Source organism: Oncorhynchus tshawytscha, linkage group LG27 (genome assembly GCF_018296145.1).
Source record: "Oncorhynchus tshawytscha isolate Ot180627B linkage group LG27, Otsh_v2.0, whole genome shotgun sequence".
In the NCBI taxonomy this organism is placed as follows: domain Eukaryota; kingdom Metazoa; phylum Chordata; class Actinopteri; order Salmoniformes; family Salmonidae; genus Oncorhynchus; species Oncorhynchus tshawytscha.
Genome location: NC_056455.1, coordinates 16,035,441 through 16,107,529, shown reverse-complemented (window position 1 = coordinate 16,107,529; position 72,089 = coordinate 16,035,441). Strand labels below are relative to the sequence as shown.

General features: G+C 43.9%; 1 protein-coding gene and 1 long non-coding RNA gene across 2 annotated transcripts; both read left to right on the top strand.

Moving 5' to 3' along the window:
• Nucleotides 1–31,031: 31,031 nt before the first annotated feature.
• LOC112258880 (neuronal pentraxin-1) lies at nucleotides 31,032–40,017 on the top strand. The gene is made up of 5 exons (XM_024433520.2): nucleotides 31,032–31,570; nucleotides 31,993–32,200; nucleotides 33,288–33,532; nucleotides 33,821–34,000; nucleotides 37,924–40,017. The coding sequence occupies exons 1-5, from the start codon at nucleotides 31,133–31,135 to the stop codon at nucleotides 38,143–38,145; spliced, it is 1,293 nt and encodes a 430-aa protein (XP_024289288.1). The 5' UTR covers nucleotides 31,032–31,132; the 3' UTR covers nucleotides 38,146–40,017.
• Nucleotides 40,018–45,369: 5,352 nt separating this feature from the next.
• LOC121841103 lies at nucleotides 45,370–53,496 on the top strand. Its single transcript, XR_006080132.1, has 3 exons — nucleotides 45,370–45,489; nucleotides 48,541–48,640; nucleotides 51,396–53,496. It is a non-coding gene; the product is annotated as an uncharacterized LOC121841103 (long non-coding RNA).
• The last annotated feature ends 18,593 nt before the right edge of the window (nucleotides 53,497–72,089 follow it).

Sequence of the window (72,089 nt, the reverse complement as noted above, 5' to 3'; positions counted from 1 at the left end):
AAACACTGTCCACTCTGAGAAAACACTGTCCACTCAAACACAGCACTGTCCACTCTGAGAAAACACTGTCCACTCTGAAAAAACACTGTCCACTCTGAGAAAACACTGTCCACTCTGAGAAAACACTGTCCACTCTGCCTCAGCACTGTCCACTCTGACACAGCACTGTCCACTCTGAGAAAACATGCTCCACTCTGAGAAAACACTGTCCACTCTGACACAGCACTGTCCACTCTAAGTAAACACTGTCCAGTCTGTGAAAACACTAGCCACTCTGAGAAAACACTCACTCTGAGAAAACACTGTCCACTCTGAGAAAACACTCTCCACTCTGAGAAAACATTGTCCACTCTGCCACAGCACTGTCCACTCTGAGAAAGACCGTCCACTCTGAGAAAACACTGTCCACTCTGACACAGCACTGTCCACTCTGAGAAAGACCGTCCACTCTGAGAAAACACTGTCCACTCTGCCACAGCACTGTCCACTCTGACACAGCACTGTCCACTCTGAGAAAACACTGTCCACTCTGAGAAAACACTGTCCACTCTGAGAAAACACTAACCACTCTGAGAAAACACTGTCCACTCTGCCACAGCACTGTCCACTCTGAGAAACCACTGTCCACTCAAACACAGCACTGTCCACTCTTAAAAAACACTGTCCACTCGGAGAAAACACTGTCCACTCTGAGTAAACACTGTCCACTCTGAGAAAACTCTGTCTACTCTGCCACAGCACTGTCCAATCTGAGAAAACCCTGTCCACTCTGAGAAAACACTGTCCACTCTGAGAAAACACTTTCAACTCTGAGAAAACACTGTCCACTCTGAGAAAACACTGTCCACTCTGAGAAAACACTTTCCACTCTGAGAAAACACTGTCCACTCTGAAAAAACACTGTCCACTCTGAGAAAACACTGTCCACTCTGAGAAAACACTGTCCACTCTGCCTCAGCACTGTCCACTCTGACACAGCACTGTCCACTCTGAGAAAACACTCTCCACTCTGAGAAAACACTGTCCACTCTGACACAGCACTGTCCACTCTAAGTAAACACTGTCCAGTCTGTGAAAACACTAGCCACTCTGAGAAAACACTCACTCTGAGAAAACACTGTCCACTCTGAGAAAACACTCTCCACTCTGAGAAAACATTGTCCACTCTGCCACAGCACTGTCCACTCTGAGAAAGACCGTCCACTCTGAGAAAACACTGTCCACTCTGACACAGCACTGTCCACTCTGAGAAAACACTGTCCACTCTGAGAAAACACTGTACACTCGAACACAGCACTGTCCACTCTGAGAAAACACTGTCCACTCTGAGAAAACACTGTCCACTCTGAGAAAACACTCTCCACTCAGAGAAAACATTGTCCACTCTGCCACAGCACTGTCCACTCTGAGAAAAGACTGTCCACTCTGAGAAAACACTGTCCACTCTGCCACAGCACTGTCCACTCTGACACAGCACTGTCCATTCTGAGAAAACACTGTCCACTCTGAGAAAACACTGTCCACTCTGCCACAGCACTGTCCACTCGAACACAGGACTGTCCACTCTGCCACAGCACTGTCCACTCTGGCAGAGCACTGTCCACTTTGCCACAGCACTGTCCATTCTGAAAAAACACTGTTCACTCTGAGAAAACACTGTCCACTCTGAGAAAACACTGTCCACTCTGAGAAAACACTGTCAACTCTGAGAAAACACAGTCCACTCTGACACAGCACTGACCACTCTGACAGAGCACTGTCCACTCTGAGAAAACACTGTCCACTCGAACACACTGTCCATTCTGAGAAAACACTGTCCACTCTGAGAAAACACTGGCCCCTCGAACACAGCACTGTCCACTCTGAGAAAACACTGTCCACTCTGAGAAAACACTGTCCACTCGAACACAGCACTGTCCATTCTGAGAAAACACTGTCCACTCTGAGAAAACACTGTCCCCTCGAACACAGCACTGTCCACTCTGACAAAACACTGTCCACTCTGAGAAAACACTGTCCACTCGAACACAGCACTGTCCATTCTGAGAAAACACTGTCCACTCTGAGGAAACACTGTCCACTCTGCCACAGCACTGTCCACTCTGAGAAACCACTGTCCACTCGAACACAGCACTGTCCACTCTTAAAAAATACTGTCCACTCTGGGAAAACACCCACCACTCTGAGAAAGCACTGTCCACTCTGCTACAGCATTGTCCACTCTGAGAAAACACTGTCCACTTTGAGAAAACACTGTCCACTCAGAGAAAACACTGTCCACTCTGCCACAGCACTGTCCACTCTGAGAAACCACTGTCCAAAAAGCACTGTCCACTCTGAGAAAAAATACTGTCCACTCTGGGAAAACACCCACCACTCTGAGAAAGCACTGTCCACTCTGCTACAGCATTGTCCACTCTGAGAAAACACTGTCCACTTTGAGAAAACACTGTCCACTCAGAGAAAACACTGTCCACTCTGAGAAAACATTGTCCACTCTGAAAAAAAACTGTCCACTCTGAAAAAACACTGTCCACTCTGCCACAGCGCTGTCCACTCTGAGAAAACACTGTCCATTCAAACACAGCACTGTCCATTCTGAGAAAACACTGTCCACTTTGAGAAAACACTGTCCACTCTGCCACAGCACTGTCCACTTTGCCACAGCACTGTCCATTCTGAGAAAACACGGTCCACTCTGAGAAAACACTGTTCACTCTGACACAGCACTGTCCACTCTGACACAGCACTGTCCACTCTGAGAAAACACTGTCCACTCGAACACAGCACTGTCCACTCTGAGAAAACACTGTCCACTCTGAGAAAACACTGTCCCCTCTGAGAAAACGCTGTCCACTTTGAGAAAACACTGTCCATTCTGCCACAGCACTGTCCACTCTGCCACAGCACTGTCCACTCTGCCACAGCACTGTCCACTCTGCCACAGCACTGTCCACTTTGCCACAGCCCTGTCCACTCTGACACAGCACTGTCCACTCTGAGAAAACACTGTCCACTCGAAAACAGCACTGTCCACTCTGAGAAAACAGCACTGTCCACTCGAACACAGCATTGCCCACACATTTTCCACTATTGGACTCAAATCCACTCATGCACATCTCCTCCAGTTCTACATGACCTCTGGTTCAGCTCTCATTCTCTCTGGTGAGAACAAGAACTGAGCCTACCATCTCCTGGACTCTTGCACCTTCCATTGATATTTGATTACCCTGACCCTGTGCTTCTTCTCATCAGCACAATGTTTACAGATCTGACACTGAAGGCCAGATAAATCCATACCAATATATTCTCCTCCTCACATCTATCTACCACAATCACAAACAATCTTTCCTCTCCCCCTCGGGTTGCAAATTATTTGGAAAACCCAACAGCGTACTTTTTGGTAGTTTGTGGAGCCGTCAGACCCACTTCACCATCTCCCCATTTCCCTTGACCCCTCCCCCTCTCTCAATCTGAGAGACCAAGAATCTCTCCAACCAGTCTAATTCTCTTTCCATATTGGTTGTGTGTGGGTCCCCTCGCTCTGGCCTGTGTGTGTGCAGGTGTTTCTGCTGGTCCCTCTCTCTCCCTCTCTCCCTCCCCCATCCACCCCTCTCCCACTCTCCCTCCCTCTCCCCATCCCTCTCCATCTCTCCCACTCTTCCTCTCTCCCTCCCACTCCCCTTCTCTCCCTCTCTCCCTCCAGGTGCTCCTTCTTCCACCGTGATTTACACACCACCACTGTGCTATATATTTTGAAGAAAAACAGCAGTGGATTGATTGATAATTCAGGGGTGAGGTTGACAGCTGCGTGGTGTGGCTGGAGAAAATCCATGAGGCTACTCTGTCTCCCATTGCCTCCCTCACAGCCCTGTGGCAGCTAGCCTCCCTCCTAGTCTCTCCCCAGCCACACAGCTGTCAACCTCACACTGAATTATCAATTCACCGGCGACTCTCAAGGAAAATCTATTTGGAGGAATACGCTGCAGCACAAAAACCTGCAGGTTGTGGTCATGTGACACAACAGTAACTCACTCAGCAGTGGGTAAATGTGGTCATTGGTATTCTGAGCGGTAGTAGTGCTCCCACACACAGCAGAAGTAAGGGATGCTGTATGGGTGTATCTGTTTATTGCACTAACGTTGAACTTAATGCATCTGTGAACACATTACAGTTGGCATGGACACAAGACAAACACCAAAATACAAATTAACCTATTCGTCACACAGTGCTACAAGCTGTGGTTGTCTTCATCTTGTATATATTTTTGTTTTGAGGTAGGGGCAATTAAAAGGGGATGTTTTTTTAGAAGTGGGATGAAAACAACAGGATTGAATTGATTCAATAGAAGCACATTAAAGAGTGAGAGTGTGTTCTTCACTGTGACCCCCACAAACACTCTTCAGCTCCAACCGGCAACCTGGCCTCAGGGCAATTTATAGGATTTGGTAAGTACATTTGTTTCCCTCCATTTAGTATGATATATTATGTTACGTTAGGTTACGTTATGAATGGAATAGTAGTAGTACAATATCCTACGAATTAGAGGATGTATAGTATCATACGTCTTACCCAGTCATACAATATCAAACTAATTAGATGATGTAAGTTATCATGCGTCTTGGAGGATGAAAAGTGTTACATGTCTCTGAGACCAGGCTGCTTTTGCTTCACAACAACAAAGGAGAATTAAACAAGGAGAATTTTATGTTGCTGGATAGGAGAACTAATGACAAAGGGTAGGAGAATTTACATAAAAAGTTAGAAGCCTTAACAACTAAGGGTAGGATCATTTACGTAGCAGGTTATGTGAATATGGTTAAGCTTAGGAAAAGGATTAGGGGAAGGGTTAGCTAAAATGTTACAGTTGTCCCCGATGTGTCTTGAACAAACAAACTTTGGATTGCTAGACGTTCACTGTCTATGCTCAACCATTCTCCCCAATCATCATCCCTTTCGTTTCTGTCTTAAGTAACCATACCATTATTGCATGTGTAACATAACATAACATATCATACTTATTGGAGGTACACACATTTATGTAAAATAGCCTTTGTCTGTCCAGTGAGTCCAGTCTGCAACAGGGTGAATTAATGTGGGCTAGCCGCCGTCAAGCACATGTGGTATTGATGGATACATCTTCATAGAGCTAAAAATCTGGTGACTAAACCTTCGTTCTGGTGACTGAACCTTGTGTTTCTCATAGGAATCTCACTGTGGGCCATTGAAGGCGTACTGTATAGTAATTGGCTTGTGACTGTAGTGTATCCTTTGGCTGGGTCCATGCTCATACCCATCTCCTAGGTGACAGATATGCTGATGATCTATGGAACTGCTTTGAGAACAGGCCAAGGCTCTCACCACACCTCTGTCATTGGCCAGCTACGAGACCTCATTCATCAGATACGAGGTAGTAGTGTAGTAGGGGCTGACCATAACTTGGCAAAACAAACCATGTCAAAGACTATTAGGATCTTCATCTACAAATAGCCCTGTCAAACACCCTGATCGAAAGAAGAAACCAGAACACAGATATACTGAAGCACTGTTGTTCATTTGCATGTTAATTGCTCTAGCTCTAGTAATCCTCCCATCTGAATGGCTGATATGTAGGCCATTGATCCCTGCAGCTGGCTGGGGCTGCGTGAACATCTGGTGGCAGGGCCAGGCTAGAGGCTATAGCCACGCTGTACCCAGTTAGGATAGACTGGCTCACCTCAGCCTGTACCTTGCTAGGATAGGCTGGTTCAGACACCTGATGCATGGAGACTCGAGGGGGGTGAACAAATCTAAAGCACCACATGCTATTCCTCCCAGACAAAACCTGATAACACCTTGAAACTCGTTTGTTTTGTTGTTCAGGACAGAGCCTCTTTAGGTACATTAGGCTACTGAAGGGCAACAGCAGGCAGGCTAACTCAGAGAATAAAAACAATCTACAGGGTTCTGTGTTTTTGTACTTTGGTTGATTGTGTCTGCACAAAGGATAGGCCGATAGAGGGAGAGATGCCTGTGATCACAGCAAACAGCTCACAGATAACGGGTGGTGTGTATGTGTGCGATCGTGTGTGTTTGTGCCACTCATTTTTCCTCCTCAGAGTACTTTTCGTCTGAAGGTCTCCCGCCTAGTCTCAGACCAGGGCCATAGACAAACACTTTCTACTGAGTACCCATTCATTTTCTCTATACCATAGATGCAATGCAGTGTTGGTAAAGTACAATATAGTTTCACTTAAACTGACTGATTTTTATAAGGATTTTTTATTATGCTAATTAGATCAACTTTCACTGCAATTTCATCAACCTGAATTTGTGTGACATCTAAATACACCTTCAATGACAAACTTCTTTATGTTGACACACACGCAGGCACACATGCACACAGACACACACACCAATCTGCTGCCTGTCTTTCTACTGTGAGACAGATAGATTGTAAGTTCTGCACGGATCCATCCCCAGGTTTCACTGTGATGCCTGTATGAGATACTGCATCAGTATGTAAATGGACGATGGAAAAAGGGATGTTCTAGAGGTAAACTCAACAGTGGGTGGTTTAAATCGCTGTGTCCCTGCAGACTGAGATAAATTAATTTGTAATCCTGCGTTTTGACTAAAATATATGCCTGTCAAAATATCAAGCTGAATCATTGGGACTTTTCAGACATTTTCTCCAAGTAAAAACAGCACAATTGTGCATGTTTGTTTTGCCTCCAGCTGTGTGTGCTTGATGCTTATGCATAGATGAAAGGTGGTGGAAGGGCGTTGTTCGCTATGGTGGATCAGAGTATCGGCAGAACACAGCCCACACACAGCTGTGCCGGCTAGGAGAGCCCTGTACACAGAACATCCTCTCAGGGTGGATGGATAGCATGTGGTACAGACACTGCAGGGACTAAGTCACAAGCACACACACACACACACATACATACATACATACGTACATACGTACATATGTACATACTGTACATACACACATACAGTCCCCATAATTGTTACTTACAAGTACTGTGAACCTTACAAATATAGCTAATAACTCTCTAAATATCTTTGGGGGGGGGAAACCTTTCTCTTACATAAACATGAAAATGCATAAATTAGATTTATGCTGCATGTGATTTCTTACACAACTGGGCACATACACACTATTTGGAGTGTAGCTTATTTATGGAAAGTCTACGGAAAACTTCTGAGTCCCTAAAAACAAATTAATTCATTTTCACTTTCATCACCAGAGGGAAAATGGCTTCCGTTCTAGTAGCAACATATTTGTTAATTTCATGTGTATTCACTTGTATCAAATTTTGCACACAACGCACTGAGCATCAGGTTGGCTTAGCTCACATTGCGTTTTGTATTGATAGACATCTAATCTCATACAGCACGTCTGCAGTTTGAGGTGGCATATTCCAGGAATTAGTTTGATGCCGATCCCAAGAATAAGATGAAACATATTGTTATGAGTGTGATAATGAGAACAACATTGACAGCCCTTTCATGAACCATAAGACTAAAGCTCCAATTAGAGAGAGAACCTTGGCCCTGCAATAGGTTAGCCAGAGTACACTTCACATTCCTCCAATTAGAGAGCGGACAAATGTTCCAAGGACACCGTGATCTCTGTCAACCTGTACCATAAAGCCTCCTGGAAACAAGGTGTTCCTTTTAAAAATGGCTACAGTTGACGGTTTCAAATTTGACCTCAGTGTGCCCTTTGAAGTAGTACAAACGCTAAAGGTTGCAGTTAAAGTGCTGATAGCTTCAATTATTCTCCAACAGAACAAGTATCCACACCTATTATACCAAAGCCCAGACACTAACTAGACCAGAGCAATGCCGTAACCTAACATAAGTCACATTCTCCAAAAGTCTAAGTGCTGTTTTCTTTCAAGTTGGCAATGTCTTCTGTCCATAGGACCGGAATGCCCTGTCATTCTGAGGCAACAGAGACAGGACTGAAGTGTTCCTGTATCCGGTCTCCGGAGCCTAGGAGGTCCAGGAGGTCCAGCAGGTCCAGTAAGCAGACATACACAGATTGATAGGTTGGTACAAAATGGAGCAAGTCTTGGGTTTCTCCTTATCACACACAGGGTCTCTCTGGCACCCTGCCAGAAGTGGTAACACAAGCGCTCCCATAGTACTGCAGTACTTAAAGGCCACAGGCATCACCTCCACTCAGGGCATGGGGGACTAGTCTGTCATCTTAACACAATAGATCCACATTGACATTCAACAGTCATCAACAGCTCATCAATCAAATGTATTTATAAAGCCCTTCTTACATCAGCTGATGTCACAAAGTGCTGTACAGAAACCCAGCCTAAAGCCCCAACAGCAAGCAAAGCAGGTGTAGAAGCACGGTGGCTAGGAAAAACTCCCTAGGAACCTAGGAAGAAACCTAGAGAGGAACCAGGCTATGAGGGGTGGCCAGTCCTCTTCTGGCTGTGCCGGGTGGAGATTATAACAGAACATGGCCATCAGAGTTTTCTTACCATAGCTTAAAATACCCATCAAATCAAATCAAATCAAATCAAATTTTATTTGTCACATACACATGGTTAGCAGATGTTAATGCGAGTGTAGCGAAATGCTTGTGCTTCTAGTTCCGACAATGCAGTAATAACGAACAAGTAATCTAACTAACAATTCCAAAAAAAAACTACTGTCTTATACACAGTGTAAGGGGATAAAGAATATGTACATAAGGATATATGAATGAGTGATGGTACAGAGCAGGCAAATTCTATAACTAAGTATTATTCACTATCTTTACCTGATCACTGACTCTGTCAGTCCAGTGTAGGTGACTCAAAATGTTTTTTAAGTAGGCGGGGTCATAGGGCAGGTCTTGGGTGGAGAAATTTGATACAAGTGAATACACATGAAATTAACAAATATGTTGCTACTAGAACGGAAGCCATTTTCCCTCTGGTGATGAAAGTGAAAATGAATTAATTTGTTTTTAGGGACTCAGAAGTTTTCCGTAGACTTTCCATAAGTTTTCACATTTTCATCAAGCACGATATCAGCCTATCATACAGGTCTGTGTTGTTAGAGTGGGCAGTGTGCTGGCTGAGCTGAGGCTCTGACTCTCCTCCACATTCTCATTGTGACCCTGGACCAACGAGGGAGGAGCCAGGACCACCCATAATGTGTTTTCAGAACCAACCCTCCCACCCAAGACCTGCCCTATGACCCCGCCTACTTAAAAAACATTTTGAGTCACCTACACTGGACTGACAGAGTCAGTGATCAGGTAAAGATAGTGAATAATACTTAGTTATAGAATTTGCCCGCTGTATTGATCCTAGAACCTCCAGGCCTGTTCACTCCAGGTTTGTCTCTGGGTGTCCTACTCTTCCAACACCATCAATTCAATCCAACAAACTTTTATAAACTAGCTGGATCTGTGGGATGTTGATGGATGATAAAATACAGATAGGCATATTACTCTGTCACAAAACGGCAAGACTAAAAAACTTGCTAAGAGTGAGAGACCTCTTGACACACAAAAATGACTGGATGAACAAGATGGATGACTGGATTGAGTGAAGTATGCCATGGATGGATGAATCTCATGCTGACTGCTCAACCAATAGCCGCACAAGGAGCAGACAGGCTCTGTGCTTACTATAGTAAAACCCCCTAGCCCTCCTCAATAGAACCAACAGCACTCTCTGTCGCTTTCTCTGCTGACTCTTTCTTAACCCCTAATTCTGAGTGAGTCTCTGCTGAGTCTTTCATAACCCCTAACTCTGAGTGAGTCTGCTGTCTTTCTTAACCCCTAACTCTGAGTGAGTCTGCTGTCTTTCTTAACCTCAAACTCTGAGTGAGTCTGCTGTCTTTCTTAACCCCGAACTCTGAGTAAGTCTGCTGTCTTTCTTAACCCCTAACTCTGAGTGAGTCTGCTGTCTTTCTTAACCCCTAACTCTGAGTGAGTCTGCTGTCTTTCTTAACCCCTAACTCTGAGTGAGTCTGCTGTCTTTCTTAACCCCTAACTCTGAGTGAGTCTGCTGTCTTTCTTAACCCCTAACTCTGAGTGAGTCTGCTGTCTTTCTTAACCCCTAACTCTGAGTGAGTCTGCTGTCTTTCTTAACCCCGAACTCTGAGTGAGTCTGCTGTCTTTCTTAACCCCAAACTCTGAGTGGGTCTGCTGTCTTTCTTAACCCCTAACTCTGAGTGAGTCTCTGCTGCCTGCTCAGCAGTCTACTACAGCACAACCTTCAGCCTGGTCACTTTGAATTTGCAGAAGTGTGCAATATTGCTTTTGTTTGAAACCTGGACAGCGGTTTCTTTGATCGATGCACGGAGGCTTAGGAGGCAGTGCTGCCTGGCACCTGGGAAGAACATTGAGTTTGAATTGAGTGGTGCTGAGCCATGAGGTGTCTGTGTCTCAGTCTCTCTCCACAGCATGGGTGAAAGGCTGGCTGTACCAGGGAGAATCACATTTTAGTCTTTAGGATGGGAGGTGTCAACTAGATATCACTGGGCGCAAATCTCATATATGAATTAATGCAAAATTAACCACAATGTCCAAGTTATGATACAATTAGGGGATTCAGCCCACAATGTAGGGCAGCGCTGTCACCAAAGTAACCCTTATCAACACTATGCAAGAGGGTTTATTGTCTGCTCAGGAATTCAGTCTTCTCCATGTTGCTCTTGCCAACCCCTATTCTGTTTTGCTGTGGTAACATCCTGTAAGTCTGATATCTGATTGGATGTTAACTCAACAGTAATGCTACTGGTCAACAAATCAGATTTTAAATCCAAATAACTCAGATGTTATAGAGTCTCAGACTCATTGTCTCTTTCTCTTTGTTCTTGACCTGCACTGGTGAGATATACTCTTTCTTTCTTTCTCCCTCTCTCTCTCCCTCTCCCATGAACTATGGACCATGGCACAAGCCATGGTTTCTTTGATTCTCTCTCTCTCTCACTCTCTGATCATGCCTACAATAATGCATTGTAATGATTGTTAATGCTTTGTAACTTATTCTTTATGCTTTGTATATGATTTCATTCATTTTACAAAGTAATTCAGTATCTGCCTTTGATATGGACAATTCTTAGTCCTTTCTTGACCTTTCTATTACTGTAACTCAACACTAGTCTCTTGCATATTGCTAAGTCATCTTTATGGAGTCAGATATTTCGTTTAATAGCCGTAATCATATTAATTTCAGATTCTTATTATGGGTTGGATGTGAGGTATAGATAATATTCCCCACTGCACATTAAAGCTGTGTGTTTGTGTAGTCCGGGCCGTTCTTGTACTCTGCTTAGATAGTCAGTGCCGGTGCTAGTGGGCAGGAATGTCCATAACTGAGGATCATGAGGTGAAGAGAGAGGCAGTAAAACACATGCCCTCCAGATCTATCGGCTGATGAAAGGAACCATCACAGGCGCTTAACGTCACTGCACCTTGTGACACATCACATGTCTTCTGCCTCCAGTCCCTAATTACAGCTACACTCAGCCCCTTTTACACCCCTTCACGACAGAGACTGTCCGTGATTTACCAGTTAGCTTTCATTACTGACTTTAAATGCAATATTAGGATGGTTACAGAGTCACTTCTGATAACAGGATCTATCCCAGTGCTTAATGCACTTCCTCATAACTTGAATGAGGAAGTGAGTGAACTGAGCTGAACAAAAAAGAATGTGATGCATCAAGCAGTATACACACAGGACTACCTGCCTCCTCCCCAACTAGTTCAGTGTACCCTGAATAAGGAACATAGCTTTTAAGAGTAAACACAGTTTTTATGTGTGCACACAGATGCCCCAGGATGTTTATGACGACACAGTGCTGAAGTATGGATACGCACTGTAAAGGTCTGCAGGGACCATATAGCTTTTAGCATTCTGCAATGTAAAACATCAAAGAACTAGCTGAAATAGTGTAAGACTGTGATGAAATTCCTCGCTTGCAGCTACCGTCAGCTAAGCCTCTTCAGAACCTATGATGCAACCTGAGCTGATGGTGGGTCTGGTTGGGTGAATTTACAGTAAGTAATGTCTAAAGACAGCAGAACACACTGTCAGTGCCCAGCATACTAATAGAGCTGTACTTGTTTACATGTCAACAGCACAAACAACTGTGTCCTGAGAGAGGAGAGAGGGAGAGAGAGGACAGAGAGAGAGAGAGAAAGAAAGAAAGAAATATTGAGTAGTGGGACAGATTAGTTTGATGTATTGTAGTTGACCGACTGTGCTGCTATGCTCATTACCTAATGAACACACACAGGTGTCAGAGGTCAGTAAAACATGACCTTTAACTTACATTTAACTGGTTCCCTGCACCCCCAGATTGATAGACAGTGATCATTCGGCCTGCTCCGGTCATTAAGGCCATTACCACTGTAGTCTCCATTGATCGTGGACTTCGTCCCCCGTATCCCCAGTAGACAATGGATGTCCATTGGACAAAGTTAACACTCTCTCACCCTCCACGCCTCTGCTGCCTCTCCATCACACAGAAACAAGGACAAACAGAGATACTCACAGCAGGTTGCAGGCCACAGGGGCCAATAACAATCAGACACTGGGAAAACATTGGAGAGAGACAAGCACTGGTTTAAAAGTATTATTCAAAGATGTAGCTGACCCTTAAGTTTCATGCTTTTGAAAAGAGGTTGGTTCAGATGTTTTGTCACGGCAATGGGTTTTTTGAGGGTAAAGTCAAAGTGCAACATGGCTATGTTTAGGTCTGGTTAATAGTTTGGACTTATACTGTAGAGCTGAGGTCTGTCAGGCAGTTATGATTAAATTCCACTGTGGGCAGAGGTTACTGGCTACAATGCTCTGATAGAAAAGATACAACTCACATCTGAAGGACACATTGCTATTTTTTACCTTGTTATCAAATAAATAAAGTACAATCTCACAGGAAAGATAATTATTTCAAACATATGCCAGAAGAACAATTTGGGATTAGTAGTATGTCGTGAAATACATTAAGATTTATTCAAGCACTATTGTCTTTCTGTAACGACTTCGGACAAAGTTGGTCCATCCCCCTCTATCCGGGCGGTGTTTGGTGGTCGAAGTCACCGGCTTTCTAGACACCACCGATCTGTTTAATTTTCGTTTTGTTTTGTCTTGATCATACACACCTGGTTTCTATTCCATTAATTATGTTCCTTATGTAACCCTCTGATTTCCCTCTCTGTTTTGTGCGTTATTGTTTGTCATGTGGGTTCTCGTTGTTCGTGTTTAGGATTATTGTATTTGTTCCTTGTTGGAATCCTACTTATTTTGTAGTAAACTTGGGATGATTACTCAGAACTGTGTCTTGCACCTGACTCTGCATTTTTTTCATGTTACCAATTTCCTCACACTTTCAACATTATTTTTCTGATTTCACTGTAACTTTGAATTCTAATTTGAAAAACATATGTATATTTATATGTTCACTAGTTTTGTCTTATTTGATCACTTATTAATCCTAATTAGAGAAGGACTATTGTATCATATTAGCATGTCCAGGTAAAGCCCCTAAACCGAACCCGTTGTCTAAGGAACCCGTTGTCTGAAGAACCCGCTGTCTGAGCCTGCATCCAAGTATGACAGACATGGTAAACAGGAGATAATAATCTCAACAGTACTTTAATCCCTTCTCCAAACATCATTATACTGTACCTCTGGGATCAAATAAGCAAACAGAATAAAATAATAAACAGCTATATCTGGAGAACACTGTGTACTAATGTTGCTTTGCTTATTCTACTGGGGTTGGAATGTTAGACGCAACAAGACAAAAATAGTCAAATACAGTCAGCCTATAAGGTAATAGTGGGGGTTCCTCCTTGGGCTCTGTAATATGGCGATTTCAGGTTGAACTAGGTTGAGGGTTGGTCTGCCTCCTCTGGTGTCACTGTCCAGGGTGGTGCAGTGCTGAAGGGACAGCCCTCTCACAGTCAGCCATTGGAATATTGAATGAAAAAATCTTAAATACTGTTGATCATATAGCCTTCAACTCTCAGCAAAGCACTCTTCTCCCCATCAATCTTCTCATACAGTCTACAGGGGTCTAAGGGGAAACATTAGACTGACGTTACCAAAACGTCAACCACACAGCCAGCTAAAAGCACAATGAGGAGAAAGATAGGTGAGATGGACCCAACAACCCTAAAAGCCTCCACATAAAAGGCAGAGACTATTTTTACCCAGTGAATTGCTGATATGGAATGAATGACCGTGTGACGCACGAATGAGTGTGCTTTCCATAGACATCATCCCTTCCTTAAACACTTACACTGCAATTTCCCCTCAGTCTATATTATGCCTCTCTTGATGATGAATGAGAGTCCACTCACATTGAAAAACATGAAGTGTCCTGGTTGAGAAACTATTATGGAAGTGGAAAGGTTATGGAGAGGTCAAATGGAATATTGGTCTTTTGTAGAAAGAAAAACCCTGATGATGCAAAGTGCTCCACCATTGTGAGTGTGTGGTCTAAATAAAATGGACCCCAGCGAGAGTAAAGACGATAGATGTGGAGAATAAATTGGCTGAAAAATGTGACAGTAAAGCTTCATTTCTTTAACACCTAATGTGAGTCACAGCTCACAAAGAATGAACCAGATTCAAGGGTGACATACACTCACAACGAATCACATGAAATGAAAATGTGCAGATACTGTCTGTGGTTAAATCCAACTATAGAAAGAAAGTGTGTTAAGCTCAGCATTCAGTCAACTAATTACACCCTGTCATTACTGAGCCCAGCACCAGACTTGCAACTGCACATGGGGACAAAGATTGTACTTTTTTGAGAAATGTCCTCTGGTCTGATGAAGCAAAAATAGAACTGTTTGGCCATAATGACAATCGTTATGTTTGGAGGAAAAAGGGGGAGGCTTGCAAGCCGAAGAACACCATCCCAACCATGATGCACGGGGGTGGCAGCATCATGTTGTGGGGGTGCTTTGCTGCTGGAGGGACTGGTGCACTTCACAAAATAGATGGCATCGTGAGGAAGTAAAATTATGTGGATTTATTGAAGCAACATCTCAAGACATCAGTCAGAAAGTTAAAGCTTAGTCACAAATGGGTCTTCCAAATGGACAATGACCCCAAGCATACTTCCAACGTTTTGGCAAAATGGCTTAAGGACAACAAAGTCAAGGTATTGGAGTGGACGTCACAACGCCCTGACCTCAATCCCATAAAAATGTGTGGGCAGAACTGAAAAAGCGTGTGCGAGCAAGGAGGCCTACAAACCTGACTCAGTTACACCAGCTCTGTCAGGAGAAATGGGCCAAAATTCACCGAACTTATTGTGGGAAGCTTGTGGAAGGCTACCCAAAACGTTTGACCCAAGTTCAACAATTTAAAGGCAATGCTACCAAATACTAATTGAATGTATGTAAACTTCTGACCCACTGGGAATGTGATAAAAGAAATAAAAGCTGAAAGAAACAATTCTCTCTACTATTATTCTGACATTTCACATTGTTAAAATAAAGTTGTGATCCTAACTGACCTCAGACAGGGAATTGTTATTACGATTAAATGTCAGGAATTGTGAAATGTATTTGGCTAAGGTCTATGTAAACTTCCGACTTCAACTGTACTGTATTTTATACCGTCTATTGCATCTTGCCTATGCCGCTCTGTCATTGCTCATCCATATATTTATATGTACAGTATATATTCTTATTCCATTCCTTTACTTAGAATTGTGTGTATAAGGTAGCTGTTGTGGAATTGTTAGATTACTTGTTTGATATTACTGCACTGTCGGAACTAGAAGCACAAGCATTTCGCTACACTTGCAATAACATCTGCTAACCATATGTATGTGACCAATAAAATTTGAATTCATTTGTTTTGACAGCATCCAACACACATTGACTGTTCATATGGAGAGATACTGGGAAAGTGGAGATGAGATGGATGGACTGAAGGACATGGGAGAAGCCAGCTAGACATTGGACGTGCAGAGCATGGATTATTTGGGGAACATAGAGGGAGGGTACATTCAAGGAGGGAGGTCGGGGTGGGAGGTTGCATCCATTTGTGAGTTTGTTGTTTCTTCAACCTGGCCTCCCTAAAAGCCCCTCTTTCTCCTCTGTAAAGTAGATAGAAGAGAGAAGAAGAAGGGGGAATTAAATATTCAACAAAAAAGGATATCTGTTTTTAGAAGCAGGGGGAAAGCTTGAGTTGTATTATTAATGTTGGAGTGTGAGTGGGGCCTCTCGGGCTCTCTGTCTGACAGAAGAAGAAGAACAGGCAGGCCTGTCAGAGTGGACGTGTGTGTGTGTGTGTGTGTGTGTGTGTGTGTGTGTGTGTGTGTGTGTGTGTGTGTGTGTGTGTGTGTGTGTGTGTGTGTGTGTGTGTGTGTGTGTGTGTGTGTGTGTGTGTGTGCGTGTGCATGCACATTTGTGTGAGCGTGTGTGCGCGTGTGTGCGCATGTTTGTGTGCGCATGTTTGTGTGCGCATGTTTGTGTGCGCATGCACTTGTGTGCACTCATGGACAGAGGACGCGAGCACAGCATGGGTTTTGGCAAGGAGGCACTCCTTGGAATTGAGAAGGACAGAGTGAGATTTTTTTTTAAAGATGTGGAGAGGGTGGAAGAGATAAATACTATAAAATAAGAAAATATTAGTAAGGAAAAATTAAGAGAGTATGAGAGTATGAGAAAGAAAAAAAGAGTCAGAGAGTAGAGAGAGACAGTGAGCATGGGAGAGACAGAGAGAGGGAAAGAGAGAGAGAGAGAGAGAGAGAGAGAGAGAGAGCGCAGGGGCCTATACTGCCTGAGCTGCATTCCCTCCAGACAACACAAGTGTATAAAAAACATCTGCCTCCGCTTTCTGCCACAACATTGTGATTCCACACAGTAGTAGAGTGGGATCGCCTGGGTTTCGCTGGTGGTTTGGGGAGACGGGTGTTTCATGTGGAGACATTGATCCTGATCTGTTTTCAGACCAGCCATCGGAGCTGGAGGAGGGAGTTTATTGGGCTTCTACAAGACAATAGACAGGTCTGGCTTAATAGCACTACTCTGAGCACAGTCTGAGGACCAATGGCTGTTAAGGTCAAGATGTTGATGGACAGACTAAGTCACGATCAATTCTAACCCTACTTCCCTGAAGCCTTCTGTATTGTGTATCATGCTTTCAGCATGACAACGATCCCAAACACACTGCCCGGGCAACGAAGGAGTGGCTTCGTAAGAAGCATTTCAAGGTCCTGGAGTGGCCTAGCCAGTCTCCAGATCTCAACCTCATAGAAAGTCTTTGGAGGGAGTTGAAAGTCCGTGTTGCCCAGCCCCAAAACATCACGGCTCTAGAGGAGATCTGCATGGAGGAATGGGCCAAAATACCAGCAACAGTGTGTGAAAACCTTGTGAAGACTTACAGAAAATGGTTGACCTCTGTCATTGCCAACAAAGGGTATATAACAAAGTATTGAGATAAACTTTTGTTATTGACCAAATACTTATTTTCCACCATCATTTGCAAATAAATTCATAAAAATCCTACAATGTGATTTTCTGGATTTTTTTTCTTTTTTGTTGGTCATAGTTGAAGTGTACCTATGATGAAAATTACAGGCCTCTCTCATCTTTTTAAGTGGGAGAACTTGCACAATTGGTGGCTGACTAAATACTTTTTTGCCCCACTGTATTTACCATATCATATGGAGACAGAAACATAAACCTTTTACATTATCATAGGTAGACATAATTGCAAATGATTAAATCCTTCCAATAGAAAAAAAAAACAATTTTAGTTAGAAATTGAACTTTAATTAAATGAGTTGACTCTTCACATGGAATGATTTCACTGAACAACAAACGAAAGGGAATATTGAATGATCCCCAATGATCTATAGCATCTCCCAAAAATGTTTTCAACATTCATCTGTAAAAAACAAAAGGTTGTCTTCCTCTCATGCTTCCATGTCCTCTCCCTGGACCTCCTCAATGTCCACCACTTGAACATCAGACTGAGAGGGCTCATATTCACTGTCACTTTCCAACCATGTTGAGGATGGCTCGTTGTCAGGCTCAAAAAGCCTCAAATTTGCCCTGATGGCCACAAATTCTTCAATCCTTGCATTAGTCAGCCTGTTGCGTGCTTTGGTGTGTGTGTTCCCAAACAAGGACCAGTTGCGCTCTGAGGCGGCTGATGTTGGTAGGATTTGGAGGATAATGGAGGCAACAGGGAAAAGAGCCTCAGTTCTACAAAGTCCCTTCCACCAGGTGGCTGATGAGATATGTTGGCACGGCTGCCATATTGCATCTCCATCCCAAATCCCTTGCTTGGATGTGTGCTTCGCCAGACTGCCAGGAACCTTACCCTCATCCAGGCCAAGGTGGTGAGACATGGAAGTGATGACACCATAGTCCTTGTTGATCTCTGCACCAGGCAGGGTGCTCTTGCCAGCATACTTGGGGTCTAACATGTGCGGTATGTATGGGCTTCAGGCAGAAGTCTTCACGCTTTTTGATGTATTTCAGAACTGCAGTTTCCTCTGCTTGGAGCAACAGTGAAGTGGGCAGGGCAGTACGGATTTCTCTTCTTACATCTGCAAGCAGAGTCTGAACATCAGACAGGATGGCATTGTCTCCCTGCAATGGCTACTGCTCTAGGTTTCAGGAGATTCAGGCTGCTTATCACTCTCTCCCAAAATACACCACCCAGGAGGATCCTCTTTATGGGGCTGTCCATATCAGCAGACTATGATATGGTAATTTCTTGGAGAGACTCCTTCCCCTCCAGGAGGATGTCAAACATGATGACAACACCACCACAACGGGTGTTGCTGGGCAGCTTCAATGTGGTGCTCTTATTCTTCTCACTTTGCTTGGTGACGTAGATTGCTGCTATAACTTGATGACCATTCACATACCTAACCATTTCCTTGGCTCTCTTATAGAGTGCATCCATTGTTTTCAATGCCATGATGTCCTTGAGGAGCAGATTCAATGCATGAGCAGCACAGCCAGTGGGTGTGATGTGAGGGTAGGACTCCTCCACTTTAGACCAAGCAGCTTTCATGTTCGCAGCATTGTCTGTCACCAGTGCAAATACCTTCTGTGGTCCAAGGTCATTGATGACTGTCTTCAGCTCATCTGCAATGTAGAGACCGGTGTGTTTGTTGTCCCTTGTGTCTGTGCTCTTGTAGAATACTGGTTGAGGGGTGGAGATGTAGTTAATTATTCCTTGCCCACGAACATTCACCCAACAAAGATGATTGCAATACAGTCTGCTTTCTCTATGATTTGCTTGACCTTCAGTTGAACTCTGTTAAACTCTGCATCGAGCAAATGAGTAGATAAAGCATGTCTGGTTGGATGGTTGTATTCTGGACAAAGAACATTCAGAAATCTCTTCCAATACATATTGCCTGTGAGGATCAGAGGTGAACCAGTTGCATACACAGCTCGAGCAAGACATTCATCAGCATTTCTCTGACTATGGTCCTCCATTGAGTCAAAAAAAAGTCTGATTCCAGGAGGACCATGAGTTGTTGCCATCGATAAGGTGTCTGATTCATAATTTTCACCTTGAATAGAAGTAGAGGTACTTTTGTCAGAGGTTGCTTGTTGTGAGTACTGAGGGAACTTTATGCACTTGGCCAGATGATTCTGCATCTTTGTTGCATTCTTCACATATGATTTGGCACAGTATTTGCAAATGTACACAGCTTTTCCTTCTACATTAGCTGCAGTGAAATGTCTCCATACATCAGATAATGCCCATGGCATTTTCCTGTAAAGATCAGAAAAAAATGAGTAAAAAAACAAATAAAATTCCATGTACAGAGTTAGATTAAACAACTCCTTTGTATGATACATTTTTTGAAAATTAAACATTTATAGAAACAGGTGAATTAACACTCCTCAGTAGGAGGCTCAAGCAAGCTAAAACCCACATGGTCGCAAATACTAACTAGCAGAAATTGTTAACAAGTTTGAAATTATTTAAACACACTTTGCTGTAGGCTACCATTTACTAGTTAACAAAAAATATTGTATGTCATATAAAATATATTCACCCCACCCAGAAAGCATGTAGTCCTTGGCTCTGACAGTGTAGTAGTGTGGGCTCAATAGCATCTCATTAGTGTGCAAGATCTTGAGAATCAGCTGTACATGTGATGGAAGTGTGCACTGCACCTGTAATGGAAGAAATCACTGAGCATGCAGAGGGTTGCAATTCCATTGAATTGGGGATAGGTTATCCAATATATGCCGCAAGACCTAGAATTGCCTTGTGTGTATCCCACAAAGAAGTTTCACTGTTATAAGCCAACGTTTTTTGATGAATTGAAGCAAAATTACCCAAATTTACCACAAGGTTTCTGACCCTTTGCAACCCTAGTACTGAGTAAAGGGTCTGAATACTTATGTAAATGTGATATTTCCGGGGTTTTTTTTCTAATACATTTGCAAACCTTTCAAAAAAACTGTTTTTGTTTTGTCCTTATGCGGTATTGTGTGTAGATTGATGAGGGGGGGAAAACAATAATCAATTATAGAATAAGGCTGTAACGAAACAAAATGTGCAAATGGTCAAAAGGTCTAAATACTTTCCGAATGCACTGTATACCATCTGAAAAAAACACTGTAACCTTCCCATGACCATCCACTTCTCTTGGTCCTCCAGCAGCTACATAGTAGGCCTGAAATAGAGCAAAGAACTTGAAACATTGTTTACCAAGGTAACAATGTGCACTTCCTGCATTCCATCCATTGCCGCCTCAAGCAGAAAAAACGTTTACTCTTACCAGAATATAATTTTGAATAATTGAGATGTAGCGGAAGTCATCCAGGTCAGAGCAAAGAGAACTCTAGAGAACCAGAGACACAGGTTAGTGGAAAACACATTTCAGAAGCATTTCACAGAATCTTTAAAGCTACTCTGAATACATTTGTAATCTGCCATAATGAGGAAAACATCCATATGAGCTCTGTGCATTAGAAATCTTTATCTCATCAATACAGTATGGGTGTTTTTGAATATCAATTACTTTACTGTGAAACTAACTTTGTTCGACATCTTTTATTACTTTTTTCCCACCAGACTTTGGAACACAGTTTGACGGACATGACTTCAGCAATTCCATCACAAGTACCAGACAGAGTGCTGGAGGAAGCCAGCTAGTTTCATTTTGTCTGTCTACATCCATTCATTAAACTGGACCGCTTGACAGCTCTGCATGCTTCCTCTGTCTCTCTGAAAGGAGACTGCTACATGCCGAGACATGAGATTCCCACCTACACATAACCTGCTGCCAAGAGTTTATATGAGTCATGACTGTATATGAGTTTTGAAAGCATAGTATACAACTTTACATTGTGCATACTGTGTTGACGTGAACATGGATCCAAAACCCACAGCAGCCCACAGTATTGGAACTATTTTTACTAATATCTCTTTTTGTCACGTTCTGACCTTAGTTCTTTTGTGATGTCTTTGTTTTAGTATGGTCAGGGCTTGAGTTGGGTGGGTAGTCTATGTTCTTTTTTTCTATGTTGTGGTTTTGTGTTTGGCCTGGTATGGTATGGTTCTCAATCAGAGGCAGGTGTCATTCGTTGTCTCTGATAGAGAATCATACTTAGGTAGCCTTTTCCCACCTGTGTGGGGTGGGTGATTGTTTTCTGTTATGTGTATGTTACCTTACAGAACTGTTTTGTTTCATTCTCCTTTGTTATTTTGTTTAGTGTTCTCTGTTTAATAAATATATGATGAACACTTACCACGCTGCGCTTTGGTCCTCACCTCATTCCAACGACGAGCGTTACACTTTTCTGATATCCAAAAGTGTAAGAGATTCAGAGGCTGATAGTGCCTTGAGCTCTGTGCTTCATATTCATGTGATGTGTTTACACTGTGATCCACCTTTGCATATACTGTACATTACGCTGAACTCTCACCTTAGTTTGGGCGCTTCATATGCAAAATCCAAAACCAATCGAGGATTTCCAGGGTTTGAGCTAAAACTATTTGTGAGCTGAGCGTGAAACATTGGCACGGCTGGATTCATCTGGATTTGTCTAATAAAACATGCAGTTATGCTTAGGTTGTCTCATTAGTAGCTGTAGGATACTACTTTACACCATAACCTGGCCTGTAGTACTGCGTAGTTAAAATATTTTTAAAAACGTTTTTGATTTAAACCAATATCTAACAGAAACTGCTTATGCGATTTTCCAGTGCCAGGTTTCATCTTTGTTCGAGAGCAGTATGAGATTGAAATATAACACCCCCGGCTATGAGAATGAGAGAATGCCTGATGCGTAATTCAAATCATACCTGCAGCTTTAGAAAGATTATCTGACACGGTGTAATCATAAAAAACAAACATTACACAGCAGTTGTCTAAGTTTCTGACTACACTGACTGCTTCAGGGGTGTACACTATCTACAGACAAATCAACTCGTTTACATTCCCTTACAGGAATATGGGCAGGCCAGGGCCATATGATAAATACCATTATAGGGGTACAAGCATATGCCCAAGGTTCACTACAACAGGAAAAGGATCTAAGTCATGAAAGTTAATGATCCATAAAATCAAATCATACACAACAGCCAAGCATGTAATCTACAGAGGCAAGCTGAGAACATTACTGGAAGCCTGTTTGCTTATTCATGTCAAAATACCACATCAGAAAAATGGCAATGAATAACTGAGTGCTTTGTAGATCATGTACTGTACATGTCAGCATTACAAGAGAGGGAGTCAAGTAATGATTGATCATGGCATAGTAAAAGGAATGCATCACACCAGTATACCTAAACATTGAGATAACATTCTGCATCCCATCATCAAATTCCACCACAGCAATCAAAACATTCTGTCTTCCTCATCCAAGTTCGAGTGCATGGCTTAATGTTTCCTACTATCTCCAACAACCCCCCTCTGCACCTCAACACAGAAAGAATCATGTCGCATCAGCATGGAAACGATTCCAATGGCAGATGATGCATTGGATCATTTTCAGGTGGCCACCTTGCGCAAAGGAAAATAATGAAATGTTAAGCTTTAATAAAACATAAGGGGGTGGGTGTATGAAAAACGTCTTCATCTGAGTGCAGACCATGGGGGAAAGACCAAACAAGAATGAGAAATAAGTAATAACGGCAATGGCTTAATTAGCTTCTCCAAGGCTATTCTTCAGAGTGTGTTACTACAGACTGTCAATTCCACTGGAAACTGGAGCCCCGGTAACCCCAAAATGACTGCTGTTTTACCTAGTTGGCTGTAGCCATGTAACTGTCGAGGCAGCTTTAATTCTAGATTGTATTATAATAACGTAGTCATGAAATACAGTCCAATAACTGTCTGAGACAATTTCGCTCAGTCTTCAAATTGCTGAGGGTTTTCTTTTCAGTTCTCCACGCTCCCCAGCTGCCTGGAAGCCTGGTTCACAGCTAACACCTCCGTTTCCCCCGTCATCATCTGCTACAGTACATGTTGTAAGTGAAGGTATTCAGTAGAGAAGGGTGTGGTGCCCTTATTAATGCATAGAACATGAAAGACTTGATGTGAAATAAATAATGTCACCTAGCAAGCTGCCTGGAGGAAACTGTGGGGTCAGTCAATGTCAACCCTAACCTGGGTACCAGTCTGTGTCATATGCCACAGACTACAAGCAGTGGAATGTTAGCTAGACAGACTGGTACCCAGGCTATGTCCACCCTTCAAGGCTCAGATTCACGATCTGTGACACTCAGTTACCCAAGGAGCTGTACAACGCATTGTTTCCTCCAGTCATAGGGGAACAGAGCGCCTCCGATGGGCCTTGAGGACTCACAACTAAACAGAGCACTGAGGAGGAGGAAGATGAGGAGGAAAGATAGGAAGGGCCCAAGGGGCAGTCAGTCTTGAATGTGGTTCATGAGGGGAGAGAGGCAAAGAGGAGGCAAAAAGCTGGGGCTACACAATTCCCTTGCCAAGAAGCAACTTACCACAGTGCTTACCATTCATCATCACCATAGACTGCCATCTTATGCACATCAACTTCCATTTAAAAACTGAAAAAAGGCAGAAATGTTGTATGTAGTGGAAATAAAAACCTCTGATAGCACTGGGTGTGCTCTTTTTAAATCTAATGGCCTCCACCACAGCAGAAGGTGGGAAAGTAAGAGCAATGTGAGGCTGGGTGCCAACATTTGAAATTACAGCCATTGATCTCCTGCATTCCAGAATGTTTCCACAGTGTGTGAATGCATTATTGAGGAGGTGCAGCCTAACAGGTGGATGGCGGTGCGCTGCTCTGGCAGAATAAGGCTCTATAGTGGTTCTCTACAGGGTGAAGGGAGGTGCTGAAGGAGGTGGTATGAAAGCAGTAAGCATATGTCTGTATATCTGTATGATATTAGCATATCCAATTCTATGCATGTTATGCCATGTTATTTCTGGCTCAATAAACTGCCTTCCAACAACACAGTCAATTCAAATGAGCCCATTATTATTGCATGCACTAGTGGGCCATAACTAACAGCATTATAAATTCAACAACTGTTGTAAGCGCTTTTCCTCTGTTAAGAGGAGTCAGGATGTTGGCAGGTTTAACTTGATCCACAGGATGCGTTGAATAGAACAGATGAATTATTATGGAGCAACACAGCACTTAAGTGAAGGTATTGTACGCCTGCAGGAAGGAAGGGATAGTGAGACACGGGAGGAGGTCAAGTGATGAAGGGAGGGAGGGATGGATGGATGCGGGTTTTGGGGATACCTGGAGCATGGAGGAATGGAGGAGGATGTGGATCCTGTTCCGGTGTGTGAAACATATGGGCCAGTGATTTGTTTGTGTGGGCAGCAGAGAGATGAATATATAATGAGTGATAGGCTCCTGGACATTTAGCTATGCTGGAAAATTTAGTCAAGGTGTCCCAATGGGTACATTACATGTAGGTGTGGATAACAATAGTGTTATACATTTGAAATAGAATGGGCTGTGTTTACCCTATTAGCTAAAGAATTGGACATTTCTGCAAGTAGCCTAATGTAAATTGGGTTAACAGTAATCAGACTTAGATACACCAATCAGCTTTTATTAATTTTTCAACCTATTAGATTAAATTTAGTCACCAAAATCAAATCAAAATTAAATAAAATTGTATTGGTCACATGGTTAGCAGATGTTAATACGAGTGTATCGAAATGCTTGTGCTTCTAGTTTCCGTACTGTAATATAGTAATAGTAATATCTAAGTAATCTAACAATTCATCAACAACTACCTTATACACACAATGTAAAGGGATTGTAGAAAAGGCCCATGGAGTTGGTGGAAGAATCCTTTAATACATGGCCACTTGCTCAGCTGGGCCAGGGGCACTTTAATTAGGTCAGGTAAAAATGTCCGACAGATCTCAACTCATTAAAAGGAGGAAATCGTCATCGCCCGACCTCGCTGCTTTCTCTTCCTTAACTTTGTTTGTTATGCAGCACAGAAAGACTACTCAGTAAATATACCACTTTATGGTTAAAGGAATTCCTGCCTCAGTCTCATCCATTCCTCTGTCACCTGACCTGTGACCACCTGTTCACCTTCACTGTCAGTCATCCTACCTATCTCAACTCATTAAAAGGAGGAAATCGTCATCGCCCGACCTCGCTGCTTTCTCTTCCTTAACTTTGTTTGTTATGCAGCACAGAAAGACTACTCAGTAAATATACCACTTTATTGTTAAAGGAATTCCTCCCTCAGTCTCATCCATTCCTCTGTCACCTGACCTGTGACCACCTGTTCACCTTCACTGTCAGTCATCCTACCTATCCAGCTACCCACACAGATTCCACTAATCTTTCAGGGATGGAATAAGAACATGTACATATAAGGATGAGCGATGGCCGAGTGGCATAGGCAAGATGCAATAGATGGCTTGTCATTGCCAACAAAGGGTATATAACAAAGTATTGAGATAAACTTTTGTTATTGACCAAATACTTATTTTCCACCATAATTTGCAAATAAATTCATAAAAAATCCTACAATGTGATTTTCTGGATTTTTTCCCCTCATTTTGTCTGTCATAGTTGAAGTGTACCTATGATGAAAATTACAGGCCTCTCTCATCTTTTTAAGTGGGAGAACTTGCACAATTGGTGGCTGACTAAATACTTTTTTGCCCCACTGTATATGTTTTATTATCACATACACCAGCTAGGTGCAGTGAAATGTATTGTTTTACAGGGTCAGACATAGTAGTACGGCACCCCTGGACCAATTAGGGTTAAGTGCCTTGCTGAAAAAAACAATACTGCACTCAAAGTTTGAAAAACATTTGGCTTTGGTAAGAGGCATTTAACGAGACTGTAAAATATTTACCTTGGCCTAGGGCTAGTTAACGGAAGAGGGTTAGAGATAGTTTTGACTTTTGCAGAGCAGAAGACATGATCCGTCTTCCAATCCATAAAAGCTTGGTGAAACATTTTACATCATCAACAACTGTAAATTGTGAATTCCAACCATTTCTTATGACAGCATTACTTCACCCTTTCCAGGTTTACCCCTGACAGCCTGTTATGAAGCACTCAGACAATTACATAGCCATAAATGTAGTCGTCCATTCCATCTCTTGAACGCCCCAGAAGAGCTGAGAACAAAGAATTTTCCCTTTACTTTTTTTTGGTGGCAGGAATCAGTGGACACAGACGTTATTTTTTATTTTGGCCCCCTAGCAAACCTATGGTTACACACAGTGCTTAGAGTCGATAAATCTCCTCCTACCCATTTAATTCCTTGTACACATCTGACTTATTTTCATCTAAGAACATAATAATCTGATCAGAGAACATCCCGCGATGGTCAATGAGGATTGAATAGAGGCAGGAATGTCACATTTAGTTCCATGTGCAAAACCAAGAACCACTTGCCCTCAGTTCAGCCATTATACATATACACTACAAAAGTATGTGGACACCTGCTTGTCGATCGTCTCATTCCAAAATCATGGGCATTAATATGGAGTTTAATATGGAATATTGCTGCGGGGACTTGCTTCCATTCAGCCACAAGAGCATTAGTGAGGTCGGGCACTGATGTTGAGCGATTAGGCCTGGCTCGCAGTCGGCGTTCCAATTCATCCCAAATGTGTTCGATGAGGTTGAGGTCAGGGGTCTGTGCGGGCCAGTCAAGTTCTTCCACACCAATCTCAACAAGTCATTTCTGTATGGACCTCGCTTTGTGCACAAGGACATTGTGATGCTGGAACAGGAAAGGTCCTTCCCCAAACTGTTGCCACAAAGTTGAAAGCACAGAATCGTCTACAATGTCATTGTATGCTGCAGCATTAAGATTTCCCTCCAATGGAACTAAGGGCCCTAGCCCGAACCATGAAAAACAGACCCAGACCATTATTCCTCCTTCACCAAACTTTACAGTTGGCAATATGCATTCGGGCAGGTAGCGTTCTCCTGGCATCCGTCAAATCCAGATTAGTCCGTCAGACTGCCAGATGGTGAAGCGTGATTCATCACTCTAGAGAACTTGTTTTCACTGCTCCAGAGTCCAATGGAGGTGAGCTTTACACCACTCCAGGAGACGCTTAGCATTGTGCATGGTGATCTAAGACTTGTGTGCGGATGGAAATCCATTTCATGAAGTTCAGAGGCAGTATGGAACTCTGTACTGTTGCTACCGAGGACAGACAATCTTTACGAGCCCCGAGCTTCAGCACTCGGTTGTCCTGTTCTGTGAGCTTGTGTGGCCTAACATTTCACAGCTAAGCTGTTGTTGCTCCTACTTAACTTTACAACAACAGCACTTACAGTTGACCGTGGAAGCTCTAACAGGGCAGAGATTTGATGAACTGACTTGTTGGAAAGGTGGCATTCTATGACGATGCCACATTGAAAGTCACTGAGCTCTTCAGTAAGGCCATTCTACTGCCAATGTTTGTCTATGGAGATTGCATGGCTGTGTGTTCAATTTTATACACTTGTCAGCAATGGGTTTGGCTGAATTAGCTAAATACACTCATTTTAAGTGTTGTCCACACACTTTTGTATATATAGTGTACCTCATGGTAAGACTATCTAGGATTGTCAGCTGATAGGAGGTGAAACGCTTTGGCATTAAGGTGCAGCCCTTACAGTATTCAAAGTAAGCACTAAACACGTATAGAACCTTAATTTCAATAACTTGGACTGGGATCATTGCTCAGGGAACAAGTTGCCTGTAGGCACAAATCTAGGATCACTTCCCCAATAAAATGTGTTAGTGGCATGAGTTTCCCTGGGGATAGAAGGTGTAATTTGTGGAATTCAGTGAAGGTGTTGTAGGTTTAATCAGTCCTACATGTCCTTCCATCACATAGACTCATATTGTCCATTGTACTGTACACATTCTGCAGTTACCTAAAGTAAATCCATTTTAATCTAAACTCCAATATGTTTTCATCACTTATTCAAGTTGTTTTCATTTGATTTTCAACACTGATATAATTAATAAAGGCTGAGTAGGCAACCAAAAAAGTAATATTGCTCTCCCTGAATAATTGAAATAGTAAAAGGCTAAGGGATAGATTAAGTCCTTTTTATGGACTGAATTATTGAGATGATTACAAATACTACATTCAAATACTGCAGACTGTGTTGACACTTTGCAGTATTGTTTTGCCCAGAGGGCAAAAACAGGCTGACACCCCATGGGTGCCTGAGGGCCTCACAGACAGACACCCCATGGGACATCATTCTGGGTATTACCACTGAGTCACTTACAAACCGCCATGCCTGTGTGAGGTGGCTGACTTAAGGTGGACCAGCTTGACAACAGACGAAGAAGATTAGGAACATATTCATTTAAAGCATTCAATTATTTTCAAGTTTCAACAAAATGATACTGTACAATGAGAAATACATGCAATGTACCAAATAAAGAAAACCACTTAACAACATTCTAATAAACCTGGATGTGACAGTGAAAGAAGTGCAGCTATTGATGATAATACAACTGCTGCTCGTGTAATTATATTGATGTTCATGGCTGTGCTGGCTGCTGTAAACATGCAGACCATGTTATCTATTATAAATATTGTAACATGAGAAAATGTACAGTGCTGTGAAAAAGTATTTGCCCCCTTCCCGATTTCTTATTTTTTTGCACATTTGTCACATTTAAATGTTTCAGATCATCAAACACATATTACACAAAGAGAAGCCAATTAAAGACAAAATGCAGTTAAGTGATGATTTTATTTATTAAGGGAAAAAGGCTATCCGAACCTTCATGGCCCTGTGTGAAAAAGTAAACCTAATAACTGGTTGTGCCACCCTCAGCAGCAACAACTGCAATCAAGTGTTTGCGATAACTGGCAATGAGTCTTTCACATCGCTGTGGAGGAATTTTGGCCCACTCTTTGCAGAATTGTTTTAATTCAGCCACATTGGAGGGTTTTCGAGCATGAACCTCCTTTTTAAGGTCACGCCACAGCAACTCAATCGGATTCAAGTCCGGACTTTGACTAGGCCACTCCAAAACCTTTATTTATTTATTTTTTTAAGCCATTCAGAGGTGGACTTACTGGTGTGTTTTGGATCATTGACCCGCTGTATAACCCAAGTGCGCTTCAGCTTGAGGTCACAAACTGATGACTGAACATGCTCCTTCAGGATTTTTTGGTAGAGAGCAGAATTCATGGTTCCATGGTTCATGGTTCCACAGCAAGTCATCCAGGTCCTGAAGCAGCAAAGCAGCCCCAGACCATCACACTACCACCACCATATTTGACTGTTGGTATGATGTTCTTTTTCTGAAATGCTGTGTTACTTTTACCCCAGATGTAACGGGACGCACACCTTCCAAAATGTTCAACTTTTGTCTCGTCAGTCCACAGAATATTTCCCCAAAAGTCTTGGGGATCATCAAGATGTTTTTTTGCCAAAAGTGAGACGAGCCTTTTATGTTCTTTTTGGTCAGCAGTGGTTTTCGCCTTGGAACCCTGCCATGGATGCCATTTTTGCTCAGTCTCTTTCTTATAGTTGAGTTATGAACACTGACCTTAACTGGGGCAAGTGAGGCCTGCAGTTCTTTAGATGTTGTTGTGGGTTATTTTGTGACCTCTTGGATGAGACGTCTCTGCGCTCTTGGGATAATTTTGGCTGTCCGGCCACTCCTGGGAAGGTTCACCACTATTCCAAATGTTCTCCATTTGTGGATAATGGCTCTCACCGTGGTTCGCTGGAGTCCCAAAGATTTAGAAATGGCTTTGTAACCCTTTCCAGACTGATAGATGTCAATTACTTTGTTTCTCATCTGTTCCTGAATTTCTTTGGATCGCAGCATGATGTCTTGCTTTTTAAGATATTTTGGCCTACTTCACTTTGTCAGACAAATTCTATTTAAGTGATTTATTGATTCAACAGGTCTGGCAGTAATCAGGCCTGGGTGTGGCTAGTGAAATTGAACTCAGCTTTACAAAAAATGTGATTAACCACAGTAAATTCATGATTTAACAAGGGGGGCAATTACTTTTTCACATAGGGCCATGAAGGTTCGGGTAGCTTTTTCCCTTATTAAATAAAAGTATCACTTTAAAAACTGCATTTTGTGTTTACTTGGGTTTATCTTTGAGTAATATAAAATTGTGTTTGATGATCTGAAACATTTAAGTGTGACAAATGTGCAAAAAAATAAGAAATCAGGAAGGAGGTAAATACTTTTTCACAGCACTGTATATGGGGCTATCAATGGGGAATCAGCCATGCTGTGGAGGGTCCCTGAACTTCCTTTCGATGTGAATTCAGTTCTGTTGGTTTTTCCTATATGCACAAAACGAACACAGCTGACTCTCCGGATACCCAGTAATGCTATTGCTGTTTGCCAATCCGCACATTTTAAATGAATAATACACGTTAAGAAATTACTAATTGTCGTCGTGAATGATTTAGCATCCGGGAGCCTTGAGTTTCATCTTTGAGCGTGAGGCTCCTTCCACCTTGACGTCGAGAGGCAATTAAACTGCGAGAGTGAGATTCCTCCCCTCCTCTCCGTAATGGGGTGAATCTGATCAGCGCAGACCACGCGCGCTATATAAACCGGGCGCGCGCCACGGACGGATTACAACAAAAAGCTACAGCTCGGTGGTCCTGATATCACTCGCAACACACCACCGCTGCTACTAAACCAAATCGCAACACAACACACACGGCGAAATGCAGACCATTAAGAAGGCAATCTCTTGGAAACTTTTTATACTTTCTTACTTATTCGTGGAGGGTTCGTGCCAAGACTTTGGTGGTGGACAGACTCAATTTATTTGCACGTCGGTGCCCAAAGATATGGACATATGCGCCGCTACCTTGCAAAACAGTATGCCTGGAGAGGATCTGAAGACCACCGTAATGCAGCTCCGGGAGACCGTCCTACAGCAGAAGGAGACCATTATGAACCAAAAAGAGACTATCAGAGAACTGACTTCCAAGTTAACTCGCTGTGAGGGCCAGAGTGCGCCCGAGCCCGGACCTGGGGGAAGGAGAAAAGAGACGGGGATCAAAAATACTATGGGGGATGTATCAAGGGGTCCCTCGGACACTTTGGCGCAACTATCACAGACTTTACAGTCTCTAAAGCAGAGATTAGAAAATCTCGAGGTATGTGGAGAACCATAATCTTAACGAAATAATAGCCTTTATACATTTCACCAATCATTTTGGGTGAAAAACGACATGTTTGAACTCTCGGCTAAATCACGTTGCACTGTCCTGTCCAACTCGCACTGCCGCCCTTGTACTTTGTTTATCACATTTACTTCCAGGGGTGAACAGCCCTCCACCATGTAGGTTAATACTCTGCACTAATCGTGAAACTTAACAAGTCATGCTGAGGACAGACACCTTGCCGGAGACGAATTTAGTTGCTTGATGTAGGCTACCATGTTGCTAACAACACAGGGCAATAAGTCTTAAAGAAGTTAATCTGGCATTAGCTTTGCAATGTCCCTCTGCATATGGGTTGTAATGTTTCTCAGTATTATTTAAACGTTTTCTTAACTAATCATTATTTCATTCCACAGCAATTCAGTCGGAACAACAACTCGGTCCAGGCGAACAGTCTGAAAGACCTGCTACAGAGTAAAATCGACGATTTGGAGAAGCAGGTGTTATCCCGCGTGAACAGTATAGAAGATGGCAAGCCTGGGCTGCGGAACGAGACGGAGCAGCGCGGTAGAGTGGAGTCGACTCTCACATCCCTGCACCAGAGAATCACCGACCTCGAGAAAGGTGCGAGCTCAAAAACGCGCCAAATACTTGGCCAGCATAGTTTAACTAATTAGTATCGCCGTTTAAAAAACAAAAACGAGCTATTCAAAAAAGACCTTTCAAATCCAACTGAAGTGGTGTTTATTACTAATGAATAGATTCATGTCAATATACGAAATCAATTGGTAATATGGCTGGTGTCCATTGCAACGCAGGGGAGGGGAGGGGATGGGATCCGGCGAATAGCTGCATTGCTTTGCATATCCAATTCCACAAAGATGTGTGGCTTAAGGTGATTTACTTTTCAAGGCATGCGTAAAAAAGGATGGTGAAACCATCTGTATTCAGCACTTTTCCCTTAATTCATGCAGATCAAAATGTTTAAATTCTATTGAAACAGCCGTCTCCACTTGCACCACTAGCCGTTTGAGCAGAGCAAAGTTCGCCAGGACCCTATGGAGCTCCAGCTCCGTATAGCGGGCAACAAACATGGTTGTAAAGTTCCGCCGAGGGAGGGGTGAGGAGAGACCAGGACCGCTATTCCAACCCCTTTGCTCATGTGATGCCTATCATGCCGCAGAAAAAAAACGTAGAACCACAAGAAACACGATTTTGTTGTATAACTACATTAATCAGTCAACCTTAAGCAGCAATCCGCTGCAAATCTCCCCTGCGCATTACGTGATGCTCAGCGACATATTTTACAACCTTCAAAAAAATAAAACTCAAATCCTCAAGTTCATCTTGACCTGACAATCACAGTTGGTTGTTAAAGACAGGACAAATGTCCAACAAATTGGTGTCACTCGGGTAGCCTATATAAAAGGCTCTATCTTCTATACAGTGCTTGACTTGGAGTGAAATATGTTTCTGTACTAATTTTGGGTGCTGGTACTATTTATATTTAGGTTCAGGAGCTCCACAATATGTCTTAGCTAATATTCTATAAGAGGAACAGGAGCTCAAGCAGTAGAACATTTGAGGTGCCAGTACTCAGTACCGATGAGCTCCTGCCCAAGTCAAGCACTGCATCTATAGGCCTAGGCTAGCCCACAATAATTATTGTGACTGTTGACATCTTTAACCTTGTCCTCTGTTTTGTTTACAGGTCAGAAAGAAAACAGGCCCCTGGATAAATTCCAGTTGACATTCCCGTTGAGGACCAACTACATGTATGCCAAAGTGAAGAAGAGTCTCCCTGAGATGTACGCATTCACTGTCTGCATGTGGCTCAAATCCAATGCATCCCCAGGGGTGGGCACGCCGTTCTCCTACGCAGTGCCAGGGCAGGCCAACGAGCTGGTGCTGATTGAGTGGGGGAATAATCCTATGGAGATACTCATCAATGACAAGGTATACTCACATGTTATTTTACATGATGCATATATCACCAACAGAATACAAAATATTATTTGAAAGCAGAGTATTGCATTGAAACTATTCTTAATGTATGTTCATGCTGATTGGAGCATGAAGGCCTGCACTGCAAACTACAAAGAAATATCATTTTTGAATTAGACCACACTGCCTAAAAAGCCTCAAGCTTTTTAATAAGTATGCAAGGTTTTTTATTTTAGTGATAAAAATGTAAAAAACTCCACCCATGCATATACTAATATAAAATACTGAAATCCATTCCAGGTAGCTAAATTACCATTCATTATCAACGACGGGAAGTGGCATCACATCTGTGTCACATGGACAACTCGAGATGGAGTATGGGAGGCTTTCCAAGATGGAGTCATGAGGGGCAGTGGAGAAAACCTTGCTCCATACCATCCAATCAAACCACAAGGTGTTCTGATATTGGGACAAGAACAGGTATGTCCATTACAATTTTAATGGTCCGTTTTTAATCAATACACTTTGGTTCCTTAGGTCATAATATCAAAAGGGACATGGCCTATAGCATAAACATCAGTCAGACCTTGAGAGAGAAACAGGCTTATGTATCAATTAAAAAAACGAGCCGCTGACTCGCAGGTTCCATAATAAGATGGAGGAATTATCCCGTTTAGGCATGAATTTGGATCAATTATCAAATAAAATCAATAAAATAAAATAATATTTGTCACATGCTTCGTAAACAACAGGTGTAAACTAACAATGAAATGCTTACCTCCATACCCTTCCAATCAATGCAGAGAGAAAAAAAGAGAAATAATAGAAAAATAGACAAATAATAACACAAGGAATAAATACACAATGAGTAACAATAACTTGGCTATATACACGGGGTACCAGTACTGAGTCGATGTGCAGGGGTACGAGGTCATTGAGGAAGATACAGTGCGTTCAGAAAGTATTCAGACCCCTTCTGCTTTTTCCATATTTTGTTACGTTACAGCCTTATTATAAAATGGATTGAGAAAAAAACTTTCCTTATCTACACACAATACCCCGTAATGACAAACTAAAAACAGGTTTTTAGAAATTTTAGAAAACATATTTTTTTTAAACAACAGAAATATACATTTACATAAGTATTCAGACCCTTTATGCAGTACTTCAGCACCTCTGGCAGCAATTACAGCCTTGAGTCTTCTTGGGTATGATGCTACAAGCTTGGCACACCTGAATTTGGGGAGTTTCTCACATTCTTCTTTCCTTCAATCCTGACAAGTCTCCCAGTCCTGCCGCTGAAAAACATCCCCACAGCATGATGCTGCCACCACCATGCTTCACCATAGGGATGGTGCCAGGTTTCGTCCAGACATGACGCTTGGCATTCAGGCCAAAGAGTTAAACCTTGGTTTCATCAGACCAGAGAATCTTGTTTCTCATGGTCTGAGATTCCTTTAGGTGCCTTTTGCCAAACTACAAGCGGGCTGTCATGTGCCTTTTACTGAGGAGTGGCTTCCGTCTGGCCACTCTACCATAAAGGCCTGGTTGTTGGAGTGCTACAGAGATGGCTGTCCTTCTGGAAGGTTCTCCCATCTCCACAGAGGAACTCTGGAGCTATGTATGAGTTACCATTGGGTTCTTGGTCACCTCCCTGACCAAGGCCCTTGTCCCATGATTTTTTCAGTTTGGCCAGGCATCCAGCTCTAGGAAGAGTCTTGGTGATTCCGAACTTCTTCCATTTAAGAATGATGGAGGCCATTGTGTTCTTGGGGACCTTCAATGCAGCAGAAATGTTTTGGTATCCTTCCCCAGATCTGTGCTTAGACACAAACCTGTCTCGGAGCTCTATGGACAATTCCTTCAACCTTTCTGTTTTATATTTTAATACATTGGCAAACAATTCTAAAAACCTGTTTTCGCTTTGTCATTATAGGGCATTGTGTGTAGATTGACAGAAAAATCTATAATTTAATCCATTTTAGAATAAGGCTGTAACGTAACAAAATATGGAAAAAGTCAAGGGGTCTGAATGCTTTCCAGATTCACTGTATGTACATATACAGTAGGTAGGGATAAAGTGACCAGGCAACAAGATGGATAATAAACAGTAGCAGCAGCATATGTGATGAGTCAAAAGCGTTACTGCAAAAAGGGTCAATGCAGGTAGTTAAATAGTGAACCAATAGCTCACAGGACTAACTATTTAGTGAACCAATAGCTCCCAGGACTAACTATTTAGTGAACCAATAGCTCCCAGGACTAACTAATAAGCAGTCTAATGGCTTGTAGTAAGCTGTTCAGGGTCATGTTGGTTACAAACTTGGTGCATTGGTAGCGCCTGCCATGCAGTACCAGAGAGAACAGTCTATGACTTGGGTCTTTGACAATTTTTAGGGCCTTTCTCTGACACAGTCTGGTATAGAGGTCCTGGATGGCAGGGAGCTCAGCCCCAGTGATGTACTGGGCCATACGCATTACTCTCTGTAGCGCCTTGTGGTCAGATGCCAAGCAGTTGCCATACCGGTGATGCAGCCAGTCAAGATGCTCTCAATGGTGTAGCTGTAGAACCTTTTAAGGATCTGAGGGCCCATGCAAATCTTTTCAACCTCCTGAGGGGAAGAGGAATTGTCGTTCCCTCTTCACGACTGTGTTGGTGTGTGTGGACCATGATAATTCCTTAGTGATGAGGACACCGAGGAACTTGAAGCTCTCAAGCTGATCCACTACAGCCCTGTTTATGTGGATGGAGGCATGCTCAGCCCCCCGTTTCCTGTACCTACAATCAGCTCCTTTGTCTTGCTGATGTTGAGAGAGATGTTGTTGTCCTGGCACTGCATTGCCCCTAAGGTGCAATGTTGAGGGTCAGAGTGGTGGATCTCTTGTTCCCTACCCTTACCACCTGGGGGCAGCCCGTCAGGAAGTCCAGGATCCAGTTGCATAGAGAGGTGTTTAGTCCAAGGGTCCTTAGCTTAGTGATGAGCTTGTTAGGCACATTGGTGTTGAATGCTGAGCTGTAGTCAATGAACAGCATTCTCACATAGGTTTTATTTTTGTCCAGATGGGACAAAAGGAGTGCAATAAGATTGCATAATCTGTGGATCTGTTGGGGGCGGTATGCCAATTGGAGTGGGTCCAGGGTGTCTGGGATGATGGTGTTGATTTCAGCCATGACCAGCCTTTCAAAGCATTTCATGGCTACAGATGTGAGTGCTACGGGGCGATAGTCATTTAGACGGGCTACCTTCGCATTCTTGGGCACAGGCACTATGGTGGTCTGCTTGAAACATGTTGGTATTACAGACTGGGTCAGGGAGAGGTTGAACATGTCAGTGAAGACACTTGCCAGCTGGTCCGCGCATGCTCTGAGTACACACCCTGGTAATTAGTCTGGCCCTGCTGCCTTTTGAATGTTAACCTGTTTAAAGGTCTTACCCACATCGGCTACGGAGAGCGTGAACACACAGTCGTCTGGAACAGCACGTGCTCTCATGCATGGTTCAGTGTTACAAGGCTTGACGCAAGCATAGAAAGTATTTAGCTCGTCTTGTAGGCTCGCATTACTGGACAGCTTGCGGCTGGGTTTTGTACAATTGTACAATATCATATGAATTATAGGATGTATAGTATCATATTGTATGTCTTACCCGGCCGTACAATAGCATATGAACTGAATGAAGTATATTATACTACACTTTGGGGGACGTATACTATTATACGTCTTGCTCTGGGACCAGGTTGCTTATTGCGCCATAACAACAAAGGAGAATTATGGGGAGAATTTATGTTGGCGGTTAGGGGAACTAACAACAAAGTTAGGATAACTTTTGTAAAAGGTTAGGAGAACTAAAATGACAAAGGTTAGTAGAATTTACGTAGCAGGTTAGGTGAAATTGGTTAAGTTTCAAAAAAGAGTTAGGGGAAGAGTAAGTTAAAATGCTACAGTTGTCCCCAACGCGACTCGATCACACAACCTTTGGATTGCTAGACAGTTGCAGATTACTCCCATCCATCCTCACCAACCAATCTCCCTTTCTAGCTAAAGTAACTACACCATTACTAGGTATCATATGTCTTGGAGGTGCTCAGAAATACGTAAAGTATGAGGCATAGCTGACGAAACAGGGCAACCCCAATTCTGATTTATCAGCTCACACTGCAATGGCAAAATTAAAAGCTGTTTGCATGGTAACGTGATTCATTAGTCAAAACAATAATCTGGATAAATGAAAAAGTACTAATTTGATATATGGGTTATCCTTGGTTTCCTCTAACAAGCTACATGGATGGAAGCATGGATACATTATTTAGTGCACAAATTAACAAAGGTTAACTTGAAATAATTGTTTTCCTTTGTGTTAGCACAATATCCATCTTCATTAATTCAATATTATTTTCCACAGGATACGCTTGGAGGGGGCTTTGATGCTACACAAGCTTTTGTTGGAGACCTGGCGAATTTTCATATCTGGGACCGGAAGTTGTCTATTGGAGAGATATACAACCTGGCAACTTGCAGCAGCAAAGCGCAGATAGGCAACGTGTTTTCGTGGTTGGAGAGCAGCATTGATATTTACGGAGGAGCCTCCAAGTGGACATTTGAGGCTTGTCGTCAACTGAACTGAACTGCAGGGAAAAGTGAAAAGCCAATGAGAAATGCGTGTGTTAAAGCCTCTGTTGATAATACGTCTGATTTGATAGATAAAGAAGCATTTATTCAGTAAATGACATCTGGATTTGTTATAGATATTGAGTACTTTATGTGTGGACACTTACTAGATTTCTACCTGTCTAAAATAAGACTCTGACCTTCTTGTTCATCTTGGATATTTCAATTGGATAGTTTTGGCATCTGGTTGGATGCTTCAAAGCGCTTTGTTCAACTGGCCGGTTTGTTATCTCATGGTCTTCAGAGCAATTGACACATACAGGCCAGCATATCACCACAACGCAGTGCAGATGCAGACAGCACTCCCCGACAAAGGACCACTTAGAACATCCACCATAAGTAGAATTGGTGACCATGTAGTTGTCCCCAACGAGGAAATCAGGGAGGGGACTGGGGATCTGTCTCCGTCCGTTAGTACATTAGTGCGTTTGTACATTAGTCCCACGTGACATCTCAGACAGCACTGACCCGGTTGTGACAAAACTTGAATGATGTGTCTTGCGTTAGATATCTGGCATTTACAAAATTACACTGATTGGCCAGATGATGGAGCTATAACAAGAAATGTTAAATATTTCAAATACAAACTTTGAAAGGTCACACCCATTACCCCGTTTGACCTAAAGTCATGAAATTCGGTGCATATGTCCCTCTGCTAAAAAAGAAACAAATTTGCCTCAGGGACCAATAAGCTTCACCATTCTGGATTTCCATTATTTATTTGGTGAAGAACACTGAAAAGCTACTCTTCTGGCACCGAATGAACAATCTGCATGAAACTTGATATTTGGCATCTATGACAATATTTTCCAGACTAGTACCTAAAACAACATGACCAATAAATATTCACTTGGGCTTGGTCGGGCAAAAATTAGTCAAAGATATTTGTATTGTAACAAACGCTGTCAAGACTCAACATATGACTCAGAGTGATGAGTCTAGCTAACCCACAACATATCTCAGACACCACTGGCCCGATTTTGGGTGAATGATGCCTCTTGCCATAGAGATCCAACATTCACAAAATTAGACTTATTGGCCCAGGGGGGGATGCTATAGTAATCAACTGTATGTACGTTAGTCACACATGATATCTCAGACACCACTGGCCCGATTTTAACGAAACTTGGGTGAATGATGCGTCTTGCCATAGAAATCAGTCTTTTGCAAAATTATACTGATTGGCCCAAGGGGGGTGCTGCATCATTTGTGGGTGACGACATGCTTACTGTTGCCTTGTTTTTATTGGACTGGGGACACGCATTTCAACCAATCATGTGATTTTGTTCATATTCCCACTGCCTGGGATTTTCACTGTGAACGACAGGTAGACTTGAAAAGGAATGTATACTTACACGGTTATGAAACAGGCACAGCTTTCTGCTCTATCGCTATCGTTTCTCGATCACCACCTGCTTGATGCAATTTTGTGTAAAGAATCTTTTTTGCCAACATACAAGCCTGGGTGCCTTGGGATGTTGAAATAACTCACGTTCATTATGATTTGCAAAGTATTTTGTGTCGTATTTATTTTCCTGTAGGCCTACAATGAGATTTATTTCCAAAAGAGATGTTTATGTTTATTATCATAACATGATTATTGTACTTAAAAGCAATTCATTGAGGTGTTTGTACTTTAATGGGAATGTTATCTGTACAGTAACAGCATGACTTAACTAATTGCTGCAGCAGCATCAACAAAATCTGCTTTTACTATCCTCCTTTTGGGTTGAGATTTTATACTGTATTGTTATATGCTCAAAGCATGGCAACACTGAAATATGAAAAAGTTCTAATTTTTTAAATAAAATTGTGATACCTGAATCTACCCCTGTGTGAGTGTGACATTCCTGTCACAGAGTAACCCATGCATATCACAGGCCTACAAATGTTTTTGAAAGCATATGAGAGTCCTCTTACATTTCTCTATAGTCTCAACTAACATTGTGAAACCTATTGTCAAGGATCAATGGCAGGTTCAGAGACCTCTGTACACCACTCCCTTTCATTTCCTCATACTAGATACTGTATGCACAGACTGAGAGGCACTGAGAGACCTGGGTTTCAGTATGTGGCATCAGTGGATGAACCGGGTCGGTGGTGTAACATCACTCCTGCTCTCTTCTTATGAGAACCCTATAAGTTGAACCCTAAACGTTGTGGCCAGGACCCGGAGAGGATAGAGAAGGTCAACACTATCTGCCTCCTCCTTAAAAGAAAAGCTAGTCCTCATTACCACTGGATAAATCTCCTGGCCACCGCGACCCAGACAACATCTCAAGGTGTATTCCATTGCCACCAAGGTGAAGGGCTACCTGGGAAGTATTCTGTCCTCCTGACATAAAAATACACACACACACACACGTAAGAACACACACACCAGTATTCCCAAAGCTTGATGTCTATTAGCAATAGCTTTGAGTCGACGACAGGTAGAGAGGAGTGTAACTGAGATACGCAGACGACATGCCCATTTCCCTACATACATTCCTTACATACAAACACTTGACTGACGTGAGAATAACGTCCAATTATAGTAAAGCATGATAGCTGGAGTTCAGCAACATACCAAAGGGGTCCACTCTATCAAAATAGCACTTGGTTGTTACACTTTGCATAAGAGGGAGTGAAAAACTACAGGCAAAACATTTAAAAACTGATATATCTAAAAACAAGGGCCCTTGTTATAATAGCTTTTTTTTAAACTAGGCAAGTCAGTTAAGAACAAATTCTTATTTACAATTACGGCCTAGGAGCAGTGGGTTAACGGCCTTGTTCAGGGGCAGAACGACATTTGTCTTACCTTGTCAGGTCGGGAATTCGATCTAGCAACCTTTCAGTTACTGGCCCAACGCTCTAACCACTACGATACCTGCCGCCCCATTGCAATGCATCCTGTATCCCATATACAATCACAGAAATACCATGTAAAACCGCTAGTATATGGTTCCATTGGCAGGGTTTGACCTATAGCTAGTAGGGTTCATGAACTCAGTAATGAGGCCAGGTCGATAATTCATGGTTAAACCACCTCAGTTGAGTGGTGGGCTTCCCATGATCCACCTCTGGGACATGGAACACATCTGAAGTCTTTTCCCCAGGTGCCATCCTGCTGTAGCCTATACATATCCCATAGCCATTACCGCCTGCTGTTTTGGACACAGGTGGAGTTGGGTTACAGAGATAATTCCTACTGTGGTGGAGAACAGCAGACAGGTTATCTATCCCCTGAGTGACCTCAGCCTCTGCGTGGCCCATGGACCACAGGCCAGAAATAGACCAGAGATATAATAGGTCAACCTTGTCTTCACCTCTGGATCATGTGTGTCTGGTCCGGATCAGGCTTTTATTGGTCTGACCCAAATCCTGGCCCAGATGTTTTGAGGTGTATTTTTATCCTAGCTGGACAGGAGGGACTCTGGTCAGTACTACGTGGCCAATAGCACTACTATTCTGATGTAAGGTTCCTATCAGGGTCATCTCCTCCACGTCTGTTTGTCCTTATTATATCATGGTCTGAAATGTAACAACCAACTCCAGTCTTTCACCATATTCAGAAACCCTTATTCTCTCTCCCTTGGCTTGATGCAGTAGGAGCAGTACGAATAACACTGGGGCGGTAATGAACAGGTAAAGGCTGGTAGCTGGAGGCTCCTGGATAACAAGCTCACAGTATTGCACTGGGAACCCAATATCTTACTACAGGTGTATTTTAGCATCTCATTGCTTGAACTTCAATCCACAACTCGAAGGTAACTGGCTCTCAACAGACGGTCAACAAACCAGTAATATCTACCCTGCTCCACACAACGTTACTACATATTCAACTATATTGTACATTATAAACTGGGTGGTTCGAGCCCTGAATGCTGATTGGCTGACAGCTGTGGTATATCAGACCGTAATCTACGGGTATGACAAAACATGTATTTTTACTGCTCTAGTTACGTTCGTAACCAGTTTACAATAGCAATAAGGCACCTCAGGGGTTTGTGATATATGGCCAATATACCATTGCTAAGGGTCTAGGCGTTGAGTCGTGCCTAAGAACAGCCCTTAGCCATGGTATATTGGCCATATACCACACCCCTGCTTAAATATACCCTGTCCCTGACCCTTTGACTCACACTCCACACAAGTCATCCCATTCACAGCTAATAAAGCATTTGACAGGTGATGTGTGAGGATGAGTACTGCATACAGTTGGCCCACTCAGAATGATCTGCCCTAAATTATGAATTGTATTTGTTTGTATGTGTGTCCATAGCTCTGACCACTATGTTATTCTCACAGATGCCTGGTCCGGTTGACCAGCTTGACCGGTTGGCCTGTGTGACCTTGCTGTCTGCATCCAGCTAGCTATGACTGTATGAAGGTGGCAGCTAACAAGAGCTCTCTCTCCTGCCATCTTCCACCTGCTTTGAATACATAATGAGAAAAAGCCAGGCACTGTCCCACCAGTGACCAGAGCCTGATGAAAAATGCATGACCAGGGTGGGTAAACAGCCCCTCAATGTGGGTCAGCAGAGAGGAGAGGAGGAAATTATGCAAAAGTCATATTGATGTTGAATATGATCCTCACTTCTTGTGATATTTAGAAAAACCTTGGGGGGTGCGTATTGGATTGTTGATAAGAATGTTGGTCCGTGACAGTACAAGTGGTTAGAGTGATAGCGCTTCTGATAGGTCAGCTGCAGAGCTTGGAAAAACATGACATCATCAGAAAGAGGTCATAGAAGCACTACATCCAGTATGACTCAATGTCATTAGTCAAAGTATCAATACCCCATGTGGGTGGGAGTGGCCTTAGACCAATGGGAGCGTTTCCTAGAGAGGCTGAATGAAGGGTGACCCTGAGAAGTCCAATATCACCAATTACCATTGATGTAAACCCTAACATTAAAGGCCTTGTGAAACTCCTTTGTAGTTAGTTTAAAACTCCTTCCCAGCTCATTTGAGCAAGCACAAGCAGTAGATTACTGTTCAAATCAAATCTTATTATGCTAAGCATTTCTGGTCAGCCTTATTAAATATGTACCCTATTCATAATTGCACAGCATTTGCAAACCATTCCCATTCATCTCTCTGGTAATTATTTCATGTTGGATTACAGCAGGCAGAGCTACAGTGGATCCCCTCTGACTGTCCATAACAGAGGCCAACAGAGCCCTGTGGTAGACTGGCAGAGAGACAAGACAAGAGGCGTTTGTAAGGCGAACTGAAACAGAATATACATGAGACACATCCATATTCGCCCATAATCTCACAGCCTTCTCTATGGCTGTCAGACTCATGCTCAACACTCCATGTCACCGAATGAATAATTTATGTCATCCCGGGAAGCAAAGGAAATTCTCCTTCAGATTTCTCTTCTGCCAGTGCACCATCCAGCCACTCAGATTCACTACTTCTTCCACCGCCGCAGTCGACGCTTTGCCTCTCTGGGGAAATACAAACGCAAACATTAGGCTGGGCAGATTCCTTTGAAGAACCCTCCCCGAGCTATCCCAGATAGGCAGGTATCTGATAACTTCTCTAGGGGTACAGTCATTTTGGACCAGTGCTTTTAAGAGAAGAAGCTAGTTCAGCGTGCTTTACATACAAATTATCTGCTCTTATCACCAGGGATGAATATCACTGCAGGTTGTATGAAATCATCAGCACAAATAAAATGTGGGGAGTATATAGATGGTAAGTATCAAACTGCAGCACCCTCAGAAGACACCATTTGAGCAGTTCAGTGGGTTTTGGGTCATGGCATCTCTGGGGGCCTATACAGTTTGTCTTGTCTAAAGGATGACAGTGCAGATTAATGGGCCAATCCAGCCCACTTCCTGTTGGCTCTTCCTCCCCTGGCGCTGTGCCACACTCTGCAGCTCAGTACCTGCTGGGAGGCCACAGCCCCCTAGAGGGGGTGACAGAGTGCTGTTGCCACCAGGGATAGGGGAGGTGAACACATGTTATGTTGTGTGCCCCCCCCCATCCCACCCAGTAGGAGTAAAAGGGTCTACTGGGATGGGTGTTTAGAGACCAAGTGTACTGCAATACAATACACTGGCCTTGATCCTAGATCAGCTTTGCAGAAGCCCCCCCCACACACACACACACACACCTTCTGGCTGCCTGCCTGCCACTGAGAGGCCTTAGCCACGGGAGGTGTATGACAGAAGCCGACACCACAGGAATATTATTCAAGACGTTGCCACAGTCTCTGCACCCTCTGGGAACGATGCCAGGGGCTGTGTTCCATAATCAGGTCAATCAGAGACAGAGCAACGTCCCACCATCTCTCACCCCCACCACCCTGCACCTCCTCACCATTCCTGGGTTTGGGCACAGAGCACAGCCTACTGGTGCCCTGCTATGTGTGTGATCATACAGAGAAGGTGTGACAGGGCTGGTGCCAGAAGGGGGGAAGAGGGGGGAAGGAGGGGGAGCTTCACACCTAACCAGACGGAAACAGAAACAGGTGAGCTATACTGACAATTCTATGTGTCTGAAAAACAGGAAATCAACAGCAACTCTCATGCATACAAATAAAACATAAACTATAAATTAGTGGCAGCAGGCAGAATGTGAACAAAAGTTCAACATCTGCTAAGTTGGGCACATTGGTCATTTTCATAAGAACCCCAACAAAAATAAAATATGAAGATAAGAACAAAAGCTGCAACCTTAATCATTTTTCTAGGATTGAAAAATTGGGATCTCACTCCAAAGGATTACAACTTCAAATGAAAACAGATTCTGTTGGGAAATGTTTTCTAAAGTATGACGAAAGCTAGCTGCAAAGCCAAAAGAGAGATAAAAGAAGTACTCTAGTCTCTAGAACACAAAGGGATGTATGTATCACAGTCTCTTCTGTACTGAATGGAACTCTTTGAAAGAATCTAAAGATTTCATAGGGCTGAGTCACAATCAACCCAGCCCAGACAGTGTTGACAACTTGGATTAAATAGTGGCCAGGAGAAGATGTTGGCCAGAACCACATACAGTACCACTTCTACACAATGGAGGACAGACACATAGATGGAAGTACAGGGCAGGCAGTGTTAAAAAGACCAGCCTGTAGTTTCAGCACCCCTGAACTATTAATTAGCTGTACTCTCCCAACACCCCTTATTTTCTTATTAGTGGTATCTACAAGTCACCCCACTTGTATCAGCCAATCATAGTTCACCATTCCAATGCAGCTCACTGAACTCCATCAGAGTGAGATCGTAGTCAGAAGAGGATGGACGTCTTGGACTGTTCCTCACCAATCTGTATTTGACCTGTGTTTTAGTGCGTTCATCTAAGTGTAAGTACTGTTGACATGTCATTGGTATTTTAGTTGGATGTGACTAAGGCAGTCGAAATATTTACCAGTTATTCCTTTTCCATGCGTGTCATGCTATTCCTAGCCAGCTAGCCTAGTCAGGCTAGCTCTTCTACGCTGTGTACCACACGCCTTGTTTAGGATAGCCTATTGATATTATTATGTTCATATTGTCTGTGTACTTCTAGTCATATTTATTGACATGTAGAGCCTTTATGTAGTGCTCCTGTGCACTGTATTCAGCCTGGTCTAACAAGTAGCCTTTGCCTTCCTCGTGGTGCAGTTTCTATTCCACAGTGGTCGTGGTCTCGTGCTCATGCAGAATCTGGTTGCATCACGGTCATGTTTTCAGTTATTTGCTTACCAGTATTTGGATCTTTATGCTGTAACTGCATTCCATTGTTGTTTCTGTATTAGTAATCAGTAATTGAACATTGTAGTGCAAAGATGTGTGTATTGATGTGCATAATACGCTAAGCCAGTGTATTGGTTGTATACAGGCCATACTACTATGATACGACAGGACAGGCCATAGTATATGCTAAGCTAGTTTACCTATTAGAGGCCATATATATCTGTGTATGATATTGTCCAACTGTGCTACTGCCAATGCTCTGTATGGTCATTACTGGAATCTCTTCATTTCTTCATAGAACCACTCTTATACACTCTCACTTTTACTGTGAGCCATCATTACAGAGGATTGTGGTGTGTTGAACCCAATATCTGCAATAAACCTGTTCTGAAGGCATCTGACTTGTTCTTGCCGGACAGACCAGTGGCTGAACCTTATCAACTGGCAGCTATAGCTCTCTACTAGTGCCCAGTTCTAGCTGGTCCTCCCGGATCAGACTTAAGTCTTTTTCAGGCAGACAGAAATTAGAGTTAACTCTCAAACGGCATTCATGTAGAATGCAGATATTATGAGGGTATGCTAAATAGACATTCATGTAGAATGCAGGTATTATGAGGGTATGCTAAATAGACATTCATGTAGAATGCAGGTATTATGAGGGTATGCTAAATAGACATTCATGTTGAATGCAGGTATTATGAGCTAAATAGGTATGCAGGTATTATGAGGGTATGCTAAATAGACATTCATGTAGAATGCAGGTATTATGAGGGTATGCTAAATAGACATTCATGTAGAATGCAGGTATTATGAGGGTATGCTAAATAGACATTCATGTAGAATGCAGGTATTATGAGGGTATGCTAAATAGACATTCATGTAGAATGCAGGTATTATGAGGGTATGCTAAATAGACATTCATTGGGGGTAAGAATTGTGAGATGGATAGAAAGGGATAGGACAAAATCATTCAGAGAAATGACTTTATTTTGGAGAAAGAAGTGAAGGAGACAGTATTCACTCCTAACCTCATCAAAGCACAGAACCATTCTTCCTTATTCACACTTCTGATTTCCAATAGTCAGGAGACTTAAAACAATTTCTGTATTGCAGTAGTGGTGTGTTTTATAGAATGTACGACTATCGAGAGGGCCAGTCAATGATCGACCAGAATAGACAACCTACCTTGAGACATTCTTCTTATCTGTAAAGTGGAAGAGCAATGTATAACCATTCTGAATCACAAACCACAGGAAATTGCGGCATTTGTACTGTTGGGTAACCATGACTGTCTAAAGGATATAATTGTGAATCTTAATAACACAGGGATATATTTTCAATGAGTTTCATCATGTAATTATTTTTAGATGAGTTTCTTCATCTTCTGCTGAAAGCCTGGTGCTTATTTTTGAACGGTGAGAGTAATGCAATCATTGAGAGATTAAAAAGTTCCAAGAAGCTTACGGATGTTTCCAAAATATTCATATGCACCACAAACATCCACCGAGTGATACTTCACTTCTTTGAACTCTGTGCGCACAACTGTCTTTCGGGTGACTTGACGCAACCGGCATCATCATCGCCAGTCTTGAGACACACACAGACTGCGTCATTACCGTCTCTCCTCTATGAATAATCCATGTCCTCAGAGAACCATACTCCCCCCATGCTACTGGAGTGGATGTGAAAACAGTCAAATTTACATTAACTTTAAAAAAATAAGTTATATAACAGTTTTAGAGTTTACGGCAGCCCTGAAGTTATCTACGTCAATAGGAAGATAAGAGTAGAAGTGGCTGAATAATTGTGATTCCTTTTTTCCCTAACCCTATGCACACAGTAGCACGCCACAGGCCATATCAGGGTCAAGGACACCTGGCCTTATGAGACAGAGACGGTGGCCCTGCTTAGCACTTGACTCCTGGCCTGGTGATGTCTCTGTCCTCTGATGGGAATTAGCAGAACACAGGCATAGCTGTGATCAACACTGACTCCCACAGACTCAGAGCAGGCCCCTGTAGTCACAGACCCAGAGCTGGCCCCTGCAGTCACAGACCCAGAGCTGGCACAGAGCTGGCCCCTGCAGTCACAGACCCAGAGCTGGCACAGAGCAGGCCCCTGCAGTCACAGACCCAGAGCTGGCACAGAGCAGGCCCCTGCAGTCACAAACCTCAGTGATCCCACTGCTCCAAAGGGTCAGGGGGCAAGACTGTCACCACCAGAGTTAATATAGGCCACTTATGATCCTAGCCTTGGGACACTGGATGGCTCTGGAAAGTCTCATTACTAACTTCCCAAGTCAACATACTTTTTTTGTCACGCTATGTGGAGACCATTATACGACATCCAATGGTGTGCTTCTGCTGGAATGGAAAATTATTTTAACAATGTCCCCTCCGTCCCTGAACAGTCTCTGCAGCTCTGGACAGGCTCACACACCGACTAACTGTAACACAGCTAATGAGAGTCCTGCAGTCTAACACTGGTGTGTGTATGTGTGTGTTTGAAAGAAAGAGTGTGTGAGAAAGAGAGTGAGTGTACCTACCTGCAGCTCCTCACAGACACATTGATTCCATCTCCCCTTGTCAATCCCCCCTCCCACCCTCTACATCTCCTGGCTGCATTCCCTCACACACTGCTCCTTTCCTCCACTGTCATTCTGCCTCCTCTTCATACAGTCGATAGGACAACATGGCTGCTCATTATGGGATTGCAATGGTAGAGAGTCTCTGGCAGCATGGACACATGGAACACCAGCCAGCTTCACAGATACAGCAGGTGAGCATTCCAAGACAATGATGTTTACAGGTGATGTATATTGATGATGCTATATGCATTCCAAGACAATGTGGACACACTGATGCTATGGACAGGGATACAGTGATGATGCTATATGCATTCCAAGACAATGTGGACACACTGGACAGGGATGTATACAGTGATGATGCTATATGCATTCCAAGACAATGTGGACACACTGGACAGGGATGTATATACAGTGATGATGCTATATGCATTCCAAGACAATGTGGACACACTGGACAGGGATGTATACAGTGATGATGCTATATGCATTCCAAGACAATGTGGACACACTGGACAGGGATGTATATACAGTGATGATGCTATATGCATTCCAAGACAATGTGGACACACTGGACAGGGATGTATACAGTGATGATGCTATATGCATTCCAAGACAATGTGGACACACTGGACAGGGATGTATATACAGTGATGATGCTATATGCATTCCAAGACTATGTGGACACACTGGACAGAGGTGTATTGATCGGTCTATAGGCTTGAGGACATGACTGGTCTGGTCCCATTTCTTAACTTAGACCATTTACTGTGTGTGGATAGCTATTGAGAGCCTGGGTGAAGTGATCCATTAGAGTGTAACTAGACTATGTCATGTCCATTTAATTGTCAGTTCAGTGGGAGCCAGGATGATCATTTTACTAATGTGCTGCTACAGCCATTAGTGCACCACAGAGATAATCAGCTGCCAATTTATGCCTCAAATGAAGAAGGACTGGCACCACTCGAAATGACCCCAGGTCAGCTCATTGGGGAAGAATACTGGGTAACATCAAACTTTATTCGTCACATGCGCCGAATACAACAGGTGTAGACCCTACGTGAAATGCTTACAAGCCCTTAACCAACAGTGCAGTTCAAGATGAAAATATTTAACAAATATAAAATGACAATAACGAGGCTATATACAGGGTGTACCGGTACCAAGTAGAGGTCATTTGTACATGTAGGTAGGGGTGATAATAAACAGTGAGTAGCGGGTCAGATGCTGAGCAGTTGCCATACCACGCCGTGATGCAAACGGGCATAATGCTCTCAATGCTGCAGCTTTGAGGATCTGGGGACCCATGCCAAATCTTTTCAGTCTCCTGAGGGGGAAAGGTGTTGCCGTGCCCTCTTCACGACTGTCTTGGTGTGTTTGGATCATGATAGTTTGTTGGTGATGTGGACACCAGGGAACTTGAAACTCTCAACTTGCTCCACTGCAGCCCCATCGATGTTTATGGGGGCCTGTTCGGCCCGCCTTTTCATGTAGTCCACGATCAGCTCCTTTTTCTTGCTCACATTGAGGGAGAAGTTGTTGTCCTGGCACCACACAGCCAGGTCTCATCGTTGTCAGTGATCAGGCTGCTGTCGACACTGTTGTGTCAGCAAACGTAATGATGGTGTTGGAGTCGTGTTTGGTCACGCAGTTGTGGGTAAACAGGGAGTAAAGGAGCACACACCCCTGAGGGGCCCCAGTGTTGAGGATCAGCGTGGCAGACGTGTTGTTGCCTACCCTTACCACCTGGGGGCGGCCCGTCAGGAAGTCCAGGATCCAGTTGCAGAGGGAGATGTTTAGTCCCAGGGTCCTTGGAGGAAATGTCATTGAGTGATGGTATGTTTGGCTACTGGAGGAGTCAGACAAGGAGAAATGTCATTGTCTGTCCTTCCTATTGTAACAGTGTCACTCAAATAACGTCTGTGTGAGTACAGTATACTCCACAGTCAATGTTCTTGGGATATGGATTTTTGGTCAGCAAAGAACATCATCCAGACGTTAGTCTTCTCTAAACAAAACCCCATTACTGATTTTTCTATACAGAAGACTGAATCACTCACATTCACTCAAATATACAAAAACACATTGAAAACCATCTTGTAAGTGAATGAACACATTTAATCTGCACCGTTATGCAAGATGAATGGTGTGTGTGGTATCTAGTGTGTCAGAGTGCAGATGATTGGTGTGTGTGTGTGTGGTGTCTAGTGTGTCAGAGTGCAGATGATTGGTGTGTGTGTGGTGTCTAGTGTGTCAGAGTGCAGATGATTGGTGTGTGAGTCCAGTGGATGATTCATTAGAATACTTAATTACTTTGGTGGTTAGACACTGGGACTGGGCTAGAGCGTGAGACACTATCTGTGTCACAGCCACTTAAGCAATAAAGACAGGATAACTGATCGTGAAGCCTGTAGACGTCATCGCCGAGCAGCGCTGGAGGACCTGTGACAAGGATGGAGGGAGAGGAGAGGAAGAAGGATGGCAGCGGCTAACTGCCACTCTTAAGAGCATACAGGACAGATGAGAGAGAGGACTGTGACATGAGTTGGTAAAGAATGAAACAGGCTTGGGTTGTTGGCCCACAGAATAATAATATACTACTCCTCTTCCCCATTCAAACTTAACAGCCTCCCTGTGGCACATGGGAAATAGGAGACTTGAACAACCACATGCCCTGTTTGCCCTTTTCATCAGTGACTCTCATAGGGCCATCTTTCTAGAGCAATTGTCATTGTCAAGGAAATGTCAATAAAGTTAGGTTTATATTGAGTACAGACCGAAGCCCCTGTGTGTTTCTCTGCAGTACTGCATGGAGCAAAAGATCAGTGCAATTAGGCATAGTCTCTGACACAGGTGGATGGAGAGAACACACGCTGGACTAATGATCCAGGAAAAGGGCCTTTAGTAAATGACTGTATGTGTGTATGTGCGTGTGTGTGTCCAAACAAGGTGACTCAATCTATCCAAGCACCACCCTGCTCTGACAGCAATACCCTGGATAGACACAGAACATATTACATCTCTCCCGGGCCAGAACAAGAGCTTCCCACCAACCAAGAGAGACATCAATCATCTGGAGGCTGGGACTGGAGCCACCGGGCCAAATCCAACTGAGAGACTCCACAGCAACTCCATTACAGGAATATGGAGCAGTCATACTGTACCTTGCTAAACAATGCAAACCAGCACAGGGATGACCTCAGCAGAGTATAAGTACCAGTTCTGCTCCATAGTCCTGGTGGACACATCAGGTAGCAAAACATCTGGCTCCTGACTAAGATACATACGCCCTGTTTATACCTGGTTCTAACATGCGTACTATGTTCTGCTCTTTTCCACATTCTGATTGTACCAACATTTTTAGAAAGGTATAGATGATTAAAGGGTAGAACTAACCTGTCTCGACAGTCTAACCCCAGCTCACGTTCCCTGTTAGTGGATGAAAAATCCAACGCTTGGTGAATTCTGCTTCACAATTGTTTGATTGTGATCAGATCTTATAAGTGTAAACAGACTAGATCAGGTCAAGATCAGGACAAAGGACACATTTTAGCGGAAGGTAAACTGGACTGGAGTGTCATCAAGGCTAACACAACGGGGTACATAACTGTTATAACATAACCAAAGGTATAGGTCATTCTGTGATTCATGACGTGGTATAATATGATCTCATGGGAAAAATGTATAGGCTGTACTATGAAGTGGAAACATGTTCATCTTTCATCCCACCAGAGTAAAACATACAACAATCCGCCATAAAGGGGCAGGTATAAAATAACAGTTGAAGCAGATAGCAGCTGTATTTTTCTGTGCTGTTTAGCCATACTCTCAGGCTATGTGGTTGAGATCTGATGATCTTTGTTGCAGGGCAGGTGGAGGGTTATCTGGATTTGGCCAAATCTCTACCCTGGACCTGTATTTATGGACCAGAGCTAATCATACCTGTCACATCAAAGAGCTAGCATTTCTACTGTTTCCCTGTTCAGTGCTGACACCTGGATAGGAATGTTTATTTGTAGGATTGAGCCTGGCACACCTCCACAAGGAGCACACAGAACCACTCACAGTCATTACAGGAGTAGAGTGCAGGAAGCGTGTACTGTGTTTCAATGGGGAAAACAAACTGTAGTAGAATCCAAGTTCAGTAGGCTACGGCAGGTCAAGGTGAGTCAAGTTCGAAAGACGTGCCATTCAAATCAAAAAGTGAGCTGAATACATATGAGCAGCCTTTCTAGGGGTGGTGCCCAGTAGGAACCTGGGAGTAAACAGTGTTCTTGTAATGCACAAAGAGTGTGTTTGCAGTGACAACACATCATCTCCATTGAAGATACTCATTGTAGTCAAAAGCATGTGGCCTAAAACAGATTGTTCTCTGTCTGATCTCAGTCAGCACTACTGCTCTTCAGAAGCCAGGCTCTTGGACAGCCTCTTGGTTCTGAGAGGGACTTGACTGTCAGTCTCAGCCCACCAGAGGAATAGTGACAAAGCTGATGAAGGCTGCTGAGAGCTGAGCTGCTGATGAGACAGATGCTGAGGGCGTCAAGAGACACAAACTATTAAACACAGCTTAGAGATGCTCACATGGCTGCTGTGGAAGACATTGAGAGTGGCACGAAGGCTCTTTCTAAAAGGAAAGTTAAATATATGTAATAAGACAATTTAGTATATTTATTCAAGGGGATTTTACAATGAATGACTGACCCATTTGTGTTACGTCCATAATGATTACATATGATCATTGAACTAGAGCACATTCAAAACACATTTGACATCAACCCTGCGCAGGTCCTAAAACCTGGCACAGTGATATTGAATAATCCCTGGCATGACACAGCAATAATCCTAGGAGGTGGCTCTCACCCCAGGTCACCATAGGGACCTGCTCCTAATCCAAGGTCAATTTCTCAACCAACAAGTCTGGTCATAATATAACATTATAACTATGTTACCACAGGACAATAACTGACTACATGGGGAAATGTTCCATTAAAGTGCTATTTGTGTCCTTATTTTTCTTGGATTGTAGAGTTTGTTTACAATATAAGGCTACATACACTACAAACAATTTATGATAGGCTAAATCCATTTACAGCAAGACAAGAACACATTCCTCCACAGATTTATTGTGAGAGTCAAACTGTGAAGAAATACTGGACTTGAAAGTGAGAGACAGTGCCATAAAAATGCAAATCCAAGGTAATTGTAGAGAAGAAGCGAAACAAACCAGATTATTTCATTTTGGACAGAGTGAACTAATTCCTTATTGATGTTACAGAACTCACATCCCTGTGGCCTTTTACCAAGTTATGTGTAGTAGATGTAAGGACAGATGCAGTATTTGAGACTTTTGTTTTCAAAACATACTCTACTTTAGAATTTCATAGAACTTACTACTTGATATAAAATTACATTGATCACTCGTTGAAAAGTTCAGTCCTTTTGAGGACAACTAGTTTTGCTTTATTGCATTTATATTAATGTAGAGTCTGAATGGGTAAGTAAACCAGCTCCAGCAAGACCTGTGAAGAAATAATAGGCACCACAAGTACTGAGGATCTGTCCACAGCCCTGCCTAGGCAGTGTGGTGCTGAAGGACAGCCTTGACACTCATTGCTGTCCATGGTCCTGTGGAGGTGCTGAAAGGACAACTCTAAGATGAGTCACTGGGCATGTCCTCTCATGGTCCCACAATCACAATTAAACATGGTTTTATTTTGAGTGACTCAATGTGTTGTTTATTCAAAGACAAAGTTCTGAACACCCTCCTATCTTGATCCTGCTTTAGTGCATAATATCAACATGTTTATCAGATTGGATGGAAAAAAATAATACAAATTTAAACCTGTAAACAACTCTTTTTTATGCTGTCATGCAGTGTGTTTGCTGTATAGAGACAGAAATTCAGAGAGCTGTTATTCCATTTCAATAAGATCAAACAAGGGCCTGATATGAAACCACTCTCTCTCATTGTGGTAAATATCATTCTTCCCTGCCTCACAGAGAACTCTTTTTAACCCAGACCATGAGGACAATCCATTGCAATTCACTTTCTTTGATGTGTGCAACACACTAACAAGTGTGTCCTCACCTCAGCCCCTCCCCAGCTCAGTGCTAAATTGTGTCGTGACTGATCTAATCTCCAGCTCATAAATCAAATTTTCATGAAAAAACAGGTCAGCAACGGCCGTTCCAATTTCTATGGACGTAGGTCTGTTTTGATAATCCCACAATGGCTACAATAATTTGATATCGAATTGACATACACTTACACGAAAGGCCTGGAATGAGTCGGTGTTATCATGGAAAGTGTATCCTTACAGGCTTTACAAAGTAAACTGAACAGTGAAAACCGTTTAAAGCTTTTAACTAGTGGTCTTATGACAGATAACCAGGCTTTGATACAGGCCCAGTAAGACCAACGCAGCGCTCTATTCCACACAAGGCGAGCCCTATGGGCTGGGTCAGGGGCCCATTTAATCCCTGATGGCGTGACTCGCTCTGTAATTACGTTATTGTCTCATGGCGATGCCACAGCTTAACACTAACACAGGGATTATTGTTAACGTTATTTGATTCTTTCATCATTATTTCCCTGTGGGAAAAGCCTGACATGCCCTCCAACCTTGACTACCTAGGTCAGCTTTCGGTAGAGTAGTTAGAGAAGAGACTACCATCTGCATTTCACACAAAACTAAATTATTTTGAAGAAATGGTTCCATTTGAATCTATTTGCATTATATGCTCTAGTAGAGCAAGTTGCAAAAACAAAGACATAGGATCAAACTCAGTGAATTACTTTAAACTGGACTTCACTGGCTCACAGACAAAGCACTCACAAATGGCAAAGTTTGTGCTGACATCAGCAAATGCAGTCGATGAAGAAGAGCAAACATTTCCCCTCCAAATCCTGGCAACCAATTTTGAGGGAAGGCAAAAAATATCATGACCCCACATAAACATTTACCTGACATGTTTTCCTGCTGCAGAATACCTGACATATCTAGCCTTTAGAGGGCCTCTGCTGCTTTAATATTGATACTGCTCTGCTGAGGGGAAAACTCATTTTGCAGAGATTGAGGCAGGACTGTGCTCCCCAGGTGCCTGTTTGGAGGAGAGTGTTTGACCTTTAAAATGGAATATGGCAGGCCTGGTAATTAAAAGAGCTTCTCCCCTTCTCCCCTCACTTAGTTTGGACTACAGAGAACTATACTCCACTCCTGACTGGAGTAGGAGAAGTAGAGTGATGAGGAGGAGTCTACCATGTCTGGAAGAGACTTCAACATACATTTTATGGATTCAGGTTCACTCAAACATCATTTTAAGCTTTGTTTTACTATTGACAGTTACAGCTGATTTCGGGATTGTATATTCATTTGCTCTCTAAATATTTGTCATCTGAAGTATTCGTTTCAGTCTCTGAATTGTTTCAACAAACTTGATCATGTAACTAAGAAATTCGCTGGAAAGAGACTTGAAAATGATTTATTGTTTTGTGGAATAGTCATGAGCGATCTGTTGTGTCGTAAAACAATGGTGGGGAAGGATATTGTTGTTACTTAACGTGGATCCAAGTACAGCTTTGCGATCCACCGGCCCTCTCCCCACTCGGCTCCATGGGATATGTAGTGATTTTGCCAACACAGACAGTCAGTATAAAAACAGTTAAGGGTACAAGACTATCTTATTTGTTGATTAAATCTGACTTTATTAATATAATGACAATCCAGGAATGTTGATTAAATCTGACTTTATTAATATAATAACAATCCAGGAATGTCATGAGTTCATTGACATGAGAAAATGGAAACTCTACACCAATGGCTATAATGAATGGCTGAATTACTTTTGGACACAAAGCTCCACGGAGCTCCTCCACCTCACCACTCTATGCCAGCCTGACAGAGGGGGTTGTTTAGGGTTAACTTCTTAGGGTTAGCTCGTCTAGAAAACAGACATCTGTCACTGAGAGGACATGGAGGGCAGACAGCTTGAGCTACAGTAAAATAAAAGTATGTGAGGAATTGAATGAATCAGTTTACCTCTCAATTAGACTGTAATTGCAAAATGTTCATACTTTCTCTCTGCCATTTTCTCCCAACCCTTAATTCAAGACAACTCTTACGAGTTAAGGTGAATTAACTTTGCTGGCATGTGATGGCAGGCAAAGTTAACGAGGAAAGGCTGTGGGATCCAGAGACGGACAGCAGTACTGTATGTTAAACATGACACACTGTCAGATGCAATAGTCATTGTAGTCCTCTCTGCTGAGCTCTTGGTTTCAGAAGTGGGACAATATGAAAGTACTGTCCAAGGTAACATATCCTTGCTTGATAAACACTTCATGGCGCTCCTCATCAAATCAAAGCCATTCTACCGTGTATTCACTCATGTTTTTCTTCTCTTCACAAAACAAATGGGAGTAGTGCTCTAACAAATGAATCCAGGCTGCAGAGGAAGGTGTGCTGTAAAATAATGAATCATACCGACGCCCACTAGATGTTACTTGTGCAATCACACTCAGACACATGCAGACGCGTGCGCGCACACGCACACACATGCCTAGATACATGTATGTTAAACCATGGATGTCATTGGTAGAGGAATAGCATGAGTCCAGTGCCTTTAACACACGGGTGACTCATACTGTACATTGTAGGAAAGAAAGGGTACACATGCTGTTCCTTACAAGTGTAACAGATTATGTTATTTTTCCCTTGAACCAGGCTACTGTGTTGTGTTGTGTTGCGTAGTGTAAACTAGCTGTGGGTAATGGCACGTGTGGGAGGCCATCTGAGTGGAGGCTGGTTACTGATACATAAAGAGGATTGCAGAACGTGAATGTGTTCCTGGTGCCTCGTCATGGTGTTTGCTCATCGTTATGTCTGCGTGACTCTGATCCCCTGGCATCAGTCAGCCCCCTCACTGTTCTGTCATTCAGACCCTCTGAGTAATGGCCTGGGTGACAAAGCCTGTCTGGGTGCCATTTGTCAGCATTTGTGGCCAGCTTCACTGACTGGAAGAAGAGTGAAGTGATGATTCATCCCGAAGTGGGGGATATTTAAAGATCAGAGCTGGCAACACAACCCATGGCCTGGCCAAAGATGTGGGCAAGCCAATGTAGGGTACGTATGAAATCTACTGGGAGTTTTGTAAAGTTGTTTTGTAAATGATTATTTATGCACTGACCTGTAAGGCATCTGAACCAGTCAAGTGTTACTAACATGTCAAAGAGAACCCTTGAGAGTTCACCAGTCCACATACTTTGTAAAACATGGCATCTCAGCAAAGTCAGGGTAACTATCAGTTCTAATCTCTAATGGTTCTAATGCCCACTGCCCACTTTCTATCCAGTCATTAAGCCATATACAAAACATTAGAATTGGTAGTGTTTCTTGGATTGAAAAGCAAGGCAAATACATACTGCAGCTACCCTGGTGAGAGTAAAATGTAAGACACAGGTAAGGGAGATCCTGTCTGATTATATAATATTTTTCAAAATGCGAATAGATAAGGACTATTTACTTGGACTGAAAGGGATGCTGGTACTCAGCTCCGGTGAGCTCCTACCCAAGTTAAGAACTGAGTATTTACCTGTTTATCATAAATCACATATGCTGGTTATCAACATCATTTGCACAACAGCAGGTGTCAGCTGCCAGCAGTGTTCTGAAAGGGAGGTTTGACTCTTATATACCTGGAAGAGAGCAAAGGTAATCCAAAGCATTCTGTTTACATTGCAGACGCATCTGTTTGTGTCAGGTGGATGAGACAGGTGGCTCCAGACATGTAGAGAGGGAGGTGTGGTGTGTGCGAATGTGTCCGCAGAGGGTAGAAAGTTCTGCTACAATCATGTGATGTCATCTGGGTGGAGCAGAGCACACACAAAGCATCTGGTCCTCAGCACAGAGAAAGGTTTGATAGCGATCCCAGAGTCCCAGAGCAGAGTACAGCCTAATCTCTACCAGAAGGTACTGCGCCTGGAAACAAAATAACACAGATTGCTCCTCATGGACCCTGTATATACAATATACACGTTCACATACAGTACATGAATGGGAATGAACAAAGATCCCTCCCATTCACACACACACAGTTTTCCCTTTGACGATACCCTTTTTTTTTCTCTACTGTGTTATTGACTTGTTAATTGTTTACTCCATGTGTAACTCTGTGTTGTCTGTTCACACTGCTTTGCTTTATCTTGGCCAGGTCGCAGTTGCAAATGAGAACTTGTTCTCAACTAGCCTACCTGGTTAAATAAAGGTGAAATACATTTTTTTTTTTTTAAATCTCAATCTTCGGATGTGATGGAAGCACTCATCATAATAGACAGAGGGAACTTTCGTAGCTACACTTAGCATGATGGATTTTAGCTCCACATTCATGAATAGAATGGCTGAACATTGTCACGCCATTGTAATAACAGATCTGCCGCTATTGTGCCAATTTAGTTACAGATATGCATATGTTATTCTAATGCCTTTAGAGGCCTTGGATCTCTCTATTTCTTCACCTCTCAGTGTGCAGCCCTGTCCTCCCCCTCCTCGTCTCATATTGGCATTCCATCTCATGTACTTCAGATCTTTGCTGTTGTTCTTTTTGTCACGGAAGATTCTGACGCAATGCTATTCACAAAGGCTCCAACAGTGCAGCCGAGGGGGAGGGAGGGGGCGGCGACAGCAGCCTTCATCTGTAAACTACTCAAAAGCCCCTCATACTTACAAGTGCTGAAAACATCAATGCTTCCATCTCTGGTTTGTGATAAACATCAAATATGTCCAAAAGCAAAATGTACACTGTATAAGTTAATTTACACTTTGGTCTTCTGTAAACAACGCCCTCACGCCCGTCTCTTTCAAATGCAAACATATGATACGCACTCGTACGCAGACACACAAAGAAAAACATGATAGTTGATGTATTTCTATCTGGTTTACCCATCTGATGTTGTTTTTTTTAAGTGTATCAACCATGTGCCATTTACAGTATCTTTATGAGATTGAAAATTCCAAACCATTTTGAATTCTGACTTGTTTCTATGAGAAATGTATAAATGCTTATACAACGGCTGGTTTGGAATTCCCATTGTTAGAGCCTCTCCTGCCCATGATATATGAGACAACATACACATGGCAGCGTTCATAGTGGCATCGTTACCTAGCAACGCACTAAGCTACTACTTTTACAACTACTAGTCTTAGTGTAACGGTTCTCTAGTGGTGATGAAGGAGAGTCGGACCAAACTGCAGCGTGTCGATTGCGATCCATGTTTAATACAACAAAGAAACACGAACTTACAAAAAACAATAAATGAAACCGAAACAGCCTATCTGGTGCAAACTAACAGAGAGTACACATAGGACACTAAGGACAATCACCCACGATAAACTCAAAGAATATGGCTGCCTAAATATGGTTCCCAATCAGAGACAACGATAAGCACCTGCCTCTGATTGAGAACCACTCCAGACAGCCATAGACTTTGCTAGACAACCCACTAAGCTACAATCCCAATACCACCACCAAAACCCCAAGACAAACACACCACAATTACAAAAACCCCATGCCACACCCTGGCCTGACCAAATACATAAAGATAAACACAAAATACTTTGACCAGGGCGTGACAGAACCCCCCTAAGGTGCGGACTCCCGAACGCACCTCAAAACAATAGGGAGGGTCCGGGTGGGCGTCTGTCCATGGTGGCGGCTCCGGCGCGGGACGTGGACCCCACTCATTTAATGTCTTAGTCCCCTCTCCCTTCGTCCCTGGATAGTCCACCCTCGCCGCCGACCATGGCCTAGTAGTCCTCACCCAGAACCCCACTGGACTGAGGAGCAGATCGGGACTGAGGGGAAGCTCGGGAGTGAGAGGAAGCTCGGGAGTGAGAGGAAGCTCGGGAGTGAGAGAAATCTCGGGAGTGAGAGAAAGCTCGGGAGTGAGAGAAAGCTCGGGAGTGAGAGAAAGCTCGGGAGTGAGAGAAAGCTCGGGAGTGAGAGAAAGCTCGGGAGTGAGAGGAAGCTCGGGAGTGAGAGGAAGCTCGGGAGTGAGAGGAAGCTCGGGAGTGAGAGAAAGCTCGGGAGTGAGAGAAAGCTCGGGAGTGAGAGGAAGCTCGGGAGTGAGAGGAAGCTCAGGAGTGAGAGGAAGCTCAGGCAGGTAGATAGATCTACCAGCTCCTGGCTGGCTGGTGGTTCCGGCAGATCCTGGCTGACTGGCACTTCTGGCGGATCCTGGCTGACTGGTGGATCCTGGCAGACTGGCGGATCCTGGCAGACTGGCACTTCTGGCAGATCCTGGCAGACTGGCGGATCCTGGCACACTGGCGGATCCTGGCACACTGGCGGATCCTGGCCGACTGGCGGATCCTGGCCGACTGGCGGATCCTGGCAGACTGGCGGATCCTGGCTTAATGGCGGATCTAACTGATCCTGGCAGACTGGCGGATCCTGGCTGACTGGCAGATCCTGGTCGACTGGCGGATCTGGAAGAGTCTGATTGACTGGCAGATCTGGAAGAGTCTGGTTGACTGGCAGATCTGGAAGAGTCTGGTTGACTGGCAGATCTGGAAGAGTCTGGTTGACTGGCAGATCTGGAAGAGTCTGGTTGACTGGCAGATCTGGAAGAGTCTGGTTGACTGGCAGATCTGGAAGAGTCTGGTTGACTGGCAGATCTGGAAGAGTCTGGTTGACTGGCAGATCTGGAAGAGTCTGGCTGACTGGCAGATCTGGAAGAGTCTGGCTGACTGGCAGATCTGGAAGAGTCTGGTTGACTGGCAGATCTGGAAGAGTCTGGTTGACTGGCAGATCTGGAAGAGTCTGGTTGACTGGCAGATCTGGAAGAGTCTGGTTGACTGGCAGATCTGGAAGAGTCTGGTTGACTGGCAGATCTGGAAGAGTCTGGTTGACTGGCAGATCTGGAAGAGTCTGGTTGACTGGCAGATCTGGAAGAGTCTGGTTGACTGGCAGATCTGGAAGAGTCTGGCTGACTGGCAGATCTGGAAGAGTCTGGCTGACTGGCAGATCTGGAAGAGTCTGGCTGACTGGCAGATCTGGCGGCGCTGGGCAGCCTGGCGGCGCTGGGCAGCCTGGCGACGCTGGGCAGACTGGCGATGCTGGGCAGACTGACGGCGCTGGGCAGACTGGCGATGCTGGGCAGACTGACGGCGCTGGGCAGACTGGTGACACTGGGTAGACGGGGGGGCACTGGCGGCGCTGGGCAGACTGGCGGCACTAGCTGCTCCATATAGGCTGACAGCTCTGGCGGCTTCTTACAGACTGACAGCTCTGGCGGCTCCGTGCTGACTGGCTGCTCCTTGCAGCCTGGCAGCTCCTTGCAGACTGACAGCTCCGTGCAGACTGACAGCTCCTTGCAGACTGACAGCTCCTTGCAGACTGGCTGCTCCATGCAGACTGGCTGCTCTATGCAGACTGACATCTCTGGCTGCTTCATGCAGACTGACAGCTCTGGCTGCTCCATGTAGGCTGACAGCTCTGGCGGCTCCGTGCAGACTGGCAGCTCCTTACAGACTGGTAGCTCCTTACAGACTGGTAGCTCCGTGCAGACTGGCAGCTCCGTGCAGACTGGCAGCTCCGTGCAGACTGGCAGCTCCTTGCAGACTGACAGCTCCTTGCAGACTGACAGCTCCTTGCAGACTGACAGCTCCTTGCAGACTGGCTGCTCTATGCAGACTGACAGCTCTGGCTGCTTCATGCAGACTGACAGCTCTGGCTGCTCCATGTAGGCTGACAGCTCTGGCGGCTTCTTACAGACTGGCAGCTCCTTACAGACTGGCAGCTCCTTGCAGACTGGTAGCTCCGTGCAGACTGGCAGCTCCTTACAGACTGGCAGCTCCTTGCAGACTGGTAGCTCCGTGCAGACTGGCAGCTCCGTGCAGACTGGCTGCCAGTCTGCGCGGCCGGAGTCAGAGCTGAGAGCTGCCAGTCTGTAAGAAGCCGCCAGAGCTGTCAGCCTACATGGAGCAGCCAGAGCTGTCAGTCTGCATGAAGCAGCCAGAGCTGTCAGTCTGCATAGAGCAGCCAGTCTGCAAGGAGCTGTCAGTCTGCAAGGAGCTGTCAGTCTGCAAGGAGCTGTCAGTCTGCAAGGAGCTGTCAGTCTGCAAGGAGCTGCCAGTCTGCACGGAGCTGCCAGTCTGCACGGAGCTGCCAGTCTGCACGGAGCTACCAGTCTGTAAGGAGCTGCCAGTCTGCACGGAGCCGCCAGAGCTGTCAGCCTACATGGAGCAGCCAGAGCTGTCAGTCTGCATGAAGCAGCCAGAGATGTCAGTCTGCATAGAGCAGCCAGTCTGCATGGAGCAGCCAGTCTGCAAGGAGGAGAACAGAGAGTACACAGCTCCGTGCAGACTGGCAGCTCCGTGCAGACCGGCAGCTCCGTGCAGACTGGCTGCACTGAACAGGCGGGAGACTCCGGCCGCGCAGGAGAGGAGAAAGGCTCTGGCTGCGCTGAACAGGCGGGAGACTCCAGCAGCGCTGTAGAGGACAAAGGCTCCGGCAGCGCTGAACAGGTGGGACGCACTGTAGGCCTGATGCGTGGTGCTGGCACTGGTATGCCGTGCATGCTATGCCAAGCCCACACCTTTCTTTCTACTCTGTCCAATACATCCTCCACACTCTCAGACTCAGCACTCTGCTTCGCCGACAGCTCCAATTCCATCCATGGCTCTGCCCAGGGTCCTTGTCCGTCAAGGATCTCCCCCCAAGTCCATTTATCCAAAGAGTGCAGCCTCTCCCAATGCTGCTGCTGCCTCTGTTGCTTCTCCTGCTGCTGCCTTTGCTCCTGCTGCTGCTGCTGTTGCTCCTGCTGCACCTGTTTACCACGCCGCTTGGTCCTTGGTTGGTGGGTGATTCTGTAACGGTTCTCTAGTGGTGATGAAGGAGAGTCGGACCAAACTGCAGCGTGTCGATTGCGATCCATGTTTAATACAACAAAGAAACACGAACTTACAAAAAACAATAAACGAAACCGAAACAGCCTATCTGGTGCAAACTAACAGAGAGTACACATAGGACACTAAGGACAATCACCCACGACAAACTCAAAGAATATGGCTGCCTAAATATGGTTCCCAATCAGAGACAACGATAAGCACCTGCCTCTGATTGAGAACCACTCCAGACAGCCATAGACTTTGCTAGATAACCCACTAAGCTACAATCCCAATACCACCACCAAAACCCCAAGACAAACACACCACAATTACAAAAACCCCATGCCACACCCTGGCCTGACCAAATACATAAAGATAAACACAAAATACTTTGACCAGGGCATGACACTTAGCACCTGTAACTCGTCATGGATGATTTTAAAGTGACTTTTGATTAGTTTTATCGACTAACATTTAATGAATGGTGCCAACAAGAAGAGGAGGATACTAAAGAAATGAAACAAGAAGAAGAGTTAGTAAATGTAGCATCACCTTTTGTTGAAAAATTGATGGTTTGGGAAATAATGTTAATTTTAATGCTGGTAACTCGCTGTATAAAAGCAGTAATACACTCGAGTCCATGTGTTATGACATTTTTATCATGGTAAAATGTCATAACTCATGGCCTCTCATGTATTATTGCTTAAATAGATCATTTCCAGTAATAGTTTCTGGTAATATTCCCTCCTATTTACAACCCTACTCCGTGAATCCTTCCCGACCTTCTACCGTTGTCCTCAGCTACCCTGTACTTCTCTCACTGCTGGCCTGGGTATTTTAATCAACCATCCCATTTACACTCCACCATACATCCATCCTGTTCCCACTCCTAATGCCATTATAGTTGAGGACGTAGCAACGCTGGATCAGTAGAACAATCAAAAACAACCCAGGCAGGAGTCAACCTAGGATGTCTATCTTCTCCCTGTCCTCTTCCTCCCAACACCACGCAGCCTTAACACTACTCCACACAGTCCACCCAGTAGGATCTGCCCATACAAAGAAGACATCTGGCCAATTACTTGCATATAGAGGAGTAGAACTAGATATGTGTTTGTTTCCACACACTGTGCTGAGCAGAGTGATGCTTTCTTTGCCTGGCTGGTTGGAGGTGCAATATTGATCCATGGGATAATACGGCAGCAGGATACTGTGTAGGAAAACATGAGATGGCTCCCAAGTCAATAAAGCACCACCTTCTCCTCAGAAGGCTATTTACTGTGTAATGGTGCTGAAAGACACCTGGTTCCACACCTCATAGAGAGGGTGATGTGTTTTATAGGCTATGCCTCAGCCCTCAATGGGTGAAATGAAAACACATTCAACTGACCCACATTGAAATGCTGAAAGTGTTTCTGGGAAAGCCCTAATGTAATGAAAATGCTGAGTTCATCACGGGTTTGAACAACAACTAATCAAACAAACAGCAAGCACAGCTTATAAATAATCATGATGAACAAGCATATACTGTATGAGAGCAGTCATACAACCACATTTTCTTCCATTAGTCTTGTTTTTGATATCAACAAAAGTGAGAACAGTGCAGGAATAATATTCTGTAATAATCTATACCAAACAAATAGCAAATGCTATGATGGAGCTCAGTTCAAACACAGATGGTGTATTAACAATGCTAGGACAGGTTAGATAGAGTTCAAACCCAGACTCTACATACCACTCTATACCCTTGACAAGTCATTAATATTAAGTCTCCATTCATCCATTGATATAAAGCAGTATCCACCCCTAATCTGCACTGGTCAGCCCTGGACCAATAGTTGGAGAGGTCAAAGTAACATCAATTAACCAGTGTGGATGGAACAGAGGCTTATCTGCAAGGCAAGTTATTCCCAGAGTTGTAACCTTAACAGTACACTCTTACAAAAAAAGGTGCTATCTAGAACCTTAAAGGGTTCTTTCAGCTGTCCCCATAGAACACTTTAAAGAACCCCTTTTGGTTCCAGGTAGAACCCTTTTGGGTTCCATGTAGAACCCTTTCTACAGAGGGTTTTACATGGAACCCCATAGGGTTCTACCTGGATACCAAAAAAGGTTCTTCAAAGAACCCTTTTGGAACCTGTTTTTCTAAGAGTGGAGCTGTGAGAGCAAACATCACAGCTAGCCACAGAGCCAGCCCAGCAGTAGTAGCAGGCAGGTAGAGTTTGGTACTTAGACCTACCATTAGTCAGGCAGGCAGTCAGTCAGCCAGTGTGAAGAAGAGTGAGCTGGGCACTGCCCTCAAACTGCCGCCCCAGCCTCACCCCACTGACCCTCTTTCCCAGACTCGCCCAGGTGCCTGCTTGCATTGCTGTGCAATTGAACCCTGGTCTGAATAATTTGGGCCACAGGAGCAAAACTCATAAATCACCTTCCCCCGCTCTGTCTGTCACTAAAAAAAAAAACTCCCCGCCAGCTGGGAAGCACAGCTTGGCTCGCAGGTTAGCAAGAGAAGGTTAGGGAGAAGAAAACAATAACTCCAGCAGGTATTACCTCATTATAGACTTGATAGGCTGGCAGGATTCAGAAGGAGGGCAGCAAACATGGGCACCACTGATTGTTTTATTAATAGCGAATTGATTGTAGCTCATGAAAAAGGATTTACAACAGAGAGAGCATGGCTTTGATTGATTCAGGTATTAAAAAGGCAGTTCACTATCCTCAACACAAAAACAATATGCAGACCTTGGTAAAGTATCTGTTAAACATCTGTACATTTGGCACATGGTCTTCAGTCTATAGGTGTGAGGTGGGAGCCACAAATAAACAATATAGGGCTAACATAGATAGGAAGCCCAATGTAAGTATAGAGAATACAGACCCTTGCCTGATCAATTCTAACATCAGTCACATCTTATCAGTAGATTGCACCTATGATTCCCACAAGGCGCAAATTATGGCTCATGCTCGACTAAGTATGATTCATATGTGCACACTCACACCTACACTCCCCTTGGACACTCACACCTACACTCCCCTTGGACACTCGTGCCTACACTCCCCTTGGACACTCACGCCTACACTCCCCTTGGACACTCGCGCCTGCACTCCCCTTGGACACTCGTGCCTGCACTCCCCTTGGACACTCGTGCCTACACTCCCCTTGGACACTCGTGCCTACACTCCCCTTGGACACTCGTACCTACACTCCCCTTGGACACTCGTACCTACACTCCCCTTGGACACTCGTACCTACACTCCCCTTGGACACTCGTACCTACACTCCCCTTGGACACTCGTACCTACACTCCCCTTGGACACTCGTACCTACACTCCCCTTGGACACTCGTGCCTACACTCCCCTTGGACACTCGTACCTACACTCCCCTTGGACACTCGTACCTACACTCCCCTTGGACACTCGTGCCTGCACTCCCCTTGGACACTCGTGCCTGCACTCCCCTTGGACACTCGTGCCTGCACTCCCCTTGGACACTCGTACCTGCACTCCCCTTGGACACTCGTGCCTGCACTCCCCTTGGACACTCGTGCCTGCACTCCCCTTGGACACTCGTGCCTGCACTCCCCTTGGACACTCGTGCCTACACTCCCCTTGGACACTCGTGCCTACACTCCCCTTGGACACTCGTGCCTACACTCCCCTTGGACACTCGTGCCTACACTCCCCTTGGAAACACGTGCCTACACTCCCCTTGGACACACGTGCCTACACTCCCCTTGGAAACACGTGCCTACACTCCCCTTGGACACTCGTACCTACACTCCCCTTGGAAACACGTGCCTACACTCCCCTTGGACACTCGTACCTACACTCCCCTTGGAAACACGTGCCTACACTCCCCTTGGACACTCGTACCTACACTCCCCTTGGAAACACGTGCCTACACTCCCCTTGGACACTCGTGCCTACACTCCCCTTGGAAACACGTACCTACACTCCCCTTGGAAACACGTACCTACACTCCCCTTGGAAACACGTACCTACACTCCCCTTGGACACTCGTGCCTACACTCCCCTTGGACACTCGTGCCTACACTCCCCTTGGAAACACGTACCTACACTCCCCTTGGACACACGTGCCTACACTCCCCTTGGACACTCGTGCCTACACTCCCCTTGGACACTCGTGCCTACACTCCCCTTGGAAACACGTACCTACACTCCCCTTGGACACTCGTGCCTACACTCCCCTTGGAAACACGTGCCTACACTCCCCTTGGACACTCGTACCTACACTCCCCTTGGACACTCGTACCTACACTCCCCTTGGACACTCGTGCCTGCACTCCCCTTGGACACTCGTGCCTGCACTCCCCTTGGACACTCACCTGCACTCCCCTTGGACACTCGTACCTACACTCCCCTTGGACACTCGTGCCTACACTCCCCTTGGACACTCGTGCCTGCACTCCCCTTGGACACTCGTACCTACACTCCCCTTGGACACACGTGCCTACACTCCCCTTGGAAACACGTGCCTACACTCCCCTTGGACACACGTGCCTACACTCCCCTTGGAAACACGTGCCTACACTCCCCTTGGACACTCGTACCTACACTCCCCTTTGACACACTGATCACGGTTAGATGCACACAATAATACAATTATTGTGGATAGTCACATTCCTATATTAGTTTGTATACAATGTTTGCATGCTTGGAAGAATAACACTTTCCTTAATATTACGGTTTACATGGACACATCTGAAATCAGGCTACTGATGGGACTCTTGATAAATGCAGAAAGAAAAATCGACAATCAAAATAAACGTTCTACCACAGTGACCATATTTTTTGGAATACTATTTGATTCTGACTTTGGACATACAAACTTTATATGTGAAAACTATTTCTAAGAGAGAGAGAGAGAAACTTTCAGCTTTTCCGAACTCACGTCACTCGCCCATAAGAGGGAGGCTTGTGTTACCGGTGCTGGCACATGTACAGATCAAATATACCACAGGAACCACAACCTAGACTCACACATGCTGCTATGAGATCCTGTGGTATAATGGCTAAAATAAACATACTTAATTAATTCAAACAGATGACAGTGCATGGCAATCCAAGCACTTGTTGTTAAGCAGACTGAACGTGTGTCATTTGGACAACTGCGATGACAGCAGGGGGAGATGGGGCTTCAGCTTGGAGGGTTCAGATCAGAACAGACACCTCAATAACATCATTGATTTAGTGACACTTTATTTTAAGGGACCGTAATAAACCATTTATATGGCATGTATAAAGTGTGTGTCCGCCATTTATTAATCATTACTCCCACATTTATAAACAATTACCTAATCATTAGTAAAGTATTTTTGTAGCCCCTAATCTAAAGTAAGCGCTGTTTATGCTTTATTAATACTTTATAAATTTATTGAGTGACCAGTGTAATTTCTCACAAAAAGTTGGGCATGCCATTGGTAGACATTCCAGCAGTACCTGGTCAAAGAATAAGCATACAACATAGGATATTTAAGGAAATATATATACACATTTGTGAAGTACTGTCACGACTTCCGCCGAAGTTGGTCCCTCTCTTTGTTCAGGCGGCATTCGGCGGTCGACGTCACCGGTTTTCTAGCCGCCAACGATCCACTTTTCATTTTCCATTTGTTTTGTCTTCATTGTACACACCTAGTTTCCATTCCCATACTTATGTTCCTTATTTAACCCTCTGGTTCCCCCCTGGTTTTGTGGGTGTTTGTTCATTGTAAGTTGGTCTGTATTTGTGAGCTTGATTATTTTCCTTCTTGGAATATTTGTTGTTTTGAGTAAAGTTACGTGAATTACTCATCTCTGTGTCCTGCGCCTGACTGCACCTTACCTGCTACACCTAGACGCCTTACAAGTACCTTACTAACTTCTACAAATGCAGGAGTAATGAATAATTAATAGTGAGCAAACTGTTGGTAAATGCCTTATAAATGGTTTATTATGGACCTTTAAAACAAAGTGTTACCATTGATTTTCAGTGAGCAACAAACTGATTGGATTCGTATCTGAATCTTCAAATCAAATGGTTAAACGAGACAGTTACACAGCAACATGTATTGAATGGCTTGAACACAAAGGGCTGAAGTGGAAGCACCCAGATCAGGACACAACCTTAGGGTAATGGGGCTGGGCTAGATAATAACACTGGTAACTGCTCTGCACAAGGCAAACCTCATAGGTCTGAGGAAACTATTCAAACTGAAATTACATTTTAGCACTGCAGCCCTTGGGAACATTACAATGAAATTCTGCAAATTTCCAATACTCACCTGAGGCAAAGACCATAATTAATTTTTATTGTTCTGTGCAGGCAATCAGTACAGAATTGAGTGAGGACTGTGAGCATTTAAAGCCGCAATGGATAATTTCCATTACTGCAGTCAGAGAGAGGGAAAAGGACAGTGGGGGTCCATTTTGAATCATCTCCGTTATCACACAAATACACTAAGCTCAGCACAGTTCAAGTCAACCAGGAGTACCAAGATGTCCCAAATATCCAAACTCTTTATCAAAATCATCTCATATATCAGGTGTACATCTGCATTGCAGATCAGTAGTGTACTTTATAAATCACTGTGCATGCGCCACTTTGAAGACTTCCTCTCTAGCTCTAATCACGTTGAGTAAGGGAAATCCCCAGCCTTGGCATGAGCACACCGTACGTCGGTCCCTGCCACAGAGGGCCAGTCTGAACCCTTTCATCTACTGAGAGTGTGAGATGCTTTTAATCCGGACCCGGCTGCCCTTGATTCTAACTGACGCTAGGATCAATCAGATTACACTGAAGCATGCTGGAACAAAGGAGAGGAATGCCAAGGCATGTTGTCATACTATTCACTTTACAAGTACAAGTTATGGGATACAATTCTGACTGTACTGCTAAGAATAATGTAAACTGCTGCTTAAGTATAGGTTACAAACTTCCATCAATTTAAAGTGATGGTACTCTACTCAAGGACTGACCCCCCACCAGGCATGGTCTAATTGTCTCAGTTGAAGATCCAACATACTGATCTAACCATAGAGATCCTTTTCAAATGCTATTATTATCTAAATCCTAATTCTATGGTTCTAACCATGAACTTGTTGAGTCATGCTCAGAATGATTAAAATGCCCACCAATGGCACTCAGTCAGTTTGTGATCCAAAACAATATATTAATGCAGTGGATGACATGACAGGAGTGAGAGAACAGGGTCTGACAGCCAGACAGAAACGTTTGCGTCTGTAAGATGTGGATAATAAAGTGGAGATAAAAAGCTTTGTTTGACTACGTGGAAAAAGAAACCCATGGAATATGCATGAGGTTGTTGGGCTCACTGCTCAAGACATTTCTTATAAAAAGACTGAGGAGGGCTTAGAGATGACAGAAAAAGATAGATGGAGAGAGAGAGAGATCATGAGGACATACAGTATTGTACAGACACAAACGTGGGGTATGGTTGGCTGTGATGTACACGGGGCTCCTGTCTGGTGCAGAAAAGCAGAGAGGTGACATCCGGTCCACACATTGCTGCAGTGCAGAGTACAGAGCTGCTGATGAGAAGGGAAACAGCGCAACCAGGTGGCTGAAAAACAGCTTAGCAGCTTGCTCAACCACAGAGATGTAGTTGCTCCCAAACCCTAACACAACGATGGCATATCAATATTTGGCACATCTGAATTATATTCCTGTACTATCCAGTATATCTAACTGTGGCTTAAAATGTTTTGGATTAAAGCGTTGATTAATGCTGATCAATTATTTCCTCAGTTAGGCTACGTCCTACCAATAGATATCACTCTGTTGAGCACTCCATCGCTACAGTTTCCCACTTTGATAACAGGGGGATTCACTTGAAACTTGACAGGTGAGAGCATGATCTTATTATGCTATTTACAAGGTCACCTAGTCCTCCTCAACACCGGACGTTAACGAGCCTTTTAACTCCGTTTACTGTAATTCCTCAGCACTCCTGGATTTACAGGACATCATAGAAATCAATTGTCAAGTCAGACGTTCGCTCCCTATAACCTGGACGGGACCTGCACATTTCATAGCGAATTGCTTCCAATAAAAAGACAGAAAATGTGATTGAGCGAGGCAATACTGGGGTATATTAATGTACTCCCTGTTTAGTGCAGTTCACCACGTTGTTGTGTTGGCCTGAGGGAGGAGGACTGGGAGAGGAGGTCTGAGAGAGGAAGACTGAGAGAGCCCATTTGGATCTGCTTAGTTGTATCAGTGCATCGGGGTGTAATGGCAATTTAATGGAACAGGCTTGAAAGCATTTGCCTTGAGAGGCTGACGGTGCAGAGGTTCATCACTCAATACGCCCAGCCACAGAGCCTAGTAATGTTCAGTGAGGACACACACAAGGTGTCAACGAAATAGAAGTAGCAATGTGTTCACTCTGATCAATTCAGTCAAGAGGTAGTTGAGTTATTTCACCTGATCCAGAGAGCAAATTGAAGATGACAAGGGAACTTCATACATTGAAGATTGGTCATGAGGACATACCATCCATAACAGTCCCCTGGCTGTCTCTCAGTGCTCGTCTGCTAGACACACAGGCATGTTAACCATCAGGTTAACCATACAGCCAGAGCCATCGGACAGATGCTCCATGTCTCCTATGACACCTGCAACATGAGTACCACTATATGCTCACCACTAAACCACACAGCATTCATCATGTCTGCTGTGGAGAGCCACTCCTCCTAGCCCGCCTGCTGAGAGTGACTGGGGGAAATAGTAAATAC

Excerpts from the sequence above, each read along its gene's own strand:
- LOC112258880 (XM_024433520.2), top strand. The coding sequence starts at position 31,133 with ATGCAGACCATTAAGAAGGCAATCTCTTGGAAACTTTTTATACTTTCT. Across the intron at positions 32,201-33,287 it reads AATCACCGACCTCGAGAAAG|GTCAGAAAGAAAACAGGCCC; the intron begins GTGCGAGCTCAA and ends TTTTGTTTACAG. Across the intron at positions 33,533-33,820 it reads AGATACTCATCAATGACAAG|GTAGCTAAATTACCATTCAT; the intron begins GTATACTCACAT and ends AATCCATTCCAG.